Here is a 72,089-nt window from a genome sequence, read left to right as displayed (position 1 = left end):
TGTAATTTCTAGCGAAGATTGTAGAATTATTTCAGAAGTGGGATATAAATCTTTGAGGGCAGCTAACTATAAAAGAATGTCTTTCGCTCCAGGTGGATGGCTTATTACACCCAGGAGATGATACATAAAATGTTTCCATCAATTTCTGATTAATGTTTTTGCTGCCATCAGGAGGGACCAGGGATTTGGCTACATATTTTTTAAACTGTCCCAAGTTAACTATTTTTGGTTGCAGATAAACAAGGTCATAAACTACAGCTCTAACTTAAGATAGAGCCAAGCTTAGTTCTGTTTGGAGTATCTCAGAGGACACGTCAGCCAGCTAAATTTCAACAATACTTCATTATGATTGTTTTTGCAGTAGCTAGATCATTGCTATTGCAGTTATGGTGGACCCAAAATATTCCTACACTCCAGAACTGGTGGGATAAGATGGTAAGAATTAAGAAATATGAGGAAGCCTATCTCAAAATGTGTCTGGACTAAAAAGGTTTATAGCTATATGGCAGTATTTAGTGGAATAAAAAGCCAAGTAAGGCTATGTAACCAGTAGGAATATTGGGAGTCAAAGTAAAACCGGTTTGTTAATATTATGTTAACTTTACACAAAATTATTGCAATTAGGATGTGTCTATATATCACAAACTGATCAAAGGGTTGTTCTGAGTGTTTTGTGGATTCTAAATTCAAAGGAAACATAGCAAACATTTCCTATAAATACAACTGATCAACCAATATGAAGGGATTAGAGGAGGATATTGTGAAGTAACCAGCTGAAGAAAATGACTTGCTATTGCTGAATGCTACTTATGTATAGTTTCTATTTTATGTTTTGTGATATTTGTACCTGAAATGAAAAAAAATAACAAATAAATAAATAATTAATATCACCTTCAAATTTAGTTATTTCCAATAGACCATCGCTTTCAGGTTACATCAACATCAAAGAGGGTACATGTGGCCCCAAAAAAGATGACAAGGGTAGCAGAAGTACAAAGGTCAGAAAACATAGCTCTCATGAAATCATTCCTTAACATACCCATCCAGGCTCCACGTTGGTAAGTCCTGTGACCCGTTATGTCCAGAACTTTTCACCAAAGACCCCATGGAGAGCTATAAGTACCTTCTGCAGCTAAATGTTTCAGTCCTACCCATTGCCCTCAGATAAGCGACACAGAAAGACAACAACAGTGTGTGGTAAATAACTGCTTCTTTAACATTGAGGAAAGAACAAAGTATATCTTTATTGGAGCACTCACAATGACCGTCCGCTGGTAACGACCATCTAATCTCTTGACTGTTTGCTAGAAGGAATGTTAGCTCTGCAATCATTCTAGTAAAGATTGCAGCTATAATAAGACACTATTACACAACTCTTTTTTTAAAGTAATAAAAGTAAAATGAGCAATCAACAAATTAAACATCCGAATTATAACAATTTGAATCAAAACATTTCAATTCTAGTCTAAAACTAAAACTTAAATATAAAACAATGTACATAAATGTAATCCCTTTATACTTTATTTCTTAACACACAGAAAGACGAGAGGAGTGAAAAACAAATAGAACCGAATATATATATATTTTTTTTTAAGTACAATATGAAATCATTGTATTTCTTTGGTAATTTTCTATGCCTGATGACTCCTTGCCCAGCTCATCCAAATGATCAGGTGACAAATTGTTCTCTTCACTATGACTCAATAAAGTATTACTATTAACACACCCCCCTCATCTGCATGAGCCATCTGAGGGGTCTGTGGCTTGTCTGAACCCGAAAGCGAGTCCCAAACAGGTATGGTCTTAGCTTCTTCAGTACCAAGGCCACAGCAAACGCTTCTCTTTCAATAGCACTCCACCTCTGTTCCCGTGGTAATAGTCTTTTGCTAATAAAGACTACCGGTTGGCCTAGGCCCTCCTCATTCAGATGTTGTAGGACTGCTCCAATGCCATGTTCTGAAGCATCTGTCTGCATGATGAATTCTCTGGAGTAGTCAGGGGCCTAGAGCATGGGGGCCATGCACATGGCTTCCTTCAGGGAGGCAAAGGCTTTCTGACATCCCTCTGTCCAATTCACCAACCTAGGTTGCTTCTTGGATGAGAGTTCTGTTAAGGAGGCCACTATGGAGCCATAACCCTTAACAAATCTTCTGTAGTATCTGGTGAGACCTAAGAAGGCTCTCACCTCTGTCTGGGTTCTAGGTGGTTGCCAGGGCTTGATTGTTTCAATCTTGGCCTGGAGGAGCTGCACATTGCCACCTCCTACTAGGTGTCCCGAGTGCACCACGAAACCCTGCCCAATCTGGCACTTACTGGCCTTGATGGTCAGGCCTGCCCGTTGCAGGACCTGAAGAACCTCCTTGAGGTGGAGCAGGTGTTCCTCCCAGCTGGAACTGTAGATGATGATGTCATCTGGATAGACTGCACAGTTAACCAATCGCTGGAAGATAGCGGGCATTTTTCAGTCCAAAGGGCATGACCCGGAACTGGTAATGACCCTCAGGCATAGAAAAAGCTGATCTCTCTTTTGCCCCTTCATTCAAGGTGATCTGTCAGTACCCTGATGTGAGGTCAAAGGTACTAAGAAACTGGGCAGCACATAGTCTGTCTATGAGCTCATCAGATCGGGGGATGGGATGGGCATCTGTCTTTGTGACAGAGTTGAGACTCCGGTAGTCCACACAGAACCTAAGCTCTGGCTTGGCACCAGGAGCAGCAGCCTTGGGAGCCAACACCACTGGGCTGTACCAGGGACTGCCGGACTTCTCTGTCACCCCAAAAGCCAGCATCTTGGTAACTTCCTCCTTGATGCGGGACCTCATCTTATCTGACACTCTGTAAATTGTGTTCTTTACAGGAGGACTGTCTCCTGTGTCAATGTCATGGACACACAAGTGTGTGAGTCCAGGGGTGAGGGGAAACAGGGAAGAGAACTGCTCCAATAACTCATAGCAGTCTTCTCACTGAATCAGGTCAGGGAGTCAGAGAGATTGACACCCTCCACTGACCCATCACCTTCCTTGGCAGAGAGGAGGTCAGGGAGAGGCTCACTCACCTCTTCCATGCCCTCATCTGTCACCAGAAGCATGCTGACTGCAGACCTATCAAAATGAGGCTTCAGTCTGTTTTGATGGAGCACCTTTAGGGGGTTCCTAGGGGACTTCAGGTCCACTAAGTAAGTGGTGTCCCCCTTCTGCTCCTTGATTTTGAATGGGCCAGTCAGTCCAGTGGTCCTGGAGAGCTCTAGGCTCTACTGGCTTCATTACTTATACTTTGTCTCCATGTTGGAATTGTACCAGTGTGGTCTTCTGGTCATACCATTGCTTCATCACCTCTTGACTGGCCTCAGGTTGTCCTTGGCCTGTTTACAGAATTGTTGCATCTGGTTGCGGAGGACCAGCATGCAACTGACCACATCCTGTGGGGGTGTTATCTGGGAGCTTTCTCCCACCCCTCTTTTACTATGCTTAGGGGTCGTCTAGACCCCACCCCTTTCTCTCTATAAGCAAAGAAAAGGCATGGCAAGAGGACGTCCCACATATCCCTTATGGCCTCAGGAAGGCCTGTGATCATGCCTTTTAGGGTCTTGTTGAACCTTTCCACAAGCCTATTGGATTGAGGATGGTAAGGGGTGGTAAACTGGTAGGTCACCCACACGCAGCCCACATGGACTTCATGTACGAACATGAAGTTTATGCCTCTGTCAGACACAACCTCCTTTGGGAATCCCACATGGTAAATAATCCGATCAGAGCTCTGGTCACCACCAGTGCAGTCACTGTCCTTAGAGGGATCGCCTCTGAATGGCAGGTGGCATGGTCCACCAAAACCAGAATAAACCTGCTGTGTAGGGCAGTTTTGGAATACAAGGGACCAATAACGTCGATGCCTACCTTTTCAAGGGGGTGCCACTGATGTGGAGTGGGATCAGGGGGGCTTTCAGCCTTTTTCCTGTCTTACCACTAGCTTGGCAGGTTGGGCAGGACCTACAGAAAGCATCTGAGGCCACCCGCATTCTGGGCCAATAAAAGTGGGTGAAAAGCCTGGTGAAGGTCTTGTCTTGCCCCAAATGTCCTGCCAGGGGGATGTCATGAGCCAACCCCAGTAGAAAGGCCCGTTAGCACTGGGGGACCACCAGCACACGTGCTCCCCCAACTTCTGGTACCTTGGCTTCAATGTAAAGGAGATCATTCTCCCAATATATATGGTGATCACCAGAGGCTTCACCTGCTGCCTAGGCTGTGGCTGGTCACCTCAAACATTCAAGAGTGGGCCACTCTTTCCGCGCTGTGCAGAACTCCTTCCTAGTTGGCCTGCCCTCAACTTGCCAGCCAGCAAGCTCAGGCAGGTTATCCAGGGCGGCGATGTCCTCCCCAGTTGGCTCAGGGGCCTTATCCTCTGGGACCCCGTCAACCACCGCAGGAACTACTGGGACCGGTTTCCCGCACCCCTTGCCCTTCCTCTTTACAGCTGTCTCGGCCATTGTTCCAGGCTCCAGATGCCCTTGCCTCCCTTCCCGGGCAGCCAGGGACCATGTGGTCATGCAGACCCATTCAGGCAAACCTAACATCTCCAGGTGAGACCTGAGCTCCATCTCCTTCCAGGTAGTCTGCTCAAGGTCGTTGCCTAACAGACAATCTACAGGCATGGCAGGGCTCACAGCTTCTTTTAGAGTACCAGAGACCCCTCCTACTCAAAGGGAAGGAGAGCCGCCGGTAGGTGACTCTCACAATTGTCAGTGACCACGACCTTGTGGAATGTATTGGGGATGACCTGCTCTGCTGACACCAGCTGACCTCTGACAGTGGTCATGCTGGCTCCTGGGTCATACAGAGCCTCCACCCTTTGCCCATTAATGGTGACACACTGCCTATTCTTGGAAACATTGGCAGGCATGTGGGCTTTGGCATCATTTCCTCATCTCCCAGGGACACTAAGGTTACCTCTATCGGTTCCCCAAAATTATCTGTGACTACCTCCTCCCCGAGTGCTACACTAGCCTACCAACATGTCTGCCATCCAGTGGGGGGCTGTGCCTGCATTGGACACTGGGAATTACCCTTGTAGTGACCAAACTTGGTGCAATCTAAACATTTGGGTACAAACTTTCCTTTCTTGTTATCAAAGAACCCTGGCCTCTTTTCAGAATCAGGTGTGAACTGGTTACCACAACCCCCCTGGGAATTGTTTTGTGGGCCTTTTGAGAACTCCTTATTTTTAAGTTTTCCTCCCCCCTCTTTCTGTTGGGGTTGACCACCCTATGGCTGTCAGTGTAACAGGTATCTAAAACATGTGTAATGCTTTTTTCTAGCCACACAAACTGCCACTGGCTCAAGTGCCATAGCAAGAGCAGAAGGAAAATGCTGAGAAGCAGCAGCAGGTACAGGTGGTGGTAAGTCACATTGCTTGCTTATTGACAACTACTATCATACTCAATAGCTACAAGGGCCTTGCCGTGACTCATGATCGTGAACCCCCCACTTTACCAGCCACAGCAGTGGTTAAGTTATGGCCTCTTCTATCTGCAACTCAGCAAAAGCTCACATAATGTTTGCTAAAAATGGCAGGTTGGGCAGGACCTACAGAAACCATCTGAAAGCATCGTAGGCCACCCTCATTCGGGGCATTTGTGAGTGTTGGGGAAATAGATGGATGGGTGAAAGAAGGATGATTGAAAAAAGGGTGGATACTGAATGGATGGATAATGGCTTGGAAATATTGGTAGAAGACTGGATGAGAGAAAGTAAAGCTTAAATAATGGTGACTATGGGTGAATATACTTAGAATGAATGAAAGGATGATTGAATAATTGCTTGGATGAATAAACAAGGGAGCTATTCTAGAGAGAGACATGTTCCTCGCCTACTTCACTTACTTTGTTTTATGGTTATCAAAGCTATAGTTCAAAGTGAGGCATATTTAATTGTTTGGGTCTTATCCCATGACTCACTGTATTTGTTAAGTGAGGTGATGTACCCCACCCATCATTATTCATCACCCCCCTCCCTGCCCATGGCATTGCACCACTCATGACCAAAATACAATATGGTGACTGCAGTGTTGGCTGTGCAATGTGTGTCTGCTTCAGTTAATTTACAAAGTTGTCAATGCTTTGCAAACCAAACATACAAGGTGTGTTTCCCTTTGCCTACTCAATCACCTCTTGGTTTTTCACTCCTTTATTCTTTCCTAAGTTGTTCCTTCCCAGCCTACCAGATAATTGAAAAATCCATTCTTGGCACGTGCCACATTTTATGACCATGTGAAGTGATTCCAAAATATATTTCAGGATTTCCCATTACAGATTTATTTTACTTCTGTTCAGATTTTTCCCTTTAGACTTTTGTGTATTACAGTGACTGAATAAGTCACAACTTAGGCATATGACACATCGATGATCAGTGACACAATGTATTCTATACCTACCCACCTTACCCTGTAGTAGAGTAAGTCAAGTTTCCTTTCCTTACTGCCCAGCGAATACATTTGTTGGAAATAATTTGTGGTGGTTTGTGAGGCCAGTGAATAAAGAGGTATTAAGTGCCTGATGTGATTTCAAATTTGGCGTAAGGGATACTCTGTAATGAATGTGCCAAATACAATCTATATAGACCATTCCGTTCCCTGTAGTGCAGTGCATTGTTTTTCCCACTGTCTACTTACGGCAGACAGGATAATAATATCCACAATTTATATGTGACATGTGTGACATAGTATCTTATTTATTATTCATCTACCTTTTTGGAGTCAAGGTAGAAAGTGAAAGGTATTTGGAGAAGAGCAGGGCCATTGGAATTAAAGACAGATAATTGTCTACTACAGTTGCCCCAGCAGCACACAGTAGCAAAATACCTAACGCAATGGCTAGCATGCCTCCATTCATTTAGCACCAAAACTAGTTCTCCATAGTGCATATTGCTTTACTCATAAATGAGAGGTACTTTATTTTTATTTTTCCATTCAAAGTGTAGTTACTAGAAAAGCATTTAAAAGAAAATAAATCAAATCACAGGCTTTTTTTTAATTTGGTGTTATTCTGCTTTTTTTTTTGCCAGACAGTTAGGGGCATATTTATACTCTGTTTGCGCCGGATTTGCGTCGTTTTTTTTACGCAAATCCGACGCAAAGCTAACTCCATATTTATACTTTGGCGTTAGACCCGTCTAGCGCCAAAGATCTTGGAGTTTGCGTCATTTTTTAGCGTGGACACCTACCTTGCGTTAATGATATGCAAGGTAGGCGTTCCCTTCTAAAAAATTACTCTAAGGCATATGCGCCTTATTTAAACTCCCGTGCAAAAATGACGCACGGGAGTGGGCGGGCCTTAAAAAATGACATCCAGCCGCTTTTGCGTCATTTTTTTACGCCTGGTCAGGGCAGGTGTTAAGGGACCTGTGGGCTCAGAAGGAGCCCAGAGGTGCCCTCCCATGCCCCCAGGGACACCCCCTGCCACCCTTGCCCACCCCAGGAGGACGCCCAAGGATGGAGGGACCCATCCCAGGGAACTTAAGGTAAGTTCAGGTAAGTATTTTTTTCGTTATTTTTTTGTGGCATAGGGGGGCCTGATTTGTGCCCCCCTACATGCCACTATGCCCAATGACCATGCCCAGGGGACATAAGTCCCCTGGGCATGGCCATTGGGCAGGGGGGCATGACTCCTGTCTGTGCTAAGACAGGAGTAATTTCAATGGGGGTTGGGCGTAAAAAAAAATGGCACAAATCGGGTTGAGGCCAAAATTTTGCCTCAGACCTGACTTGCCCCATTTTTTGACGCCCAAGCTCCATTTTCCCCTACGCCGGCGCTGCCTGGTGTGAGTCATTTTTTTTGACGCACACCAGTCCGCAGCGCCGGCTAACGTCATTCAATAAATAAGGCACCCGCATGGCACTTTGGAATGGCGTTAGCCGGCGTTAAAATTTTTGACGCACAACTGCGTTGGCGCAGTTGTGCGTCAAAAAGTATAAATATGGCCCTAAGTGCTTATGAGGCATGTGTGGGTAAATAAATACAATTTGACATGTAACTCTCCTAATAATTATCACATCAAAGTCCAATCTTTCTAGGGGGCAGCAATGTACTGCTATTGTGCCACACATTACCTAATTTTAAACAAGTGTTTGCACAGTGCATTGTTTACAATCTGTCCTTTTTTCTTTTTACTTTTCTTGATGTAGCTACTCCTGCTGGCCCACCAGCATCACCCACCAAGCAGGAAATAGCAGCCTGTCTGTGGCAGCAGAAGCTGAAAACCATCCAGGCACAATACAGGTGGCTGTTGGTGGAGGATGAAAAGGTGGAAATCGCAGCCTTTGACCCGGGCGCCAGTTCAGCATGCTAGCCCCAGACTCCAGCTTCCCTGGCCATTGAGTCACTGACAACCCCTCACACTCTGACAGGGCATTGCTCAAACACATCTTGCAACGGATAGACAGAATGGAGAGCTGGCTTGGCAGGTTAGAACAGAGCCTGGACCACCTCTAGACCCAAATGGAGAATGCCCTCTTCTGAGCCCTTTTTTATTTTTTTCATTATGGTGGGAGGGACTTGCTGTGGGTGGAGAGGGTGGGGAGGGAGTTGGAACCAGGTTTTTCATTTTGAAATTTTGTTGGACTTTTGGAGACTGGGCAATTTGTTTGGAGAGAGGGGTGGGCTTGTGAGCGGAAAGGGTGGGTTTTCTCCTTTGTAAATAATAAAAAGGGCTAACTTTTTTTAACTTCATTTATGCCCCAAATTAAAATGTTGATGCTTTAGTTTGAACTGCTGTCTTTTAGTGTAGCCTGTTTTTTTTTTAAATCTGCTAAAAAAGTGTATGTCATTTACTTATACCCTTGCTCTACTGCCCTATGTAGCTATATAGACCACTAGAGATGATAGCATTGCCTATTTTGCCTACAAAAATGTTGTTTGTGTGAAACTAATTTCCTAGTTTCACACAAACAACATTTTCTTCAGTAGATGTTAATTACTAACCAAACAAGTTCACTTCGATCCATAGTTCTTCCTTCACCTGAATAGATGAAGTCAGGGCTAATACCCCATTCTTCATACTGCAGGGTTTTCCCAAGGTACCACCTTACATTAACTTAAGAGAGTGGTACTAGTAATAGCAGGCTAGCGTGCTAACAGGGAAGACAAAGAGAGTCGTAGTAGTAATAGCAGGCTAGCGCGCTAACTGGGAAGACACAAGGTGCCACTCCCACCTATGCGACCTCTAGCTGCAGGATTAATCAAAGGGTTATCTGTTATTGTCAACTAGATTTGAAGACAACACGTATCCTAATGAGACTACTGGATTTGGGTGGCAGAATCACTTGCACTATGGGAGGCTGAGTCTAAACCCACCACAGGGGACACCCGTTGGCCTAATCCAGGCTTTGTTCTGGCTAACTAGCAGTGCCTCATCTCCATCCAAGAGTAGGGATGATTGGGCAACCCAGCGCATGACACAATTGACTCCTCAGGGTATTCATTGTCACTCAGATATCATCCGTTTCTCTCAGTTATATTAGTCTCACATATACAAGGACATTTAGAGGCAGAATAGAGTTCAATAAGGTTTTATTGAAATAACTGCATCTTAGATAATAAGGCATGTAACACAATAACTAGGACGGTGAACCATGACAGAGTTTAAATTATGGCAAGGAGAGTAAAGCATAAAAATAATGCTACCATATTGTCACTAGAGTCATTAAAAATAGTTCCTACCTAGTCTATGTTAGAGCACAGAATGTTAAGCTCTAATTGGTTCCCTGGGAAGACATCAGCCCTCATACCTGAGCAAGAGGCATGTAGTCTATATAAGCAGCTGCAGCCAAGCACTCAGCAATCAGCATACAGTCGTGGTCATCTGGCTGGAATCTCCCTCTAACGTACATGGGTCAAAGTTATGTTTTTATAATAAAACAGCTGATGTTCCAAGAAAGGATCCCCATGTAAGAGTGTGTATGTTTCTAAGAACACTAGAGACAAAGCGTTACCACGTTTGCCGGCAACCTATCTTACTGTAGCCTTGAGAAAAGCACAGAGTGAAAGAAATATCTTGTTTAAGAACACAGTGCTGGCCTAGGTAGAGACAAAAAAAAACAAGACTGCAAATGTAGCTATTGTTAAAATAATTAAACAAAGCTGAATAAAATATGTCTAGGTTTAAGTGCACAGCGGCAGGCCTACTTTGCTAAAATAACATGTATGAAGCTATAACTAAAATGGCTACACAATAATATCATAACTTTAGGAAGACTGAAACCAGACTATCACAGTGAGATGATGTCCCTTTTACCACACCCACCTCAGCAAGTGTGTGATCCATTTATGGTGTGAAATTAAGTCACATCTCAATAAATCACACATCCCTGGGGAAGAGGGTTAGGGGCTCGATGAATTGATGGGAAAAGGAGTTTGAGGAAGGTGTGACATAGACAAACACTACACAAAAGAAGCCACACCATTATTCATTGGGGCACTGAGCAGCACACCATCATCAATCTGTTGTGGAAGGGAACAATAAATGGATAAGTATTACACAATTCAATTAAATGCATTGCAAACAGTTCTTCAACCTCAGAGAGACCCAAGATAGTATGGGCCAGATGTATGAAGGTTTGCATTTGTTAATACCAAATCTCGATTTTTACCAAATTGCTAACTGGGATTCGCAAAATGTGATGTAACAACACCATCTCAGAATGATTAGCGATTTCTTAAAATCCACAATCGCAAATAGGGAGTACCAAATAGCGATATGGTAAAATAGTGAATCGGTTTTTGGAAATTGCGAATTGCAATTTTAGTATTCTGGAGCAGCTTGATGACATCACGAAGAGGAAGTGAGTCAGTGCATGCTGTTTCCAGAAGCCTCAGCCACAGGAGCAGGTAGAGAGACCCAGCACAGCACCTGGAAGGCACTCGCAAGAGTCAGCCAGGACCAGGAGAACACAATGGCCACTGATGGAATTGGCAAGGACACAGGAGGGAGAAAAAGAAAACTTAAATTCAGTGAGCAGGAATTGGAGTTGCTCACAGAAGAGATGGTCAAGAACCATGACCAATTATTTGGCAAACACTCACTACAGGTCCCAGAAAGTGAGAAGAGGAAAATGCGGACTGACATCCAGACCAAAATTTGCACGGTGGGTGTTGCGCAGAATTCAATTGAGGAGATACTCAAGCACTGGTATGACTTGCGATCACATGCCAAAGAGAGGGTAACAAGCCTACTGAAGGAGGCAAGGAGCACTGGCAGAGGACCACCCACCCAGACACCGTCCACCCCCTTGGAAGACATGGTGGAGGCAGCACTGCTGCCTGAAGCAGTAGGTGGTGTCACTGACATTGACACCTCAGGTACACCCGGCACCAGCAAAGGTAAGGGCAGTAATCATTTGAATCACCACATGTGCATGTACAAATATCCCTTAGAAAATTGCAATGGCACTATGCACTGGGATAAATAGTCCATGCCACATATTCCATTCAACACAACAATGCCTTATGGGAATGGTAGTCCATACCACACAAGTGCATCTACTAAATAAATAGCAGTATAGTATAAAACCAAACAGAGAAACAACACAACAGACAATTTGAGACACTAGGCCAGGGGAAATGTTTATCATTAAAGTAACTGTAAGATTACAAATGCAAGGTGAACATCATGAATGACATGCTGTGCATTGTTGTTGCAGATGTTCCGTACCCTGATGAAGCAGAAAGTGGAAAAGGGGGGAATGACGAAAGTCAGCCACAGTCAGATTCAAACACCAGTGAGTCCATCATATCAACACCAACCAGACGAAGGGCAAGAGTGGAACCCTTTTCTGAGTTTACTCTGGACTCCGATGAATTGCAGAAAGATGTACCCACACCACCTTTAGAGGGTAGAAGAACCCACAGAGAGCAGTCCTTGTTTCAGAGTCAGTCTACTTCCCTCAGGAGGTGTTGTGAAGAAGGCAGACAGAGCACAGAGGGAGGTGAGGGCCCATCACTGTTCGGTGGTCTTGGGGCATCCAAGTTGAAAGTACAGCTCCTACAATGTAAACACATAAGATCAATGCAAAGACAGTTAGTGTCTCTCAATCACAACACGTGTAAGTTGCATGAGGGACAGAAAGCTACAGCAGAACACGTAAGGGCGATGACAAATGCCATTAAGGAACTCTGCACTGTGATGCAGCAGGAGAATGTCAACCACCGTAGGCACCATCACCAACTGATGGGTAGGTTTGATGAGTTCAGCAGATCTGTCAATCGGCTCACTAACACAACTGCTCTGCTGTCACGACTTGCTGTGGTCATGGAAATGGCACATTGCAGTCAGGAAGTTGTATGAGGATTGGTGCAAGTCACCAATATATTGGAGACAATGCAGACAGCCGGGAGTGCTGCAAACATCGATATAGGTGGTGGGGATAGTGAGGAGCTCTCTAGCCTCAGCAGTGTCACATCCCCTGTGATGGATCCTAGGCATCACAGTTCCACACACAGTTCTGTCTCTGAACGCACAACAAGAGGTGCCACTAAGCCTACTGAGCGTTCAGGTGAAGTGCGTGAACATAAAAAGTAATGTTTAGAAGTTCAGGGTATTGCATATTATGTAGCAATGCATTGATACTATGATGTCAATAGTATCACACTATAATTGGGACCTGATTGTGTATTTTGAATACCTATGTCTTATTCACACATATGTCCTGAATTCAAGGCAATAAACGTGATACCTACAGCAAAATATTTTAGTAGACGTGGTGTTGTCATTAGTTACATCAGAAAAGTTGTGCGTAATCTGGGCACGTCTTTGCCTGCCCTCAGCTGCTCTGGTTCTGTCTGCAGGGTGAAGGGGTGGCAAGGGGTCATCATCCTCATGGGAGTCCATCTCTGTGTGTTCGACTGGTATACCACTTGTTGTTGCGATGACATGCAACTTTGCACATGTACCCACGATCTTGCAGGTGGTTTCCAGACTGTATTGCAGTGCGCCCCCACTCTTATGCTAGCTTCAGAAATGACTCTTCAGCAGGCCGAAGGTCCTCTCAATCATGCTACGTGTCCTCCTGTGTGCCGCATTGTATCTCCATTCACTTGACATGGCAGAATTGAGGTACGGTGTCAAGATGAATGACCGCACTGCATATGCACTGTCTCCTAGAATGACAGGAGTGTAAAATGAGTTTTTGTTATCTGTGACATCACATATACGTTATGCAGCATTGTTCACTGTTAAATTATCAAGTAGGTACCCTTCGCCAAACTCCCCAGCAAGACGTCTTGTGTGTATTCCACTGTGCCTGAAGATGTATGAATCATGTGTGCTATCTGGCCACAAGATTAGTTATTAGGTTTGAGGCATTGCATTTGACCTGGATGTTCATAGAATATGTACTTTTCCTATTCCTATATACATACTCTGTTGCAGATGGTGGACAGATTCTGCATGTGTCCCATCAATGCAGCCAATGACATGTGGAAATTGGGCTTTCTGGTAGAAATCAAATTTAGTTTTTTGCAACTCTGTGGGGTGTTGGGGAATTTTATGTGCAGAAGAAGTTTTATTAACATAGCATTTAGGAATGCATTAAAGAAGCGTGAAAGTGCACTTTGAGATACACCTCCATCTGCTGCTATGACCCCTTGGTAGCTTCCTGAGGCTAAGAGCTGCAGGGAGCATAATACCAACACATGAGTGGGTATAGCATTGGTTCTGTGTGTGTATCGCTGCAGTAGGGGTTATAAATCAGCTATTAAGTCAAGTATAATGGCAGAGTTCAAGCTGTACTTGTCATAAATCTCCTCCTCTGTCTGATCAAATAGGGTAATGCGCACCCTGAAAATGCGCTCCTGTCTCCTCCTCCCTCTCCTCAAACCTGCCAGGATCCTCACCCTCCTCGCTATGACGTAGAGTGCAGCCATTGTTGAAAATGGCTGATGCATTCTGGGCCTCTTTATATAGATTTCAGCTGTTTACCACCTGATTTCAATTTGTGGTAAATTGCACATGCAGAAACCCATTTTGTGACTAATCACAATTTACAAATGCTTGATACAGTGAATTGCAATTCGTTATTTGCGACTCACAGTCTGCGAATCACAAAATCTAGTTGCAATTTGAAGGAATCGCTATTTTAGTGATTCCTTAAAAATTGCACTGTGAATGCCTTTCATACATTGTGAAAGGCGATTTTGCATTCGCAAACGGAGGAATTGACCAATTCTCACTGTTTGCAAAAGCAAAATCCTTTGATACATCTGGCCCTATATATCTGAATGCTATGTCTTCTAGGTTTGAAAATATACATTATGGAGGATTGATGTTAACCCACTCAGTTCCATAAATTATGCTTATTAAACGGAAAATTATATTGTATTGCCAAATTGGGTGGTGCTTCTCCATTCTTCTTGGAATGTCCATCACTCTTGGGTGCCTGACAAAACCCATAAGCTTCATGAGGAGTCAGGAGTGTACCAAGAGATTTCAGAGGCAGAGCAAGAACATAAAGAAGAGTTTCCTGTTTGAGCCAGCAATGCAGCAAACAAACACTCAGCAGAGTTTCCCAAATCAATGCACCTGTCTCCAGTACACAGACCTGAGTGTGCATTAGGCCTCAGAGTCTTCACCATCATCATGCTTTCTCTATGAAGTCAATAACTTTCTCCTTCTAGCTGTTGAGGTACTCCCATCCTGAGTCCTTCTATCCTCCTCCTCCTGATTCTGAGTACTTCCGTCCCAATCGTAAACTGAGCAAGGTAGACCTGTGTTGTGCACTGCTGTTGAGTAGCAAATAGAGAAATAAAATTGGAGCATTTTGTATAGATTTGTGTTTGGTAACTAAAGTGATCAGTCCCCAAACATTGCAAATCATCAAAATCAACTTTACAAGTTTGTTGCACTTCCTCCATAAATGTCAGCCACCACATACATCATCAATCATTACTCATAGTCACTCAATATATCACCACTCATTGGTGCAATAGTCAGTAGTTACCTCTTCCAATCGAAGCACAGTAGTTGATATAAAAAATATATCCTCTTTGAGAGTAGCAACACATTGGAATTTTACATTGACACTGGCACTCTTTCAATGAATCATCTTCTGGGGCAGCCATGCTATATGATGTAAATAGAAGGATAGGCAATGGCATGTGAGGGAGGCAGGCCTTGTCTTCAATGTCCTAAAGGGAATGTGAGGGCTTCTTCATCGCACACGGGTCCAACTCCAATCCGGCCACACGTGACTAAAAATGTTGGGTCAGCATAAAACTGTTGCAAACAATGTTCCACTAGCTCTTTTTTGCAAAGAAAGAAAGAAGTTCAATAAGAAATAATTAAAAGGGTCTATGGTGGCACTCACATACTCAGTCCGGAAAGTAGAGTTTGTCCTCAAACTCAGGTGGTTCACCTAGAAGTTGACCAATTATCCTCTTCCTCCTCCTGAAGTGTTTTGGAAATAGTGTAATCAGGTTGTATAAAATGCTGGTTCATTTTGATCATGATTAATCTCCTCATGTGTTGAGGAGGGAGACTGGTTCTTCTCACTGTAACAATTGCACCAGTTGCACTGAACACTCGTTCAGCAGACTCACTGGCTACAGGACAAGCCAGATACTTTATTGCCAGCCTGTTGAGCTCTGGCCATCGGAACATCTTCCCATACCAATACACCAGTGGGTGTTGATACACATATACCTCTTTTGAATCATAAAGATATTCCTGGAACATCCTCTGAAGTGTCATTAATGCTGCTACTTGCCCGACCTCTTTTGCCTTTGACTTTGCACTGGACTTAAAACCTGCTACTTGAAACCAAGCCAATGCAGAGGTTGGGTTTAATTCTTCTTATGCTTTTGTTGCCAGTGTTCTTGTTGCTGATGCTGGCTGATGTAAGACAAGACTGCCCTCTCTGAAAGTTGAAGGTACACCCCAGAACTGAGGAGTGATACTATAAGTTCCAGCCATTTTTCGTTGAGTTATTTGGCTTTCTCAACAATCCATCTCTTGTATTTTAAAACAGTCCCTTCAGAAAAAGTAATGAAAGTGAGAAGAATTGTTTTGTAGTGTGGATTAAGTAGGTTGGCTTAGATGTACTCTTTAGATGAGATAATGTTGTTTTGCGGCCTTGCATTACAAGTCATGCAATAGCTTAGGCTCTCAACCAAGGCATGTGCTTCTGTGTTTTTGTGCACAGCTCCAAGTATGAAACTTTCAGAAACCTTCTTTAGCTGCTCCTGATGCAGCAACAGGATAGCTTGACCCACTGTTCTGTCGTCCTTGCTAACTTCCTGCGTGAAAACCTCAAAAGAGAGCATTATCTGTGTGAGGCATTTGACTAGGTCCCAATTGTCCACATCCATGGTCATAACTTTCCCAAATGCATCCGAACCTCTTAGAACGACATAGTCATTGCTCTGTCTGTACTGCTCAAACAGACATTGTAACACACAATCGATTGAGTTCCATTGGGTTGACACCTCCTGTATCAGGATTTTTACTGGTGTTTGTCCACAACTGCTTCCGGGATTTAAAAGAATGGCTGAAATGAGTGCTGATTGTCTATAGTTGGTTAGTTTGTTGATGACATTGGGGGTTATTGTGACCCCTGCGGGTGGTGGAAATGTGGCGGTAGTACAGCCAACAGGCTGGCGGTACATACTGCCACAATATGACATTGGTGGGTTGGTACCACACCGACCGCCATGTAGGTAGCAGCCACCGGGCTAGAGATAACAATTTCCAACCCAGTGGCTGCTACTGTCCCACCGGCGGCATTATGACCCTGCCTATTGCCACGGTTTTTGTGGCATGGCGTTATGAATTCCTTCCCTGTCACTTGTAGGAGGCCCACCCCCCAACACTTCCCATGCAACCCCCACCCCCAACACTCCCCATATAACCCTCTACCCCCTCCATCACGCTCCCCTCTGCCAATCTACCCCCATACACGCATACACACAAGCACACACCACCCATTCACACACTCACTCACACAGGCATACACATATTCATACATCCATACATCCATTTTTTCACGCACACATCCGTACACACATCCAAACTTACACGCAGACACGCATTAATTTTTCCATTCATTCACACATTCTCACACATGTACACGCACGTAACACTACACACTCATGCGCATGCACGCACATACTCACACAGTCATGCACACCCCCCCCACACACACACAGCTTCCCCCCACCCCCCTCCCCTGTCGGAAATCTGACTTACCTGAATCCAGGGGGTCTTTCTGCAGAGGAAGGGACGGGGCACTGCTACTGCCAGCAGCGCCCACCAGCAGAACACCGCCAGGATGTATTAGTTTTCATAATATGGCTGACGGTGGTCTACAGGCATGGCACTGCTGGTGGTAGCAGCGCTACCTTAACACCGTCCGCCGGAATGGCCACAGGCAGATTTCCGCCCTTCTTGTGGCGGACATCCGGCTGTGGTCATATTATGGCGGACGGATGTTAGCAGCCACAACGGTCTTTTTGCGGCAATAGCTGTGGTGGTGGGCGGCACTTACCATCAATGTTTTAATTAGGGCCATTGTCTTCTTTTGATGATATGGACATGGAGTGGATCATGGCAGAGTTTGGGAGACACCAGGAGAGGCAAGGGAAAAGAAAAGTTCCAGAAACTCATCACCAGTTGTGATGATTGAAGAAAATGGTGGAATAGTACCATTCCTATTTCTTGCTGGATATCTGTATCTGGGAGCCATTGATTCTAAAAGAGGAGGTTCTTGCTCAGCAGGAAGCATGACTTTCCGTTCTGTTCCAACTTCGGGAAGATATACTATTACTGGCTGGGGCTGCTTCAGACTTTGCTCTGCTTCCTGACATGATTGGGTACAACTTATAGAAAGGGACAAATCCAATTCAACATCACTGCTCGTCGGCATCACCATGATTGCAGTGGCTGCCTCACTGACAGACATGGTCTTGGACTTAGGATGGTGTGGTGCTGTTTATGCAGGAATGGTGCTCCCAGATTCCTCCCCGGATACTGGTGTGGCTGGAACACATCTCCCAAAAAACGTTGCAGTTGACACACCACTGGTGGAAAGCTGCTTCTTCTCACTGACCACTTTCTTGGGAGGCAGCTTTCTTTGGGGTCATCCTAAAGATCTCAGCTGGCAGTGACACTAAGCTGCACAAGCAGAAGAGATTGGAGGACTAAAAAAACTGTACAGGCCTTCTTCTCTTTGACAGTACTGAGAGTGATGTCTCTTCTCATGTGCACCTAGAAGCAACCAAGCAAGAAAAGCATGTAGTTAGTGAAATGTGGCATTTGTGCAGGTTGAAATAGTACAAACAAATGCAATAATGGTGTTGTTGGTTACATATGTAATAAATACCAATTTAATGAAACATTGTAAAGTCAAACGACCACACTATGAAATTTAATTTCAAATCAGGCAGCACAACATGCAGAAATAGCTTTTTGCTTTATCTTCATGTGTTTTAAAGGAGACACCTGTAGTAGTCAGAGAGAGGTGCATAGGTGAATGGAATAATCCTTAAAAAACCTATGGTCACAAGGTGGTCCAGTGTAAATGTAACAGACATTTAAAGATTCCAGGAGGAAATGGAATTATTATACACCTAAAGAAACTGAATGCTTTAGGGCAGCTATGAGCCTTTGGTGGATAGATGGGTGGATGGATCAAGGCAAAATGCAAAATTAAAGGGAAAAAATTAAAATGTTTATAATTAAAATGTATATTTTTTTAAACTAAACTAAAAATTAAAATAACAAGAAATTAGAAAAAAATGCATGCACAAAATGGTTTCCAGATACATAGTCAAAAATACAACAAGGAGCAAGGAGACATGGCAGACAAAAAACACAAGCATGCCTATTGCAAAAAATGACTGCCAGCCACATGGTCAAACAACCACAACAACAGCAACAAGCAGGGAGGCGTGGGGGGGAAAAACACATGCAAGCCTATGGCAAAAGCACACTGGCTGGATGCACAAAATGGCTGGCAGCCACATGGTCCTACAACAACAACAAGGAGCAAGGCGAACAAAGAACACATGCAAGTCTATGGCAAAGACACACTGGGTTGATGCACAAAATGGCCACAAGCAAAGTGGTCAAACAACAACTGCGAACAAGGAGGCATGGAGAAAAAGAGCACATGCAAGTCATGGACATAGACTACACAAAATGGCCCCTGGGCACACGGCATGGAGAACAAAGTCAAATGGTGAATGATGACAAACACACACACACACACACAGGCCATAAGGAGGCATGGTGGTAACATTGAAGAAAACACTAGCAACAACTCAGAAATGCAAAACACATACATTTACTGAGTTATAACCATTTCACAACACACACATCCTCCTGTGCCATTAAATATTACCCCACAGCATAGATACTTTTTGCAAAAAAAAGAAACTATGTGGAAATAACTAACATTTTTTATTTAATCTAGTGCCATCTCTGCCCTAAATACATTTTTTAAAACATATACACTGAAACATTTATTTCATGCACTGATGACTACCGGCACAGGCCTACTGCCTAAATGACCCTTTGGAAATTGAGGTCACATAGGAAAATAATTTTGCAAATGTTACAAATATAAAGAAAAGGTACTGAGTTGTACAACAATTTTACTTTACAAAAGATGAAAAATCAATGAAATGCAAAATAAATAATAACTAGGCCCATACGTAAACTCTAGGTCACCCACCACTATAACATTTAAAAATCAAATGAAAGTACAAAAAAATATGGGTGCATGCCCAAGTAAACAAACAACACCCTTATACGATAATTTTTTAACTTACTTATATTATTACACAAAAACAAAGTCCTTAAATCCAAAGGTATATTCAGGAGACAAAGAGAGTGATTCTTCCACCTCGAAATCCAAGTGAAATGTGACCAGGAGATGGAAAAGCACTGGGAGGAGCCTGCTGGACAGGAACAGGAAGTTGGAGTCTCTGGGGTACTTCTTTCCTTTTAAAAAAAGAAAAGACTTCTCACAATAAAAACAACTTGAAGGGTCCACGGGAGAAGAAAATCCACACAAAAATCTCTCTTTGACTAGATTTAGATGCATCTCGAGTAGAAATTCTACACTAGGTGCGTTGGCGCAGTATGAGGAAATGCAAAGTCTCATGCCCACACGTCTGGATACAGCACAAGTGAGCGCAGTATTGTGGCACTCCCAAGCGAGCTCCAAAACCAAATCTTGTGCCCCCGAAAGAACTCCCCTTTGTGCCAGATTACGGAATGTGCAAACTCTGTGCTACTCCACATAGTGCAAAGTGCCTGAATTCTGCAAACTTTGTTGGTGGAGTAGTGTTCTACACCTGGGCCTATTTTAAGGCACAAATGTGTATAAGTACTGGACCTCTGACACCATCAACTCGGACACTTCTGGACCTGTGGATACTCTGCCAGGAAAAAGGACTGCTGTGCTGCTACAAGGACTGCCACTCTGCTGAGCTGCTACTTTGCTAGCTCCTACTGCTTTGCTGAGCTGAGCTGGTGCCTGCTGCCCTTTTACCTGGGAGTGAGAATGACTAGGCTTACATCTCTTCATCCTAGAACCAAAGGGACTCTAAAGGCTTGCTTGCTTGCCTTCTCTTCTGAAGTGTCAGGGACATCAAAGAAGGCTTCTCTTCCATCTACAAACAGCACCTGGACTTTTCTTGTGAGTCTTGCTCTTCCAAGTGGTACCACACTAGTCCAGGGCCTTTGGAAGTGAGTGTAAAGTGCAGCATCTGCCAGACATGCCCATTGCCGTCATTGCACTGATCTGAACGACACATCGACTGCTGCAAGATCGGGATTGATGCATCACTGCTGCTGCAGGGACCGGACCAGCGCATTTCACTTGCCCTGGAGCCACCGCTTCAGAGCTGGCACATCACTGCCACTGTGTTGAGAAGATTTACACATCGCCCCTCCAGGGTAGACTGAATCGCTTTTTGGAACCACCACTCCTAAAATAGGCACATTACATTCTGACCTGATTCATTGCTACTGTTGCTTGGAGAAATCGGGCAGAACAAGAGTTAAGGCACTGGTCTGTGCTCCATTGCAGGCAGGCTGAACTCCTGACTTTGTTTCAGTCCAGTTTGACCAGATATCCCATTTATGCACTTGTTGTTTCTAAGCACTATGTCACATTTATTTATTTTTAATTCATATCTCCACTTTTATTTATTGGATTGTTGTTGGTTTCATCTGGTTTTGTTCATTTTTCTGTGGTGTTGTTATTGTTTTACAGTTTGAAGTGTTGGAGAAATACTTCACAAATTACCTCTTAAGTTAAGGATGACTTCTCTGTTCCAAGCTATTAGAGGGTGAGCACAGGTTAAATATTTGTGTGCATCTGATATACCCTGACTAGGAGTGTGGTTCCTTCTTGGACAGGGTGCATACCTCTGCCAACCAAAAGGCCAGATTCTAACAGAATCTTTTCTGAAAGTCAGGATCCATTCAGTGGAGCAAACCAGCAAGTTGGGTCTCACCGGCAGTTCAACAGTGGGGCTGTGGCTCCGCCGTAGTCCAGTCATAGCCTCTGGTTGTTTTGCAAAAAATTCAGGAACATTTTTAAGTGTTCAGTCATGTAATTTTGTAGGGTGAAAAGGTACAATCTGACACCAGCCAAGGGTCCAGGACCTTTTGGGCACCAATCGGGGGTTAGTACTTAATCATCGAGAGGCCACCAGCAAGGTCCAGCGCAAATCCAGGGCGAACTTATTAGCTGGGCTCAGCAGAGATTTGAGCTTTTTGCAGCTTTTCTGCTCCTGGTACTGAACAGGAAACTAGTCAACTAGCCATTCAAGCCCACTCTTCTGTCCTGCATACATGTAGGAAGCTCCACAGGTTCAACCGAAGGTGTAGCCCTTCTTCTGTCTTCCACTGATCCAGACATCTTCTGTAGAGGGTAAAGAGGATGTTGTCACTTTTATGCCCAGTGGCAGCCTGTGGATATGACAAACTCTTGGCCACTTCATAACCAATGGGGTAAATGGCCCCAGGGTGGCCGTTCTCACTTAATGTATGGTGTATCTTAAACTAGCCTACTGTGCCATGCATCACCTAAAACCAACATGGCAGAACCTTTATTTGCTTGTGCAGTGCTCTCTGGGCCCACTCAGAAGTATGGGTAGGACAATGGCTACCTGTCGTACCTGTAGTCTCACTAAACCTGGAGGCAGCCCCTCTCCAACTTGCCTATCAGGACAATGAAGGAATAAGCCTACGTGTGAGTTATATCTGTGAGAGGGTAGGCTCATTTTGATATTTAAAACGTTCTTGCGCAAAGCCCAGATGATCATCCTGTCAGAGGGAAAATGTCTCCTCACACTGACGCCTTTTCTCCACTATCTGGGAGCAATACACATCTGATCACAGGGGAGCCATTAACAGTGAGAGGACAGAGATCACTGGCAGGAAGAGTAATTTGACTTAGGCAGGGGAATGTGAACTCTCTAAAAGTGGTATTTCCATAATAGCAATTTAAAAACCTGAATTGACTATTAGGTTGGATTTTAAACTATTACAGTTCTTGAATCATGGTTGTTGCTATTTCTCAACTGAGGTCTGAGGTACTGGGTTTTTCAGAACCGGTACTGATCCGGTAACCCAGTGGTGCCAGGGTACACCCAAAGACCTCGGGTACTTTCCTGATTCAGACCACAGAAACTCAGAGTCTTCTAGGTGAAGGCAAAGATCGAATTTATTGGCTGCAACCAAGTAACAAGCGTCCTAGAAGTACAACAGCACGGTTTGTATGTTCTCAGGAGACTGTGTTTCAATGCAAAGTCAGGTTTCCTTATATACAGTTTTTTAAGCTTCAGGCAAACATTCTTGACATTTTGGTTGGTCATTCACATGTTTTCACTACAAAGGAAAAAACCGTGTCATGATGAAACCTCATATTTCATGTCATCCAACCCATAATAAATTACCTGGCAAGGCCTAGTATTTTACATCAGATAAGTGTGGACCCCCAATAAAAACGGGCACCTCCCCCTCGTAAAGTAAGAAGAAGAAAAGAGCAGGTGCAGGTGTGAGCAATATTAGGCAGGGTGTGTGAGCGATAATAAGGGTTTTATGGCATGGTGTGCCTTGATGCTATCTGATTCGGCCACTGGGAGAGGGACTGACCAAGCAGGTTTGGCCTGAGGCAATGGTTCCAGCTTGCCCAGGTCAGAGAAAAGTCAATCAAGGTGTACGTGTCCTTGGAATCAAATCTGACTGTATTATAAGCCTATGTGAGGGCAACTTTAAAAAAATGGCTGCCGTGTATAAAATGGGAGCCACGAGTGCAGGACGAAAATGGCGATTTCGAGGTGAAAACGCTGCTGGAATTGAGCGAAAATGCTCATGCTTAGTGTACTAGTCATTATCGGTCTTTTGATACTAAAATCGTACTGCTGTGGCAAAGTAAATTACATGGGTCCAGAATTTTTAGAACCACAGGTCATGCAATATAAAGTCTTTTAATGTAACCCGGTGCTTTTCTGTTTTAGAGCTAGCCTTTCCACAATGAAAACTGGCTTTGGATGGTTTTTATTTCTTTTTTTTTACAGCCAGAACAGGTGAAACTTAAATATGCATGTACTATGAACGAAGACCTACCTTAGGGGTGACTTATAAGTATTGAAAAGGAAGGCCGGGCCTGGCAAAAGGTTAAGTTTGCCAGGTTAAATTTGCAGTTTTAAAAATGGAAAAGATACTCTTCCAAATGTAATCCATAAATAATTCATGATTTTGATTGGATGAAAGCATAGTTTACATTTGTTAGAAATGGGGTCTCTAGTTGGTACTGAGGTTTCACCCTGTCCAAGTATGGACCCTCACTCTAATCAGGGTAAGGGAAGAACACACCTAAGATAACCTCTGCTCACCCCCTTGATAGCTTGGCACAAGCAGCTAGGCTTATCTCAGAGGCAATGTGTAAAGTATTTGCACAAACACATCCAGTACCACAGTGAAAACACCACAAAAAGACTCCACATCAGTTTAGAAAAATAGCCAATATTGGAAAATATGGGACATATTAGTGGGGATTTTGCTCAGGACTGCACAGCAAGTCACCTTTCTGCACTACCCTGTGTCAAATTGTTGCCTAGAATGAATGGTCTATAAAAAATATAAATTACATAAACTTTAGTTTTTAAAAAGATGCAAACCGTGACACAAAATGTTTTAATTGACCTTTTAGTCCAATAGATGGCACTATGATCTTAGTTTGGATCTAAAATGTTTCCGAATGCGAAATACTAGGGGAAATGCTTTTATTACGATGTTTATTCCACCATCATTCACACAGTGTATTATTACCTGAAAAAGTTAATCATCTCAGAACCTTTTGTTAATTGAAAAGGTGCATTTTGTTGTTTAAATGTATTTTTGGCATTAGTTTACAATTGTTGATAACGATTTGAAATCAATATTCCGACAACGAGCTTAAAACGAACTGCCGCATGAGCAGCGTGCATGCACCATAACAGTGGTCGCTCGAGCTGTGCGATGTTAAGAGAAAGAAGTTATGTGCCATGGTAGACTAAAGTACAAGACAAAGGAAAGACATGTTATGGCAATAATGGCAGATTATTGGACATAATCTGTGACATTAATACATATTTTTACACATATTGAGGAACAAATGCTTTAAAATCTGCGGACAAGAGTGAAAGCTGTGCATATAGAGCACATACTATTACAAATGTTCTACGTAAATATGTTATGATTTTGGCTTGAATGGAAGCACAATAGTTACACATCCCACCCCAAATACCCGTTGTTGTGTAAAACATATAAGTGGTTTACTCTGTGCATTCCAGTAGGTTTTTAAATCTTCACTTCAGATTTAGGTCTACATTATACGCACATTATAAAGCGTCCTATATCACAGTTTTCCATTAAGGAACACCGAGTTGAACAATATTGTACATCACATTTTGAATAATTACCGTTCTCGCTTTAAGACTCAAAACATCATATGGAGTGCTGTAGCCGGTGTGTCTTGGACCCTAGTGGAAGGACGGAAATGCCCACCTATGTATTTAAATGAATTATGAAACACTGCAATAATCAGGCTTCAGTAGGCTACTACACATGCTTCACCAGTGAAAGCTACGGCCCTTGTAAGATCATAAAATATATCTAATACATCTCAAATAGTTCTATATTCTAAGTGAAATCTTCAAATAAATGTTTAATAGAGAACAGTGTATGTCACATAATTTCGGTTTTCAAAACAGTGTCTGTGAAGAAATGATGAATTTAAATGCACAGAGAAAGAAGCCACTTTTACGACATCCAGCAGATACTCTTCCAAATGTTAACCATAAATAATTAATGATGTTGATTGGATGAAAGCATAGTTTACATTTGTTAGAAATGGGGTCTCTAGTTGGTACTGAGGTTTCACCCTGTCCAAGTATGGACCCTCACTCTAATCAGGGTAAGGGAAGAACACACCTAAGATAACCCCTGCTCACCCCCTTGATAGCTTGGCACAAGCAGCTAGGCTTATCTCAGAGGCAATGTGTAAAGTATTTGCACAAACACATCCAGTACCACAGTGAAAACACCACAAAAAGACTCCACATCAGTTTAGAAAAATAGCCAATATTGGAAAATATGGGACATATTAGTGGGGATTTTGCTCAGGACTGCACAGCAAGTCACCTTTCTGCACTACCCTGTGTCAAAGTGAAAGGGCAGGAATGCATATGGTGCATTCTTGTCCTCTCCCTCTGTGCTGGCACCCGTCTGCCTAGCACCAATGCAGGCACCCTTGTGCCATATCGCAATGGTGCCTGCGTTGCATACAGATGGTTTCTGTGCAGGAAGTGTCACCTTCCTTCACAAACCAGAGAAGTTGTTTCCTCCTTCTATGTGTGCTGCATAATGCAGCACACATAGAAAGAGGAAAAAAAGGAGAAATAAAGACATTGCTCCTTGTTGCGCCTCTTCTAGGGAAGCATAAGGTTTTCACACATCCCAGGTTTACATGCCCTGTACATCTGGGAATAAGTACTGCTTGGCAACACACACCACAACACCTATGGAATGGCTACCCAAAGCAGAGCAAGGAAATGCAGCGATTTGTGCTGCCTTGTCTTACTCCATATCTATGAGACCATTCAAAGCCACGCAAAGTGGCTTTGTGTGGCCTCATAGATATGGCTGCAAAGAATGAGTCACTGATGCATGACAAAAGTTTCTAATTGGCGGCTCAAGGGGGTCATAAATATGTCCCTCAGGCTGCAGGGGGAGGCCAGAAAACATGGTTTGCACTTTCATTTTAATGGTCGCAAAATAGGTGCTACAGTCCACTAGTAACATTCAACTTACATGCTCTGGGAAGACTGAGTGCCATATACTAGGTAAATGTACCAATTAGTATTTTTAACCAATTCAACAAGTTTTTAGGGGTTAGAGCACATGCACTGTGGTCTGGTTATGTGGTCCAAAGTGTCCAAAAATCAACAGCATATGTTAAAAACATGGGGATGAACATGCAAAAAGAGGAGTTTTTTTACAGATGCAGATGCTAGAAAGTTGTGGTCATCCTTACAATGCTGGCTGCTTATTAGGCAGTAGAAGGAAAGACAGAGAGAGAAAATGACCAGGGGGATAGGTTCCTTCTGATATGATGATTGTTCTGGTGTAGGTTAACAGGTAATTTACGACTTCAGTAATTATTGACTGTGATTTTTTATCCCTTAGGGTCTCATTTACAAGGCCCTAACACCACAGGAGCGTCACTTTTAGTGATGCTCGGGTGGGGCTGTGCCAGTTGCCTTGCAAAGTGAATTAACGCCGCCTTGTAAATATGGGCCCCGATGCAGTTTTCTGTGGCAGAGGGGCGTGCAATGGGTGTTGCTGTGGGCATGCCACTGCAACACCCATTGCATTTTGACGCTGCCACAGATTTACGAGGATTTGTAAACCTGAGGCAGTGCCAAAAACTAATGCCACCCCAGGGCTGGTGTTAGCATGGTGCTATGAGGATAAATACCTTTATTTCTCATCGTTTTTGATTTGCTTTTTCTATGTGTGCTGCATTCTGCAGCATACATAGGAAGAGCAAAATGGAATTATTGGTCATTTATGTGCAGGAAAGTGCCCCTTCCTGCACATAAACAATCATTAAATAATGACAATTTGCTACTCCAATGTGTACTGCATTGTGCAGCACACATAGGACTAGTAAATTGCCATTATCAATTGTTTATGTGCAGGAAGGGACACTTTCCTGCACATAAACAACCAGGGGCATATTTATGAGGCCCCTAGCTCCACCTTGTGCCTCATTTGTGTAATTGTTTTGACACAAATATGGCATTAAGGTGGTACTTCTCAAGCGTCATATTTACAAAATAGCGCAATGCAAGCATTGTGCCACTTTGTAAATCCTTGCGCCACATGAAGACTGTGCCAGATATAATGTATGCAAGGGGGGCATTCCCATATAGGGAAGCCCAGAAAAATGAGGAGGTGAAATTTACTAGATTTCACTGTGCCATTTTTACCTCATTATTAATGCCTGCGTAAGACAGGCATTAAGATTACTCTCCCTTTGTAAACTATGGCCCTTCCTGTGCTTTGCTGCATTAGCGCCGTAATTTATGAGGGAATGCCATGGGGCACTAGAAAAGAGGCACGTCATGAATGATGCGCCACTTTTCCATCAATATGTCCCTCAATCCCTGCAACACAGGCTCTCTTGCACTATGGTGCAAGAGTGCCTGTGTTGGAGCTAGGCAGCTAATTCTAGCGCTCCTCTTCATCACTTTAAAGTAAATGAGGCCCCTAGTTCGTTGGAACACTTTTACCGGGCTTTTTTGTCTTTAACTGCCAAATACGGTGCTGTTCAGATATATAATAATACCAGTCTGGGGAATGGTCACTCACTCTGCAAAAACAAGAGTTCAAAAAAATTCAAATTGTTGCCTAGAATGAATGGTCTATAAGAAATATAAATTACATAAACTTTAGTTTTTAAAAAGATGCAAACCGTGACACAAAATTTTTTAATTGACCTTTTAGTCCAATAGATGGCACTATGATCTTAGTTTGGATCTAAAATGTTTCCGAATGCGAAATACTAGGGGAAATGCTTTTATTACGATGTTTATTCCACCATCATTCACACAGTGTATTATTACCTGAAAAAGTTAATCATCTCAGAACCTTTTGTTAATTGAAAAGGTGCATTTTGTTGTTTAAATGTATTTTTGGCATTAGTTTACAATTGTTGATAACGATTTGAAATCAATATTCCGACAACGAGCTTAAAACGAACTGCCGCATGAGCAGCGTGCATGCACCATAACAGTGGTCGCTCGAGCTATGCGATGTTAAGAGAAAGAAGTTATGTGCCATGGTGGACTAAAGTACAAGACAAAGGAAAGACATGTTATGGCAATAATGGCAGATTATTGGACATAATCTGTGACATTAATACATATTTTTACACATATTGAGGAACAAATGCTTTAAAATCTGCGGACAAGAGTGAAAGCTGTGCATATAGAGCACATACTATTACAAATGTTCTACGTAAATATGTTATGATTTTGGCTTGAATGGAAGCACAATAGTTACACATCCCACCCCAAATACCCGTTGTTGTGTAAAACATATAAGTGGTTTACTCTGTGCATTCCAGTAGGTTTTTAAATCTTCACTTCAGATTTAGGTTTACATTATACGCACATTATAAAGCGTCCTATATCACAGTTTTCCATTAAGGAACACCGAGTTGAACAATATTGTACATCACATTTTGAATAATTACCGTTCTCGCTTTAAGACTCAAAACATCATATGGAGTGCTGTAGCCAGTGTGTCTTGGACCCTAGTGGAAGGACGGAAATGCCCACCTATGTATTTAAATGAATTATGAAACACTGCAATAATCAGGCTTCAGTAGGCTACTACACATGCTTCACCAGTGAAAGCTACGGCCCTTGTAAGATCATAAAATATATCTAATACATCTCAAATAGTTCTATATTCTAAGTGAAATCTTCAAATAAATGTTTAATAGAGAACAGTGTATGTCACATAATTTCGGTTTTCAAAACAGTGTCTGTGAAGAAATGATGAATTTAAATGCACAGAGAAAGAAGCCACTTTTACGACATCCAGCAGATACTCTTCCAAATGTAATCCATAAATAATTCATGATTTTGATTGGATGAAAGCATAGTTTACATGTGTAAGAAATGGGGTCTCTAGTTGGTACTGAGGTTTCACCCTGTCCAAGTATGGACCCTCACTCTAATCAAGGTAAGGGAAGAACACACCTAAGATAACCCCTGCTCACCCCCTTGATAGCTTGGCACAAGCAGCTAGGCTTATCTCAGAGGCAATGTGTAAAGTATTTGCAAAAACACATCCAGTACCACAGTGAAAACACCACAAAAAGACTCCACATCAGTTTAGAAAAATAGCCAATATTTTTCTAAATCAAACAAGACCAAAACAACAAAAATCAAGCATACACAAGAAAAGATATTACTTTTTAAAGTTAAAGAAGAGTCTAAATCCATAAGCTTCCATGGATACATTGTTTTAGCAGAAAGTACCTTGTATGCATCAAAAATAAAGTCGCAGGGGCAAGGGTGCGTCAGAAAAGCAAGTGATGCGTCAATTCCTTACTCACAAGTGAGGCCGTACGTCAAACCTTTCCCCACCAGGCAAACACTGCGTCAATTCTTTTCTCGCAGGGATGCGATGTGTCGATTACCGGGCAGGCAACCTCCGCTCCATGTGGTGATGTTGAAGTTTTGCGACCCAGGGATGATGCGTGGAAAATCCAGACGCACAGTAATGCCACGCGAGCTGGTGATGAGTTGATTTCTGTAGCCGTGAGGTAGGTGCTGTGTCAATTTTACAGTTGTGAAGCGGGTAATGCTTCGATTTTACAGATGAGGATGCTGCAAGGGTGCATCGTTTTTTCTGAATCTGGGCTCCAGTGCGTGGATTTTCACTCAGGGTTTATCAGTTTCTCTTTCCAGGGGCCAAGGGACTGGATGTGACACCACTTGGCAAGTCAGGGGTATCAGCAAGAGAGTCCAGGTGCTGGCAAGTAAAGTCTTTGATGTCCCTAAGACTTCTTAACAGGAAGTAAGCTCAGCCAAAGCCCTCAGAGAAACTTTACAAGCAGGATACACAGCAAAGTCGAGTCTTTATCCTCTTTAAGACAGAAGCAGCAACTATAGGCAAACCCAGCAAAGCACACACAGCAAAGGGGCAGTACACCTCCTCGCAGCTCTTCAGCTCTTCTCCTTGGCAGAGGTTTCTCTTGATTCAGAAGTGTTCTAAAAGTGTGGGGTTTTGGGTCCACCTATATTAATTTCTGCCTTTGAAGTAGGCAAACTTCAAAGAAAAGTCTTTGTAGTGCACAAGACCCTGCCTCTTACTTGGCCTTCCCCAGCCACACTCTAGGAAGTCGAAGACAGTATTGTGAGGGGCCTGGCACAGCCCTTTCAAGTGCAGGTGTCAGCTCCTTCCTCCTGCTCCAGCCCAGGAGAACTTATTAGGAAATGCTGGACACAGCTCAGCTCCCTTTGTTTTACTGTGTAGAGTGAATTCACAAACAGCCCAGCTGTCAGTCTGACCTACATGTGGATTCAGCCGCCAAGCAGAAGCAGATAAGGTTTAAGCAAGAAAATGTCCACTTTCTAAAAGTGGCGTTTTCAAACTTACAATCTAAAAACCATCTTTACCCAAAGATGTATTTTTAAATTGTGAGTTCAGAGACCCCAAACTCATTATCTAAATCTGCTCCTCATGGGAAATTACACTTAAAAGGTATTTAAAGGCAATGTTCATGTTACCCTATTGGGGAGATAGGCCTTGTAATAATGAAAGTCAGATTTGGCAGTATTTCACTACCAAGACATGTAAAACACACCAGTACATGTCCTGCCTTGGGCCTACGTTAGGGTGACATATGTAGTAAAAGGGAAGGTCTAGGCCTGGCAAGTGGGTGCCCTTGCCAGTTCAAAGCTGCCCACACAGACACTGCAGTGGCAGATCTGAGACATGTTTACAGGGCTACTCATGTGGGTGGCACAATCAGTGCTGCGGTCCCACTAGTAGCATTTGATTTACAGGCGCTGGGCACAAATGGTGCACTATAATAGGGACTTACTAGGACATCAAATATGCCAATCATGGATAACCAATCATAATCACAATTTACACAGAGAGCACTTGTCAGTAGTGGTAAAGTGTCCAGAGTACCAAAGACCAGCAAAAACGAAATCCAGCACACAGTCAAAAATACAGGAAGCAGAGGCAAAAAGACAGGGGAAACCATGGCAAGGATGCCAGGTCTAACAACACTATTTTATTAACGCTACTGTATCTACCACCCAGAAAAACATTTCTTGTGTAAAACATACAAGTGGTTAAGTATAGGCATCCATGTGTTGTTTGAAATACTCACTTCGGTTTTAAGTTTACACTATCCTCACTCTATTGGTGTTCTGGAATGAATCACAGTTTTCCATTAAGTAACACCTCGTAAAAAGAACATTGCACAATATATATATATATATATATATATATATATATATATATATATATATATATATATATATTTATTTTTTTCCGTTCACGTCTGTTCCAACTTCCAGCATCAGATTAACAGAACCGCGGACACTGTAACACCTTCGGATTCGTTTGGCTGCCATGCCTGTCACCTCGTCTCACTCTCTGGGTACCTGTGATGTGACCTGTCACACACAGTCTTCGTTCACATCAGTCCCACCTCCAGGTTCAGATTTACAGCAACGGGGACACCATCTTCAGTTTACCAGTATAATTTGTTTATTGCTATATTTCATTACTGTGCTTTCATCAAATATAAACAGTGCAAAAGGAAAGGGGAATTGAGGTTGACGCTTATCGGTGTTATGCCTTCGAATAGACCAAAGAGTCCTACATTACTAATAGTCTCATTTTAAAGGTGTATACACAGTGCAGTCCCTCCACCATGTCCATTTAAAAACTACAGCGTATATTTTGTTTTCCACTTCGTCATGATACCAGCGCCATGTTTGTTGTAGTTTCTGTAAAATACAATGGAAGCAAATACACTCCCTTTGAACATGTCTTTTTATATTTTTACAACATTTTATACTTGATTTCAGTTTCAAGCATCTTCTGACGAATATTACATCATAGAAAATGGACATCCAACATTAATCATATTACTTTCTTCTTGGAATATCTTTTTCTGATCAGACTCATGACAAACAGGGATCACGTCTATTTTCAATATTCTTTTAAGATGCAAGAAAGTGCATAGTGCATTCTACAAAATCATAATTAAGAAATGGGATAAGTAATCAGCATTCGTTCATATATGTATGCAAAAAGTGCAAATGTGTTCATTTCTTTAAAAAAATGTTTTAGGTGCAAATATTCTCCTATTTAAGGAAATCATAATTCCCGGAATATCTCCATGCAAAAAAGTGCATGGTGCGTTCTACAAAGTCATGATTAAGAAATCATATAATTAATCAGAAATGATCTACATATGTATGCATAAAGTGCAAATATTTTCGTTTCTTAAAAAAGTTTTTTTTGAAAATGCAAATGCTTAAAGTGCAAATATTCTCCTATTTAAGGAAATCATAACTCCCGGAATATCTCCATGATTAAGTATATAAATACACCATACAGTCCAAAACGTTATTTAAGAATTAAAAAATTCAGAAGTTCAATATGTGCAAAGCCCACAAATGCAGTTTAAAGATTCTTAAAGATTTTTAAATGCAACTAATTCAATACAATCATTTATCATTTCTATTGGTAAATTCCTAATAATTTTTTAATAATTTTTTCAAAAGTTATTCCAAAAAAGCACAATTGCTCTTGTTCTAAAGTAGAAATTCACGTTCTTAATGTGTATTCATAATTCAATACATAATTTATTATTTTTCCAGAGAATTCAATATGGGTAAAATTCATCGGGTAAAGTGCAAAATCAGTAACCTCTACCATAAATTATATTGCTGTATATCTAGAGCATGAAAAAAGGGGATTTTTTTCCCTTCCAAATCTTTTACTATTACGATACCTGTTTACATATTGTTGGAAAATGGGTTATTGGTAAGAGCAGGTAGGTACCTACACCTAGCAACAAGCCACTAACCTCCACTTAGGTCCAGTTAGGTCTCAGTAAATTAACCCCAGCTCAACCCTTGGTAGCTTGGCAACGAGCGTCAAGGCTTAACTTAGGAGACAGTGTGTAAAGCATTCAAATATCACAAAACAGTAATTAAATAAAACACAGGAAACAGTTTAAAAATCCAAAACCAATTTATAACAATAGTTTATATTTTTATCTTTAAAATGACACAAAAACGAATAAAATCAGATAAAGGGAACCGGAGATATGAATTATTATTTTTCTAGCGCTTAGAAACCAAAAGCGCCAATCGGGTCATCTGGTTGCACCTCGACCGGGGCAAAGTCAAAGTTTCAGGCCAACCGCGATGGAGCCCTGCTCGGCTACAGGTCGCGGGAGGCCTCGGCTAAAAAGTTACCTTCTGACTTAGTCTTTATTTTGAAGATTTTCTTCACCGGGATGAACCTGCCAGTCCAATCCGACCTCCTGGAGCCCTTCTCCGGATACGCAATGCTGGATTCCTCGGTGGAGATTTTTTCCTTCGGACTTAGTCATTTTTTCGAGGTGAAAATCCTTCGACCGGGGTAAACCTGGATCTTGATCCGACGTCCATGGAGCCCTTCTCGGATACGATGGCTGGAAGGTCCCGGTCAACTTTTTACCTTCGGACTTAGGTGGTCATTCTGACCCTGGCGGTCTTTGACCGCCAGGGCGGAGGACCGCGGGAGCACCGCCGACAGGCCGGCGGTGCTCCAATGGGGATTCCGACCGCGGCGGTAAAGCCGCGGTCGGACCGGCACCACTGGCGGGGTCCCGCCAGTGTACCGCGGCCCCATTGAATCCTCCGCGGCGGCGCAGCTTGCTGCACCGCCGCGGGGATTCCGACCCCCCCTACCGCCATCCAGATCCCGGCGGTCGGACCGCCGAGATCCGGATGGCGGTAGGGGGGGTCGCGGGGCCCCTGGGGGCCCCTGCAGTGCCCATGCCACTGGCATGGGCATTGCAGGGGCCCCCGTAAGAGGGCCCCTACATGTATTTCACTGTCTGCTGCGCAGACAGTGAAATACGCGACGGGTGCAACTGCACCCGTCGCACAGCTTCCACTCCGCCGGCTCGATTCCGAGCCGGCTTCCTCGTGGAAGCCTCTTTCCCGCTGGGCTGGCTGGCGGTCTGAAGGCGACCGCCCGCCAGCCCAGCGGGAAAGTCAGAATTACCGCCGCGGTCTTTCGACCGCGGAACGGTAACCTGACGGCGGGACTTTGGCGGGCGGCCTCCGCCGCCCGCCAAGGTCAGAATGAGGGCCTTAGTCTCTTTTTCTGAGATTTTTCTTTACCGGGACGAACCACCAAATCAGGCCGGGTCGCGGTTGAGGCAAGCCGGCTAGAATTGCCGCGGCGGGTCGGTCCCTCTATGGAGCTTTTTTACAAAAATTCTCAAATCTTCTCCAAACTTCATGGGCTTCACCCAGATGTCCTTTTAAGGTTTTTTTGGTGTCCACAGCTCACCCCAAGGGTCCAGAAGTTCTGTGATAGTCCTTGGGGGTGCGGACTACAACTCCCAGAATGCTCCTGGCGCAAACTCCTTTTTGGCCACTGGGCAGTGGTCAGCTGGTCACTTTCTTCAGGAGTTGGTGCAGGGGACTCTGGATAGCAATTTTTCACCTGTAGCAAACAGGGAGTCCCTCCTTGAACCAGTTGAAGCCAGGCAAAGTCCTTCTTGTGGTGAAGCCCAAGTGTGCAGCTGGTGCAGTCCTTCTGAGTGCAGGTTCCAGGTGCAGGCCAGGGGTCCAGCAGGGCAGTCTTTCTTCTCCTTTAGTTCTTTCTTGTTGAAATCTTGTGGGGATCTGAGGTGTGGGTGCAGGTCTGCCAGTTTTATCCTTGCTCCTGGGTGAAAAGCAGGGGGGTCCTGGTTCTCCAATCAGGTACAGGGTCGTCCCCTTGTGATGACCACTTCCTGGGAAGTGTGGCAAAAATCCATCCCAGAAGGCAACATTCTCTAAAAATCCATCATGGCTGAATCTGATTTTTGGAGGTTACATCTGGCTGAGCCCACCCACTGGTGTGGCTAAAAATCATAAACACACCCCTCTCCTGCCCTCTCCTAATCTAATCAAGGGGGCACCTAGTTGTCTGGGGTTGCAGGATGTGGGGGTGTTGCTGGGTGCTCCAAATGTCCTTCTCTGCCTTTGAAGACCAGTTTGGCAGCCCTCCCCCTTCCTGCCTCACCATCTGCTGAGGGGAGATTCTCTCCCACAGGCACATTCCTTTGTGTGAAGCCAGGCCACTTCACACCTCATCAAGGCAGCTTGGCTAAGCTGCTACAGGCTGGCCAATCAGAGCACAGCAGCAAAAACAATGCAGGGCTGAAATTGGCAACTTTTTAGGTAAAGTCTAAAACTCTTTACCTGAACAAGTTATATTAAATCCAACAACTGGAAGTTGTGGGGTTTATTACAACAATTGATTTGATACCAAATTCTTGGTATGCATCTTTTAAGGAGACTTTAAAATTTAAAACAAACTCTCCCCATTCTAGCCTATGAAGGCCATTTACTTCTATGAGGGAAAAACGAATTTGGCTCTTTTTACCTCACCAGGGCTTATAAATCTATTTTTAGAAAGTCCCTGCTTAGAGTTACATGGCACCCAGCCCTAGGGGCACATAGGGCACACCTTAGGGGTGACTTATATGTAAAAATAAGGTAGTTTAAGACTTTGGAACTACTTTTAATTCCAAAGTCGAATTTGCATATAACTTTAATTTAAAAGCAGCCAGCAAGGCAGGCCTGCCTTTAAAATGACACTGGGCACCTCAGCAGTGCACCTATGGGTGCACCACCTATGCTGTGGTCCCTAAACCTACATGCCCTACCATATACTAGGGACTTATAGGTAGGTTAACTTAGCCAATTATAATTAGCCTAATTTGCATATCCATTTTACACAGAGGACAGGCCCTGGGACTGGTTAGCAGTACCCAGGGCACCATCAGAGTCAGGAAAACACCAGCAAAAAGTGGAAAATGGGGGCAAAAAGTTAGGGGGCCTCTGCAATCAGCCCTGTTTTCTCACACAAGCCCCCCCCAGCCCACACGCCCAGGAGACTCAGCCCAACCCTGGGAGAGTCTTCCTGGCTTGTTAGGCGAGGAAGACAGTGAAGAAAACTGGCTGTCCCTTTACAGGGCCTACTCTGCCTTACATCCTCCTGTCATGGTCACTCCCTCTGGGTAGTGAAGCCATCCCAACAGTGAAAGGACCCATCTCAAACTGAAACTTGCCTCTAGGGGGGTCTTCCTCCTCTCTCTCTGCCAACTTGGGTAGTGAGGTGCCCACCTCCCCTTCTCCTAACTTTGCTAGGGCAACACCTAGCTTACCCAAAGAGGTCACCCAACACTTGAGCAACCCCACCATGACCAACAGGGTCAGGGGGCCTACTTTGCTATTGGCCCTGGGGTCTGCCTCCCAGGCCAGGTACAGTGCTGCCAGGAAGGCTAGCACCCAGCAGAGGCTACTGACAGCTGTCAGTACCCAGAACCACACCCTAAGCTCTCCACTGACAGGTGGCCGAGCTGCTTTAAGGGCAATTGTGGGGTCCTGGCACCTCCCTTGCTGTCTAGAGTGGGGGGCTACCACCTCATGTGGCAGACACCCTCCTTCCACTCTGCCTTCTGTCCGTGCAGGGGCAACACCCTGCATCTGGACAGCTGCCTGACTACTCAGGACCTCCTTGGGGTCAGGTGAGGCCTCACCAGTGCCAATTCTGGGCTCCCCCCCTACTGGGGCAGAAGGCCTTTGGCTCCCTGGAACTCTCTTTAAGAGTGGCCTACCCTTCCTTTTTTTCTTTCCTTTTCTTGGGGACCCCTGTCTCCTAACTGTAGGGACTGACTCCCCAGGACTTTGGTTTGGGGGGGCGGCCTGGGCGACCGCCGCATCTGGGACCAGACCCACCTCTGGGAGGTCATTGCCCAGGATACAATCTAGGGGGAGGTCAGCACTGACTACCACCCTAAACCAGTCAAGGATACCCTCCCTCTCTAGGGGCACTATGGCTACAGGTTTGGAGGTGACCTCCCCTGTGGCTATCCTGACTTTCCTTGTCTCTCCTGGGACATACATGTCTGGGGTCACTAACCTGTCACTCACTATAGTGTGACTGGCACAGGTGTCTCTCAGGCCAGTGATAGGGATCCCATTCACCTGAATGGGGTGGAAGTGCCTACTTCCACCCTCAGGGATCACCAGCTTACCATCTGGTCCTGTCTCCCAGCTCAATGCTAGGAGGACGTCATCATCTGAGGAGTCCTCCTCCACGGCTACACTGGACAGCCCAGTGCTAACCACCTTCTTTGGACAGGCTGCATCTCCCCTGAAGTGACCTGTCTGCTGACAGTCAAAGCAAGCCCTACTGTCCAAGAGCTTTTTTAACCCTGGGTCTCCCTGTCTCTGCTTGTCAGAGTGGGAGTGGGATTTACTCTCCTCCTTCTTAGGGTTCTGGGGTACAGAGGGAGTCTCTGTGGTGGGCTTACCACCTCCCTCCTTAGGTTTTTGGGGACCTGCCCCCCCTTCTTGGAGTCTCCCCCCTGGGACTTGACAGCCACCCTGGTTCTCAACCACTCATCAGCTGCCTCCCCTAGCTCTCTAGGGTTGGTCTGCTTAGAGTCCACTAGATGCTGGCGTAACCTTTCTTGGGTACAAATGGTCAAGATGTGCTCTCTCATGATCAGATTGTATAACCCCTCATAAGTATTTACTTTGTTACCAATAATCCAGCCCTCTAGTGCCTTAAGTGAGGTGTCTACAAAGTCAACCCAAGACTGGGTACTGACCTTCTGGTGTCCCTGAACTTCATTCTATACTGCTCTGGGGTCAGACCAAACTTCTTGGTTAAGCACCTCTTCATACTAGGGTATGAATCTGCCTCCTCCCCCCTTAAGGTCAGAAGCCTATCCCTCCCTGAGTTGGGGACCAACTCCCACAAAAGGGAACCCCAGTATTGAGGCCTAACCCTTCTCATTTGGAGTGCCCTCTCAAAGGCCTCCAACCACTTGTCTATATCATCCCCCTCTACATAAGCAGGAACCACCCCCTTGGGTAATCTGGGGCAAACTCCCCCACCCATGGACACCTCAACTTCTCTGTCGCTGCCACCATCTCTTTTCTCTTTCTTTGCCCACTTTTTCTTTTCTAGGGCCAGCTTGTCTGCTTCCAAAGCTATGTATGCTAGCTGGACCTCCAGCTCTCTTTCCCTGATGGATGGGTTCTCTCCTCCTGAAGGGACCCCCTTCCCACCACTAGCTTCGATCTGCCCCTAGTGACTGTATGTACTGAGGACCGGTCTTCCTCATCCTCACTTAGGCTCAGATGCCCTCCCTCCCCTGAGTGGTTAGAACTAGCATCCTCCCCTCCTTCTTCCTCCTCTGGAGCTTCCTCTGGGCCTGGCCTACCTCTTGGGCCTCAGCCCATGCTGTCAGGGATTTGATCAGGACTTGCTTCCTGAGGTCAGTGGTTGCAGGCAACCCTCTTTCAGTACACAACCCCCTAAGCTGGACTACTGTCAGTGTGGTTAGGCTAGCCAGATCAAGCTCCATGGTTCCCTAGTTTTGTGTCAACAAAAACTTTTTGCAAAAATTGGAAACAAGAATTTAGAAAAATTACAAAAATTCAATAATGGAAATTAATCCAAATTAATTAAAAAAAATATATATATATATATTTTTTTTTTGCACTAAGACAATTTAAAGGATTTTTAATTTGTTTTACTTAAAACTGTAACGTGATACTGAACACAAGTACAGGATCCCACCGCTGCCACCAAAAATGTTGGAAAATGGGCTATTGGTAAGGGCAGGTAGGTACCTACACCTAGCAGCAAGCCACTAACCTCCACTTTGGTCCAGTTAGGTCTCAGTAAATTAACCCCAGCTCAACCCTTGGTAGCTTGGCAACGAGCGTCAAGGCTTAACTTAGGAAACAGTGTGTAAAGCATTCAAATATCACAAAACAGTAATTAAATAAAACACAGGAAACAGTTTAAAAATCCAAAACCAATTTATAACAATAGTTTATATTTTTATCTTTAAAATGACACAAAAACGTATAAAATCGGATAAAGGGAACCGGAGATATGAATTTTTAAAGAATTATTATTTTTCTAGCGCTTAGAAACAAAAAGCGCCAATCGGGTCATCTGGTTGCACCTCGACCGGGGCAAAGTAAAAGTTTCAGGCCGACCGCGATGGAGCCCTGCTCGGCTACAGGTTGCGGGAGGCCTCGGTTAAAAAGTTACCTTCTGACTTAGTCTTTATTTTGAAGATTTTCTTCTCCGGGACGAACCTGCCAGTCCAATCCGACCTCCTGGAGTCCTTCTCCGGATACGCGATGCTGGATTCCTCGGTGGAGATTTTTACCTTCGGACTTAGTCGTTTTTTCGAGGTGAAAATCCTTCGACCGGGGTAAACCTGGATCTTGATCCGACGTCCATGGAGCCCTTCTCGGATACGATGGCTGGAAGGTCCCGGTCAACTTTTTACCTTCGGACTTAGTCTCTTTTTCAGAGATTTTTCTTTACCGGGAGGAACCACCAAATCAGGCCGGGTCGCGGTTGAGGCAAGCCGGCTAGAATTGCCGCGGCGGGTCGGTCCCTCTATGGAGCTTTTTTACAAAAATTCTCAAATCTTCTCCAAACTTCTGGGGCTTCACCCAGATGTCCTTTTAAGTTTTTTTTGGGGTCCACAGCTCACCCCAAGGGTCCAGAAGTTCTGTGATGGTCCTTGGGGGGTGCGGACTAAAACTCCCAGAATGCTCCTGGCGCAAACTCCTTTTTGGCCACTGGACAGTGGTCAGCTGGTCACTTTCTTCAGGAGTTGGTGCAGGGGACTCTGGATAGCAATTTTTCACCTATAGCAAACAGGGAGTCCCTCCTTGAACCAGTTGAAGCCAGGCAAAGTCCTTCTTGTGGTGAAGCCCAAGTGTGAAGCTGGTGCAGTCCTTCTGAGTGCAGGTTCCAGGTGCAGGCCAGGGGTCCAGCAGGGCAGTCCTTCTTCTCCTTTAGTTCTTTCTTGTTGAAATCTTGTGGGGATCTGAGGTGTGGGTGCAGGTCTGCCAGTTTTATCCTTGCTCCTGGGTGAAAAGCAGGGGGGTCCTGGTTCTCCAATCAGGTACAGGGTCGTCCCCCTGTGATGACCACTTCCTGGGAAGTGTGGCAAAAAGTCATCAAAGAAGGCAACATTCTCTAAAAATCCATCATGGCTGAATCTGATTTTTGGAGGTTACATCTGGCTGAGCCCTCCCACTGGTGTGGCTAAAAATCATAAACACACCCCTCTCCTGCCCCCTCCTAATCTAATCAAGGGGGCACCTAGTTGTCTGGGGTTGCAGGATGTGGGGGTGTTGCTGGGTGCTCCAAATGTCCTTCTCTGCCTTTGAAGACCAGTTTGGCAGCCCTCCCCCTTCCTGCCTCACCATCTGCTGAGGGGAGATTCTCTCCCACAGGCACATTCCTTTGTGTGAAGCCAGGCCACTTCACACCTCATCAAGGCAGCTTGGCTAAGCTGCTACAGGCTGGCCAATCAGAGCACAGCAGCAAAAACAATGCAGGGCTGATATTGGCAACTTTTTAGGTAAAGTCTAAAACTCTTTACCTGAACAAGTTATATTAAATCCAACAACTGGAAGTTGTGGGATTTATTACAACAATTAATTTGATACCAAATTCTTGGTATGCATCTTTTAAGGAGACTTTAAAATTTAAAACAAAGTCTCCCCATTCTAGCCTATGAAGGCCATTTACTTCTATGAGGGAAAAACGAATTTGGCTGTTTTTACCTCACCAGGTCTTATAAATCTATTTTTATAAAGTCCCTGCTTAGAGGTACATGGCACCCAGCCCTAGGGGCACATAGGGCACACCTTAGGGGTGACTTATATGTAAAAATAAGGTAGTTTAAGACTTTGGAACTACTTTTAATTCCAAAGTCGAATTTGCATATAACTTTAATTTAAAAGCAGCCAGCAAGGCAGGCCTGCCTTTAAAATGACACTGGGTACCTCAGCAGTGCACCTATGGGTGCACCACCTATGCTGTGGTCCCTAAACCTACATGCCCTACCATATACTAGGGACTTATAGGTAGGTTAACTTAGCCAATTATAATTAGCCTAATTTGCATATCCATTTTACACAGAGCACAGGCCCTGGGACTGGTTAGCAGTACCCAGGGCACCATCAGAGTCAGGAAAACACCAGCAAAAAGTGGAAAATGGGGGCAAAAAGTTAGGGGGCCTCTGCAATCAGCCCTGTTTTCTCACACATATGAATACTGCACCCACTTACATAAGTTATATGCTATCAGCACCTTATACCCCAAAGTTCTCATTCTAAGTCTTTTGTATGTGTCTCAAAAATGCACATGCAATTCTGCATCTAAATTGTGTCCATGTGGAATATCTGTTCCTAACAGTATTAGTAAGTGTGATTCCAGTGTTCTTAAGGTCAATTGTCTATCTCCCCCACGTTCCTCAGCTTTAATGTATTTTATTATAAAATATTTGTATCCTCTGACATCACCACAATGTTTTTTTTGGGAAATACTTGGCAAGTGGGTATGAAAAGTCTTTATTCTTTATAGCACGTAAGTGTTGTAAAATTCTCAATTTTAATTTGTTTTTTTGTGCTTCCCACATATTGTTTTTTGCAAGGGCATTCCAAGGCATAGATCACAAATTTGGATTCACACGTAATATGTTCCAGAATCTTTTCATTTCTTCCATCATATAGTTTATAAGTAGACATATTGACCCCATACTCACACACTTTACATTTCTTGCATCACCAAATCCAGGAGTGTTTAGCCAACTTATGGATGCCACTTTTTTAGTTGAAAAATGGCTGTGAGTATGACGGTTCCCTAAGATGCCATTTTTCTATTAGTAATGCTAGGTAGTTCTGTTAGTGCATTTCTTAAAGTCTCATATTGCTAGAGTGCCCTCCAGTTCAAATTCAAGATCTTCTTGAGTTGCTTATGTTGATTATTGTAATCCGTAATCATACAGATTTTTTCATTCTTCTCTTTTGTTGTCCCACGTATCACTAGGAGTTTCTCCCTTGGTTTATTTTTTACTCATCGCATAGTACCCTTTAATACTTCAGTTGGATAGTCTTTCGCATGGAATCGTGTTTTCATATCTTGTAATAGTTCTTCTATATCATCCATTTCAGAGCAATTTCTTTTAACCCCCTAACATTTCTCCATACGGGATGCTCCACTTGAGTTTTTTTGGGTGACCACTGTTCGCATGGAGTAAATTATTACAAAAGGTTATTTTCTGATGAATCTTGGTACAGAGCTTCTTCTCCTTTACAAAAACATCTACATCCAAGAATGTTATCTGTACTGCATTTATACATGAGGTTAAGTTTAAATTAAGGTTATTACAGTTGAGAGATGAGATAAACTTTTCCAATATCCCCATTTCTCCCTCCCATATCAAAAAAATATCATCGATAAACCTCATCCAAAAATGCACGTAAAATGAGGGTAATGCAGTAACATAACTCATTAAAAACATGCCAATAAATCTATAAGTGTTTTCAAGCAGGGATCCAATAGAACTCACAATAGGTCTGCCTGGTGGCTCTTGTAAGCTTGTATGTACCTTAGGGAGAAAATGAATGGTTGGGGTGATTGGATGTTCATTCCTGAGGTAGCTGTATTCTTCCTCATTGAGGAAACCTGCATTATACCATTCTTGTAGTTTTGGTGATATTTATCATTTTGGTTGGATCTGTTCTCAGTTTTTCATAATTCTGTATTTTATTCACTTGCCTCATTGCTTCTTTCATATCTGCAGAGATATCTTGGACCAGGCTATTCCCACCTTTGTTAGAGGTTTTAATTATGATTGTTGTGTTTTCTTTCAATTCTTTTAAAGCCTTCCATTCCCCTTGGGTTAAATTACTCCTTTTTTAGTTTCATTTCTTTTTTTGTGTTACATTATTCACATCCTCTATCACTAGTACTTGGAACAGATCAATTTTGTTTCCCTGTGGCAATTGTGGACAAAAGGTTGATGGAGGTTTTAGTCCACTTTCTCCTTCTTTCCATGTTATTAAGTCCAATTCTCTACATAGTTGATCATCTGATACCTATGATGTATTCATATCCTTCAAAGCCTCCTCAGATTCCCTTTTTAATTTTATGAGTGTTCTTAAAGTTGTTAAATCCTTCACAGCAATATTAGAGTTTCTCGGTTGATTCACTTTATCACTTCTGACCCCGAATGGGTGAGATTCAAAATAGTTCCTGAGTTTTAGTTTTTGACAAAATGTATACAAATCCATTTGGAGATTCGCCAGATATAATTCTGCAGTTGGACAAAATGATAATCCTTTCTTAGGATGTTACTTTGATCCATGCTTAATATCTTAGAGGAAAGGTTAATAAATATGTTTTCTCCTTTTGATTCATTCACACATTTCACTTTCTTTTTTTCTCTTCCTCATCCTCGTCTTCCTGATCCATTGCCCTATCCTTGCCACTCTGTTTCTCAGCATGTCATATTTTCTGGCAAATGTATAAATGCAACCAGATGTATAATCTATTCTGTCTTGATCACATTGTTGGACCTTTTTCCTTTCTACTTCTGATTAATGTTTGTTAATTTTCTTTTCCATTTTTTCTGATGCCTCCTTGGCTTCTTCAGCTACATTCAGTTTTTCTAATTCTTGTTCTAATTCTTTGATTTTCATCATAAAGTTTTCTAATTTTCTTTCTGTATGTATAATGAAAGTTCTCATCAATTTAAAGGAACATTCATTTGTATTATTTTGCCAACTTTTAATCAGATCGTCATCTAAGTCATTCAGAGTCGGCATGATTAGGATTCTCAAACTCCGTGGAATTCTTTTCCATTCAATATATTTTTGCAATGTAGTTTTCTCCCACCATTTATTGACTTCCATTATCCGAGCATGTACTAAATCTTTAATTATGGCATTGAATGTTCTTTTCTTCTCTCCTCCCTGCATTTGCTCTCTATTTGTCATGGAAGCACCAGTTTGTTCATCATCCAATAATTAATTTGCTTTTTGAGCTCGAGAACATCTCTTATCAGACATGTTCAAGGTTGAGACTCCGATTTAAAATATCCCCTTTTACAGTATGCACTGATATTCATTTGCTGTACATACACCAATTATTCTTATATTGGGTTGATACAGAGTATTACATTTGTTGTCCCCAAAAAACATGAACAATTTCAATTTATGGTATTTCTTTGTTAGGTCAGCTTCCCACATCCTGCTTATTATTCCTCAACAAGGATTGTGCACCCCAGATATGCCCAAAATATGATTTCATCCAGTCTACCCACAATTCTTGAGTAGGTGTAAGCTGTGACAGCCGCTGGTGTTCTGTTACTCAGTCCGGGTTCAGTGCAGCCACCCTCCTGTACTACCTCCACAGCATTGGGTCACGAAGCTGTTTTCCACCTCCCCCAAGCCAGTACAGAACCTCCTGCTGCCACCTCCACTCACCTGAAACCGATACATAGCTTTTTAATTGTTCCATGATCGGACAGAGACATCGGCGGAACAATCTAACTCCTTCCGATCCGTTTGGCTGCCATGCCTGCCGTCTCGTCTCACTCTCTGGGTGCATGTGATGTGTGACGTGACCTGTCACATACGATCTTCGTTCACATCAGTCCCACCTCCAGGGTCAGATTCACAGCAACGCAGACACCGTCTTCAGTTTACCAATTTAATTTGTTTATTTTTATATTTCATCACTGTGGTTTCATAAAGTGCAAATAGTGCAAAAGGAAAGGGGAATTGGGGTTTACGCGTTTCGGCGTTATGCCTTCAACTGGACCATAGAGTCCTAGATTGCTGATGGTCTCATTTTAAATGTGTACACACAGTGCAGTCCCTCTGTTAAAAAAGTAGAGCGTATATTTTGTTTTCCACTTCATCATGATACCAGCGCCATGTTTGTTGTAGTATATATATATATATATATACACTTAAAAACCAAAGGTTACAGGGATGTTATAGTTAGGCTCCCATTTTCAATGTACAAAACCATAGAAATTCATCTGTTATAGTTATAGTTATCTAAATTAGCTGTAACCAGTGCCCTAATGTAACTATAACTTGTGCCCCCGCCATGCACAGTTTTTTCGTAAACAGTTTTATTGCAAATATTACATTGATATTATTATTGAGGTTATCATTGATGTCATGAGTGCTGTAATTTGTGGGATAATTAGCAGTCAAGGCGAGGGAGTGAGTAATAGTTACCTCAGGGCACAAGTTATAGTTACTTTCGATAAACTCTAAAGTTGTGATTTTGCGGTAAAAACATTTTTTTTTTAAATGCTTTTTTGCTCTGGCGCTGTCTCTCCGGGACCCTTGCACCTGAGCTAATGGGTCAGGGTGACTCTACCGTGGCCCCTTGTCTTTTTGTCCCACTTTGTTTTTCGAAAGTGAAATGAGCAAACAGGAGGAATGGGAGTGGGGAGAACATTATATCTGCTGAGTCATATTGCTGAGTCAAATAGACAAATGTCCTAATATTGATCGAAGTGACAAGTACTCACTCCATTGATATGCTGTGAGCCACCAACATTTTCAGCGCTAACCCCGTACAATCACTGCCATACATGGTACAAACAAAAATATGCATGCATGAGTTCTGACATCACAATGATTAATTTCACAATTCACCAAAGTCAGGCAAAAAAGAGAGCCTCTTCCTGCTCGTAGTTGGTATCGCCCACGAACCTGAGAATATGGTAGTGAGCATGCAAGCTTTTTCCATGATCCTGTATTCCAGCAGTCATGATATGGAGAGGAAATGGGCAAAGGCATCTACCAACATCAGCACTGCATAAAGTCAGGGACTATCATGTCTGTATCCTGAGAGAACATAAATGCATTTTCTATCACAGGGCACATATTGGATTGGAAATAATAGGAATAATGGCACACATGTGCAGAGAGTCCTGGAAAAGTGCAACAGGTAAACTGCAGACATAACCTATGTGTGCATTACATACTACTTAAGCAGCTCAGATACCTGAATTCCCTAGCTACTGGTTCTATTTAGCAAATACACTTTATAAGCGCATGAGGAAATGGCTTGTGTCAAATCAGCAATAGGGCCTCATTTAGAGTTTGGTGGACGGATTGGTGGTTAATGTGACGGATATCCTGTACGCCTTCTTACAAGTGTCGTAGAATATCATGCACTTGTTGATGCATATTGATGACATTTGTGATAGAGTAATCTACAGTGTTGTACTGGACTTTGAGCCAGACCGACAGCCAAATGGACCAGGGGACTGTATGTGGGCCACTTTTTTTTGGTTCGGTGTACCCTGATGGTACCAAAAAGCCAGCCCAAACACTATTCCTTTCAAATTGGCCTACCTGGTAGTTCCAGATTTTCCTAAAGGCCAGTGGAACACTAGTAAGCTGTCCACCAAACTCTAAATCAGGCCTATACTTAAGGTGTTTTGCAGATAACACAGAACGTAGTGATATTAATCACCATACAGACCGTTCAGCACCACCAACAGACACATCTATTCACTGTGATACTTAAGGCATCAGCAGCATACCTGAAGTCTGAGCATATATGCGCAAGACTAGTGATGAAAACTATTGGGTAAGGGTGTGGCCCATTTAAAAATGTTCATGCAAAATCATTGAGAGTAGGGACAAATGTAAATGTATAGCGCAAATAACCGTTATGGCTATGACACGTTTGCTTCCTTGTTATCATGCTGTCATGTTACTGATAAGGTACAGAGTGATGCTCGTAGAATGCATCTACACAATCATGTTGGATAAATGTTGCCACTGTGACTGTGTACGCTTTTTTGTCTTCACCCTCACTGACAGCTATGGTACAAGAATTGTATTTAGTCATCCGAAAATATAAGCTACCACATATTTAAACAAAAACCTTGGAATAAAATTATGGGGAAATAAATCAGTTGTTGTGGGCAGGAAACCAAAGCGAATGACACTAAATCAAACAACAGTTCAAGATCATAAAAGTATCCAACGCAAACCTGAGCAAACCTGAAATACAGACATTAAAACCTCTTACACATAGACGTACCCACAACCAGATGTCACTGTGCTACACAAAAATGCCTAACTAACAACAATGCTTAACAATAAGCCTAATCTAGAAATTCGGCCTTTCATACACACTCATGCAGTACAACATTTCATTGAACACCTCACATGCAAAAAAAAACATTAACTAGATGACCCAAAGACACCAAAACTTCACAACCTACAACTCGAGCCCTAAGGTAACTATAATTCGTGCCCTCGCCTTCCACAGTATTTTCTTCAATAATTTGACTGCTAATGTTTCATTTATATTTTTAATAACATTATAGAATTTTGTCATGAGTGCTGTAATATCTGGGGTAATTAGCAGTGCATGGCAAGGGTGCGAGTTATAGTTGCTTGAAACACCTATAACTATAACTCCTGAGTTTCTATGGTTTTGTACAGAGGAAATTCAGCACTAACTATTACTCCCCTGTAACCTTTGACTCTATGTTTTTTTTTAATTCTATTTCCTAACTGTTATGTCACTGTAACCTTTGTTTTGTTCAGTGAATTTCTATGTTTTGTTTTAACGTAAAGTCATTTCTAATAGCCTTGCATAGCGGTGGTTGAATTAACATATAGTAATTGTAAAGTAATTTCAATTACTATTCTTTAATTCAACCACTACAATGCACGGCCATCAGCCGTGCATGGTGGGAGTTGGCCGTCGGCCAAGTCCCTATAATCACCCAACCCCATGTAGTGTATGTGTGAGACACTGCACGAGTCTCTGAGTGTGTTTATGAGTGAAAGCATTTGTGTCTGAAAGAGTCTTTTATTTTTTCAATGATTTTCGCGAATCCGTTGCAACATTACATGGAACGGCTATGCTGATGGTTGCGGCTAATACGCGACTATCAAATGTGGGAAAAAAACTGGTTTTGACATAATATACACAACAGGAGTCCCTCAAAGACCCCTATATTTCACCCATGGGGTCAGGGTACCACTTCCCTGAACCCTTAAACCACTTTTCATTTGAATTTTCAGCCCTGGGACCGTAGCCTCTCAACTAAAATGGTGGCTGGGTCTTTTTGCTCAGGTTGTGGCCAGCCAATCACGGCATTTGTATTGGCGTGCATATTTGCAAATTTGCTGTGATAATTGTAAAATCGTCGTGAAGGATCAGCAACCCAAGATACACACATTTCTTTTCCTTTAATACCTCGAAAACTACTGAATTAATTTGCACCAAATAACAAAAGACACAATCTGTAGAACGAAATCTAGCTTCCTGCCAAATTTGGTGTAATTCTGTCTAGCAGTTTGGGCTTAAGCTGTGCTCAAAACTCGCCAAAATCACAAATCACCCCAAATCTTTCTATGCGCAACAAGAATCACTGGCACACTTTTGTTTGGAAAGTTTCATGAAGATTCGTCAAATGATGCCAAATATATAGGTAAGTCAAAATACGCTTTTCCTATGGAAACATTGTCCTAACTATAACTACTGGTGACCGCCATTAGGTAATATACCATTTAAATAAAAACTAGTTCTGGAATAAATTCCATCACAAATGCTTGTTCCAATCTAAACCAGGCCCTGTGTCTCGAAACTTGTGTTGGCTGTTTCTGGTGTTTCCAAGTCACTACAGATATTGAAGAATTAAAAAAAAAGTTTGGGACAAGCATTTGCGATGGAATTTATTCTCAGACTAATTTTTATTTAAATGTTAAATTGTTTACCAGTGTTCTGAGAATCAGAGCCGGCCAGTTGCCTGATACCCTATTATTTATTTATTTATTTATATATATATATATATAAACATATATATATATGTATGCGTGTGTATACATATATATATATATATATATATATATATATATATATATATATATTGACACATTTCTCCCACACTTGTGAAGAAAGACAGCACTCCAAGAGCACAGCAAGTTAATTATTTTAATCGCCTACATGGACGCGTTTCGGCGTTACCGCCTTCTTCAACCTGTCGATCGCCATATTGGCTCAGTTTAAATACTCCCATAGTAATGTTTCCAACCAACCAACATGCACTTTGAAAGAACCGCGTTTGTTGCCATTGTAAAATGTATACCCCATATAATCAAGAAACACTTAATTGATTACCAGATCTTATCGTAAAAAAATGCATTAAATTTGTGATTTCAATTTTTTGAACATTATTAACTATTGACATCTTATACCCAGCGACACAAATGGGTTATCTGATACTTGTCCTTTGTTCAATACACATTATTTTAGTCCAACGTGTGTGACACACAATTCAAAATTCATCTTCGATTTTTTATATCTTCAATTTTTAAATATTATTAAATTAATTTGTTATTAAGTTGTTATTAAGTTGTGCATTTTTACATTTTTACATTTTTTACCAAACCTTCTTGTCTCAAACTTTACAATTAATTGACAATTATGTTGCCACAACACCTAAGCATGATAATCATGCTATCAATAAAGTACCCTAATAAATCAATATAAATGAATATACATCTACTCACTAATATTTAACCCCTTTGGTTCCAATTTTCTCAACTTCTTTTCTCTGTCTCCTCCTCAAATGTCTTTCCTGATTCCATCTATAACACTGTATGTAATATCCTCTATTTTGCCTCCATGTACTTCATGTATGTGTCTGGCTACTGGGTACGAATCATATTTATTCAGAATTGCCCTCAAATGCTGCAAAATTCTCCTGTGTACTTGCAATCTCGTACTGCCCACATATATTTTAGGACAACTGCACTTTAAGATATAGACTACAAAATCACTTTTACAATTGTATTTACCTTTGATACGATGAACAATTTTCCCATCTGTTTCAACAAATTTTATATTTTCTCCATTCCTGCAAGCTTTACATTTAAAACATCTGTAAAAGCCATCTTGTGTTTGAATCCAATTGTTATTGGACACTTCCTGTCTTACGTCACTCTTAACCAGGATATCCTTCATAGAGGTTCCTTTCCTGTATGTGATTAAAGGTTTGGTAGATATTTGCTCTCCTATCACTGGGTCGCTTCTCAGCAGGTGCCAGTGGTTTTTTAAACAATTTTCTCACCTCAAAATGAGCAGTATTGTAAGTTGTTATAAACCTCGCTGCACCTGGAACTCTACTTGATTTTAACCTACTCCTATTATCATCTCTTCCTTGTTTAGAAAATAGAAGTGTATCTCTAGTACGTGATTCTACCTTTCTAATAGCTCTGTTTAATGTGGCTTGGGAATATCCTCTGATATGCAGTCTATCTATCATTTCTTCCTGGACCTTCTTAAAACTTTTTTCCGTGCTACAGATTCTTTTAGCCCTTAGTAACTCCCCAAACAGAATATTACTAATCAATGTTTGGGGATGATAGCTCGTGGCATGCAGGATACTATTGCCTGCCGTTGGTTTTCTGAATACAGTTGTCTCTATTTTATTGTTAATAATCATTACTCTCACGTCTAAAAATTCAGTATCTTGGTGATCAATTTTCCCTGTGAATCTTAGATTACAATCATTCACATTGATCTCTTCGATGAACTTTGAAGCAGTATCTGAGTCTCCCTTCCAAATTATAAAAATATCGTCTATGTACCTTATCCACATGGTTATGTTGTCATTCCATTTGTCCAGTGGGGGACTATTTAATACTAGTTATTCCCACTGTCCCATGTACAAGTTAGCATAACTGGGTGCGAAGCAGGTTCCCATTGCGGTACCCCGTTGCTTCTCAAAAATCTCCTGATTGATAAAAAACGTATTATGCTCTAGGCACCATTCTATCAATTCAATTAACATTCTACTGTGTTGGTAAAACTCGATTGGTCTGGCACGTAAAAAATGCTCTACAGCCTTTACCCCCTAACTTGTGTGGTATACCCGTATACAAAGAAGGAACATCCAATGATATCAACAAAAATTGACTTTCCCATGTGACATCAAAAATCCTTCTTAAAAATGAATAGTTTAGCTTGTGTGAGGGATTGTATGCTCTATCAGATTGTGGATTTGATGTGGTGTTAGCCTGTGACTAATATATACCACTGCATTAATACAATTATTTTTGGAGATATTTTAGAGTCACTGCTTGTTGACTTCGTGAGGAGCCTTGGTAAGATGAACGGAGTGTTACCTGGCATAACGTTTTGGTCGGCTTGTTTCAAGAATAACCATCAGAACTGACTTATGCACACAGGTTAGCAGTTATAATATGTTTGCTGTCTGGAGTGATTTTGAACTTGATATGTTACAAGTTGAAGTCTTATTATGTCATATATATTTTTATGCAGTTAGCAGCAATCTTTGGAGAAACTTTACGTACTAGAGGTACGCTTCACTCACTTACCATTCTGAATTGTGTAACACTTGGACAAGTATGATTCTGCATGGAATTACACCAAGACTAATTTCGGGTATCAATTGGTTTTCACTTTCCTTATTAACTGGGTACACTTACCTAGCACTTTATGTGTCTGATTCTGTCTGTTTGTTTGGCTTCATCTATGATCGGGTGTATATTGGAATACAGCTTATTTGATGTTCTTTTTAGATTATCTTGACGGCAATTAATGTAACACCTTTATTACAATAGTAGTCACTAATGGAATGGGATGACTCAATTTCTGTCACACATGACGTTTTGGAGTTTTGCTGCATTGTAATTACATCTGTTTTTTGTATTATTTGTATCAGCCTTGAGAAAGTCTGCATCAGGACGAAACATGTGTCAGCTGGGCTGAATGTTTTAATTAAGTTGTACTCCAGAATTTGAAATAATATTTTCCTTGGGTGGACTTTACCAGGATTTACAGATTTCAAAACTGGCTGAACTTTGCAATTAAAAGCAGAACCTCCCTTTAAATGAAGTACACTAATAATTCAAAATCTCTCAGCAAAGAGAAAAATCACACCATGGATGGACTTATCATGGACTGTGTACATTATTCTTCCTTGGTTTGATGATTAGTATTTTTGAGATTTATTACTAAATACTAAATGTTTTTGTTGTATGTATGGTTACTATAACATGTAATTTTATTATTTTCTGTTTGGATTGTCAGTCTTCAATTTTTTAGTGTGGCTACATCTTTAGCTTTGCATATGACATACATGCATTTATGTATATATTCATAAAATTTCAGATGTATATATTTGCCTTTCATGTGTCAGTTCACCCACCATATTTTGGAGTTGGGACATTTGGATTTAACTATGGAATACATAAGAATCCATTGCTGTTGATAGATTATTAGCTTTATATTTTGAGTGCTCCACAGATTGTTTTTTATATGATTGTATTCACTGGTCTAAAGTTTCCTTTTTCCAGTTCACATATTAGGCAACACATGTGTTTTCTGTGTTAGGAGCACCGTTCATGACATTTGTTACTCTGTATAGAAGTGTGCAGCCCTTCTCCTGTTTTTTTGTTGCCATTCCTATGCTTTATAGACTTGAATGTATGTGTTTGTTTGGAATGGTTGTAATCCTGAGCTGGACACTGTGTACAACAAACATATTCCTGCTTGCACAAGTACCTCGGGTCATCATCGTATGGTTCACATGGTTTTAAATAGCTATCTGGTTAAATTTGAAATTTAAGATGGCAGACAGAAAATTTGTGATGGGTGAATTTAATGCAGTGCTACTATATACAAAACTATTTGTGACAGAAATAAATAAATATGTAAAGTGAAGAGGTCAGTCATGATGAATGAAATTATTGGAGTAGATTCCACACCATTGGAAATCCAAAGTCCAGAGTATTCCTCCCATTGGAAATAGATTGTGGTTCAGGATCAGTCCACAGAGTATATGTGACAAACGAAGGAGGACATTAAGGAAGAGGTTTATTGTTGGCAGTGGTCATTTCTTGTCATCAGCATCTTCTGGATTCTTGCATGGATGTCCTTGCTTGCCTGGGGGGCGGGGTTGTCTACAGTGGCAGGGTTGTCTGTGGGTGGTTGTGCCTCTGGCAGGGTCTCACTTCCTGTGGCTGGTGCTGATGTACATGGGCTCAATGTTGTTGACTCAAAGGAAGGGAAAGATTGTGTTGAAAAGCCCAGCTTGGGTTGTATGAATGCCCCTCAGCACCCCTGTTAAGGAGGCCATGTTTGAATTGTGGGCCTCTATTTGTTCACAATGTCCCTCTGAAGCTGCTTCATTTCCTGGAGTTCAGTCAAAACCTGGCCCATCATACCTTGGGACTTCTGATAGACCCCTCAAGACTTGGCTGATGGTATCCTGGTCATTAGTGGCGACAGTGGCCTCACTATGTTGGCCCACAGCATTCCTCCCACAGACGATACTCCCACAAGCCTGTGCATCCTACAAACTTGTGTCAGGATTGTGTTGGACCTCAGGATCTATGACTGGGGAGCGCAAGATGGTGGAAACTGTGCTAGGTACACAGATGGAAGGGTGCATTGTTGCCTGTGATGCCGATGAAACAGGCATGGGAAGTGTAGTTCTGGCCACAGTGAGACTCACTGTTGCTGTCTCACCAGGATGCCCAGATGTGCTTGGACTGTCCTCCATTTCCACAAGATCAGGAATGTTGTCATCACTGAGGGCTTCATCCGGGGGTGAAGTAGTAGTCTGGTCTGTGAAAGAGGTCTGCCCAGGGGCTGTGCCAGTTGACCTGTTGAGTAAGAGTACATTGTTATTGGTTGAAGTGTGCCATCTACCTCCAAAGGTTTTGTGTCACAGCAAGTGTAGACATTGGGCATTCTTAAGTTGTGGGGTAGCCCATTGTGCCATGTTACCATGGTATTGGAGTACCTGACATGAGGTGTGAAACTTGCCCGGACTATTGGACTGAAGCAGCTCAGTAGAGCAGTGTGGATGATGGAAGGAGAATGATGTCTTACCACGAGTGAAGCCAACACAGTGTAATGGAAACATGTGCATTTGACCATATGGAAGCCTAGTTGAGTGCAATAAAGGCAAACACACAATTCTGTTGTTTCTATATCTGCAGTCACCACGTGTGTAGTGGTGCGTCAATGTGTTTGTTGCTGCTACCATTCAGGTGATGCAGCTTAAGGCCTTATGAATATTTAGAGCCCAATTTAAGAAGCCTTAGTGCCACCTTAGCGCTGCCATAGAATCATTTTTGATGCTAAGGCAGCGCTAAAGTGGCTTTTTACATGTGCCATATTTACAAAGTAGCGCAATGCATGCATTGTGCTACTTTGTAAACCCTTGGCACACACTATACCTGCAACAGGCATGATGTAGGCAAGGGAGGTGTTCCCCTGTTAGGGAAGCAGAAAAAATGTTGCAGGGAAATCTAAGAGATTTCCTTGCGCCATTTTTTTCTGACATTTAATGCCTGGTCAGAGCAAGCGTTAAAAGAGGCATGCCATTGAATACAATGAGCCCCTATGTACATTTTGGTGCTACTTCTGCAGAGTGCATCAATAGCATCAGGAATTCTGACACTATTGCCCCCTACCCTATGCCATGGTGAGCCGTACACACATGGTGGTGGTAGGGAATAGCTAAGGGGCGCAAGGAAAGTGGCACTGCTTGGATGCCTGGGTGCAGCACCACTTATCTTAAATCTTCCCCTTGGTGTACTAACTTGGTAAGATGTCATTCCTATCCTCACTGGTTTCATTTTGGGATGCCAGGTCAAGATGGAGCTAGTTAGACACACACGTCTCTGAGTTGAGTATGACCTGTATATTGCTCACTCTCAGGTGAGTAAACTCCATTTGGAAGTTCACTAACAAATGTATTTGGGCAAGTGAACACTGAGCTGGTGGTTGGAGTTTGGGCAAAAACAACAAGTGATGGACGGAATGCTGAACATTGTCAAACACTCACCCCCAGTCACAGATCTGGGTTTAATCCATCGTTCTTTTGCTCACCATGCCACCCCAGTTTGGACTCAGCCATATGCAAATCAGTCTTGACCCTATTCCTCATGGGAACAGTCCAGCCCGAACTGCCAAGCCAGGTCCTCACTGGACCGGAAACAAGCATCCTAGGACCGGTTTCGGGGTTTCACCCCTCATCAGCCAGGCTAGCTTGAATCCAGTGGCATGGGAAGCACGGGACCCACGTCTGGGCATACCCTTCCCACTTAGGGCGACAAAGCAAACACAACAAGTGATGGACGGAATGCTGAACATTGTCAAACACTCACCCCCAGTCACAGATCTGGGTTTAATCCATCGTTCTTTTGCTCACCATGCCACCCCAGTTTGGACCCAGCCATATGCAAATCAGTCTTGACCCTGTTCCTCATGGGAACAGTCCAGCCCGAACTGCCAAGCCAGGTCCTCACTGGACCGGAAACAAGCATCCTGGGACCGGTTTCGGGGTTTCACCCCTCATCAGCCAGGCTAGCTTGAATACAGTGGCATGGGAAGCACGGGACCCACGTCTGGGCATACCCTTCCCACTTAGGGCGACAAAGCAAAAACAACAAGTGATGGACGGAATGCTGAACATTGTCAAACACTCACCCCCAGTCAACAGAATAGGAGTTTGAGCAACAGTGCTGACTAGGCTTTACAGTCTGGTCAATCCCCCTACTTCCCAACATTAGACTAATGGCATATTACCAGGTCAGTACACTTCCTTTGAGGGTACACACACACACATGCCTTTGGGCAAGTGAACACTGGGCCAGTGTTTGAATTACAGTAACAGGCCTCCTGGGAGTTGTAGTTAGGTAAATCTCCCTCTACTTCCCAGCACTTAACAAGTGGTATACTTCCAGATGAGAAAATGTCATTTGAGAGTTCATTAACAGATGTTATTGAGCAATTAAACACTGGGCTGGTGGTTAGAGGTAGAGAAACAGGGCCTATTCGTCTTTGTAGTTAGGTCAAACCCTCTACTTCCCAACACTTGACAAATTGCATATTACCAGGAGAGTAAACTTAATTTAAGGTCACACACACACACGTGTCTTTGGGCAAGAACACACTGGGTTGGTGTTTGGAATTAGAGAAACTGGGCCTCCTGGTAGTTGTGATCAGGTCATTCCCTCTACTTTCCACCACTTCACAAATGTTGGATATTACAGATAGGTTGCCAGACAGCATTTACGCACCATTCCAGCTTATGGCATGTGATGTGCCTTGGTAGCTGTGATGTTAGGTACAACAAACACTGACAGTCTTACTTTTCAGATACTCTGGGTACTGAATGTTGTTAGAGTCAATGAAAAACACAGTGGCAAAGGCCAAGACGGGGTCGCTCCCCTTGAGTGACATTGGCGCAAAAAAAAAGATCCCCGGTGCCTAGTGGTTTATTGACCTAAAATCAGCCGATCTGCCCCCAAAGGGGGCAGAAATGGCCTAAATACAATTTGCCCCTCCAAGGGAGCGACCCTTGCCTAAGGGGTCGCTCCCCATCTGTAAAACAACAACAAAAATTCCCGGTGCCTAGTGGTTTCTGCCCCCCTTGGGGGCAGATCGGCCTAATTAAAATAGGCTGATCTGCCCCCCAGGGGGGCAGAAATGGGTTAAAATAAATTTGCCCCCCAGGGGAACGACCCTTCCGTGAAATTCACGGAAAAAAACAACTCCCTGGTGTCTAGTGGTTTCTGTCCCCCTTGATGGCAGACTGGCCTCATAAAAATAGGCCTATCTGCCCCCACGGGGGCAGAAATGGCCTAAATATAACTTGCCTCCTAGGGGACCGACCCTTGCCTAAGGGGTTGCTCCCCACCTCAAAAAAACTAAACAAAACAAGAACAAACAAAATTTTTTTTATCCCTGGTGCCTAGAGGTTTCTGCCCCCCCGGCGGCAGACCGGCCTGATTATAGGCCGATCTGCCCCCAGGGGGGGGGCAGAAAAGGCCTTTAAAAAAAATGCTCCCCCGGGAGCAACCCTTGCCCAAGGGGTCGCTCGCTCCCCTTGCGTGAAATTCGTGGGAAAAAAAAACTCCCTGGTGTCTAGTGATTTCTGTCCCCTCATAACAATAGGCCAATCTGCCCCCAAGGGGGGCAGAAATGGCCTAAATATAATTTGCCCCCTAGGGGAGCGACCCTTGCCGAAGGGCTTGCTCCCCACCTCAAAAATATAAATAAAAAAAAAATGGTCCCCGGTGCCTAGAGGTTTCTTCCCCCCCGGGGGCAGAAAAGGCCTTTAAAAAAAATGCCCCCCCCCCCGGGAGCGACCCTTGCCTAAGGGGTCGCTCCCTCATGCCAATTACATTAAAAAAAAAATCCCTGGTGTCTAGTGGGCGTTTTAGCAGCCATATTGCTTGCAATCCGGCTGCTAAAATGCTGAGAGAGACTTCAAAGCGGAGGAAATAACTTTCCTTCCCTTTGAAGTCTCTCGGCCTCCTCCACGTGATCGGAAGAGAAATGCTTTTGCATTTCTCTTCCGATTGCGCTGGAAGCTAGCGATGGGAGGAGGCCTCTGTGACAATCAGCGCGCAATCGTGCGCTGATGTCACAGAGGGGGTGGGAGGGTCGGGGTGGAAGGGGAAGGGCTTCCCCTTCCATCCCTGCCTTGAGGGGGTGGGGGGGAACCCCACAGAGGGAGCGCTAGCGCTCCCTCTGGGCTCTGTGCCCAGGACGTAATAGTTACATCCTGGGCACACGAGCACTGTGCCTCAGGACATAACCATTACGTCCTGGGCACAGAAGGGGTTAATGGGATAGTGAAAAAAGGGGTGCCTAATCACTCTGAACAAAATCAAATGTGGTCTCTTGGTTGCAGTGAAGATGCAAAGGTTAATTGTCTGTGAAGGGGTGTGTTTTATAGTGTGATTTGCAGGTGTGACCACTGGGCCCATAATTGTCAGCTGTGTTGTTTTTTAATTCATCGAGTGTGCACTTGTCTGTTACTTTGCTGAACACGGACCATGGTGGTAGACTGCCATTGGCTAACCGCTGCTAGGAGACCACACACGACTGTGTGTTTATAATAGGCTCAGTGGTTGGCTGCTGTACTGATGGCGCTGGAGGTCGGACTGCTTAGATAGCAGACCACCACACAACTGGCTGCCTGCCTTTTCGCTTGGTGGGCAGTGGTGGGCAGTGGTTCTGCCTGTTTACATTGTAATACGTCTTTGTGGATCAAGAACTAGCTTTCTGCCAAATTTGGTGTAATTCCATTTACTGGTTTCAGCTGTTGTGATGTCTAAAGTCCCTAAGGGAAATTGCATGGGGAAACCTGTTTTGGGCCCGGACCCTTTTTCTCAGTCCCGCTTGAAGAATCACCCCAAAACTTCAAAGACAGCAGCTGAAGTGAGTGGCAAATTAGTGTTGAAATTATCATGAAAATATATCAAATGGTGCCCAAGTTATTAGCAAAACAAAAAATACTTTGTCTATGGAATCTAGGTCCTAACTATAACTACATACTGGTGATCCACCTCAGCTTTTTCCTGGAAATATTTTGGGTGATCAGTCAAGTGGGGGGTGAGAAAAAGGGGGGTCCCAAAAAATCAAACTTCCACTGCATTTTCCATTATCTTCTTCAGGCAAGGCTACAGCAACAACTGCTGAAAATGAATTACACCAAATTCATCAGGAAGCTAGATCTTTTTCCACAAATTGTGATTTCTGTGATTTGGTATATATTTTTTCAGTAGTTTAAAAAAAAAATAAGGTTGAAAAATAATTGTGTATCTGGAGACCCTTACAGGAGTGGCAGTTTAAAAGTAGAGGATTCAGATTGGCCCAGAGAACTTTATTTCCCATGAGCCACCTCACTCCCGCAGGAGTCAGACTCCTGCGAGCACTCTGATTGGTTGCCAGCAACATGAGAAAAAGTATTGCTGGCAGCCATTACAGACCTCTGGGACTTACTCCCATGTCCTGAATTTAGAAACAAAAAAAATAGAAGGATGCAGGGTAGGGATACCCTGACTTCCAAGGCCCCCATAGAGGGTACTCAGAGGGATTCCCTCTGGGGCCAAAAAGAAAAAAAAAGGCAAAAAAACAATGTTGCAATACAAACAAAATGGAAGCCGGGCCACATTTATTTAGCATATGCCCACCCCATGATGCTGTATTCATAAAGGGGAGAAGGGTCAGCGTGCCCTTCCCCCCAAGCCTCCAGAGGCACCAGACAGTCAAGTGGGAGCAAACACCAAGTCCACTCCCGGGGGGTGGGAGCTTTGAAAATGCTCCCATTGAAAGTCAACTTTTGATCTGTTTCTCCACCCGCACTGAAGTGGTCAGGAAAACAGATCAAAATATTGCTCCCACCCTAGAGAGCAGCATTAGGAGCTGCTCCCTTCGGGCTAGGAGCAATGCCAGCCTTGTGCATTCTGCATCAATACAGAAGGCAAACTGGTCAAATTCTGCTCCCAGCTGGTGGCAGCATTTTGAAGGCATCCACCTACTTTGAGGCAGACTTTATGTCTGCTCCCACATGGTGGGAATTTCACAAATGATCCTGCCAGGTGGGAGCAAATACAGGTTTCTGTGCCCATGCTGGTGTGGGCATTGGAATCACTGTGTCCTGGGATTGTGCTCCCCGGGACGCAACATGTGAGCTGGACCCAGGGATGGGCTATCCGGGGCCATAGAGGCCCCACCCATAAGGCTCCTTGAGGCCTACAATGGCTCAGGCAGCGTGGCCGCATAGCCTCCTCCTCCTATGAAATGGTTCTCTGGGGGTAGGCTCACTGGGGCCTGTGACCGAACAATGAAGACCTGGCAGACATTTTGTTTTTATTATTTTTGCTGCATTCTGCGTGAGTCCCTCTATGGTAAAAGTATTGGTAGAAAAATGTGTTTTGCCCCACCCCTTATTCTTTGCACTCCCTTGACTAATCATCACCAATGTAGAAAAAGCAATGTCTGAAAAGCTTTCTGAAGATTCGTCAAACGGTGGCAATGTTATTAGCAAGCAATACAATAGTCACACATTTGTTATAATACACTAAATACATATAATAACAATACCTTAAAGGTAAAAAATAACTGTCATATACATTACCAAACTATGGGGGGTCATTATGACCCTGGCGGAAGGCGGAGAAGCAGCGGTAAGATCGCCAACAGGCTGGCGGTCTTTCCTCTGTGTATTATGACCATGGGGGTTACCGCCATGGTCATCCGCCGGTTCTCCGCCGGTTCTCCGTTCCGCCTGCCAGGGCGGAGAAGACCGCCGGGTTAGAGACCAGGGTCTCCAGCCCGGCGGCCGTCACTATACAGCCGGCAGTATTTGACCCGGCTGACCGCCATGGATTTCCTGTGGTTTGAAACCGCCATGAAATCCATGGCGGTAAGCACTATCAGTGCCAGGGAATTCCTTCCCTGGCACTGATAGGGGTCTCTCCCACCCCGATACCCCCACCCCGACTCCCTCCCCCCCCCACCCCCCTCGCCACCCCCCAAAGGTGGCAGGACCCCCCTCCCCTCCCCGACCCCCAACATAACATCACTCATACACACACGACACGCACGCAGGCACCACCAACACACATACACGCACACACACCGACATACATGCCAACATCCACACACACAGTCAGACACGCACATCCACATTCAAACATACACGCACACATCCATACAGACATACCTACAGACATACACGCACTCATTCCCATACACACAACACACCTGCAAGCATACACACACTCACACACCCCCTCTACATACACACACACACACACCCCCATGCATGCACACAACGCACAACACCCCCCACCCCCCTCCCCTCACGGACCATCGACTTACCTGGTCCAACGATCCTCCGGGAGGGGACGGGAGCCATGGGGGCTGCTCCGCCGACACCACACCGCCAACAGAACATCGCCATGCCGAATCACAGGACGTGATTCGCTGGGCGGTGTTCTGTTGGCGTGGCGGTGTAGGTGGAGCAACCTCCACTTCCCCGCCGCCCGCCAGTATGGCTGTTGGCGGCTCTCCGTCCATAAAAGGACGGAGAACTGCCAACGGTCAAAATAGGCCGAGCGGCAAACCGCCACTACTGGCGGTCTTCCGCACGGCGGTCTTGAAAAAAGACTGCTGAGGTCAAAATGACCCCCTATATCTGTAATCTAATTTAAATATTAAAATTAATGTAAAATATTTTAATTAATATTATAAAGCAAATAAATATACATGCCTATATACATTCATACATAGATAAGTATATATACAAAATAAAATATGTAAACAATTCAAAATTAAACATTAACTTCTTCCCTGCCGAGGATGGAACAGTTACATCCTTGGCTACGGCGATGAGGTGCTAAGGATGTGACCATTAAGCTCTGGTAAAGGCCTTCGGGGGAAGCACTAGTGCTCCCCAGAGGGCCTCCTCCCCCACCCCCCAGGGCAGGGCTGGAAGGGGAATCGCTTCCCCTTCCACCACCCCCACCTTCACCCCCAGAGATATATGATAAGGTCAGCATGCAATTACTCGCTGACCTTGTCAGAGGCCGTCCCACTGAACTGGAAGCTCAGCTTCCAGCGTGGATCAAAAGAGAAAAGCAAAAGCATTTCTCTTCCGATCATGTGCTGTGGGCGGGAGAGGCATCAAAGAAAAGGAAAGGCCTTTCCTTTGATGTCCCTCTGAGCATTTCTGCAGCCAGATCATGAAGCGACACCAAGGAATTTGTGTTTTTGGTGAAATTGGCATGAGGGGAGCGGCCCCTTGAGCAAGGGTCACTCCCCGGGGGGACGGACATTATTTTAAGGCCATTACTGCCCCCCTGAGGACAGATTGGCCTATTGTAATTAGGCAGATCTGCCCCCGGGGGCAGAAATCTATAAACACCAGGCATCATTTATTTTGATTGTGTTTTGTTTTCTTTTTTACACGTGGGGGAGCAACCCTTAGGCAAGGATTGCTCCCCTGGGGGCAAATTATTTTTAGGGCATTTCTACCCCCTTGGGGGCAGATTGGCCTATTTTTATTAGGCCAATCTGCCCCCAAGGGGGGCAGAAACCACTAGACACCAGGCATTTGATTTTTTAGGTCAATTTCACGCAAGGGGAGCAACCCCTTAGGCAAGAGCCGCTTCCCTGGGGGGGGGGGAATTTATTTTAGGCCATTTCTGCCCCACTGGGTGAAGATTGGCCCATTTTAGTTAGGCAGATCTGCCCCCAAAGGGGGCAGAAACCAATAGTAGGCCTATCTTCCCACAAATGGGACAGAAACCACTTGGCACCAGGGATTTTTTTTGTGCCAATTTCACCAAGGGGAGCGACCTCTTAGGCAAGGGTCGCTCCACTGGAGGGCAAATTTATTTTAGAACTATTTTTATTAGGCCGATCTGCCCCCTGGGGGGGCAGACACCACTTAGGCTCCAGGGATTGGTGTGCGTGTATGTGTTTTGTTTGGGGGCCAGCACCTTGGACAAGGATCACTACCCATGGGGACACATTACTGTTGCCCATTTCTGCCCCACTTGGGGGCAGGTCGGCCTATTTTTGTAAGGCCCATCTGCCCCCAGGGGGGCAGGAAGCCCACCAGAGACCAGGGAAGATTTTTTATTTTTTTTAAAGATGGTGAGGGTATGGCCATACCCTACCCCAAATAAATGGGGATAAAGTTGTACTGCCCACCGGAGGGCAATTACCCCGATCCACTCCAGGGGGGGCAGAAAGCCTACTAGACGTAAGGGAATTAAAAAAAAATTGTGGAGTGGTGGCTATCAACCAGTATGGGCATGGTCATGCCCCCACCCCAACTGAAGGTGGTAACAGTCTTTCAGCTCTCCCTCCGCTCACTAAAATATCTTATCCTACGGCAAGCAAGAGGACATTTAATTATTTTGGGTTTTGGTTTTACATTTGGGTCATGAAAGCTTGTCTAACTCTCAAAATCGTCCCATTTCGAATGGTGATGGCTGTACTTTTTGGACTTTGGGACGCTGACATGTAGAAAAATCTATGAGACCTACACAAATCTGCAAATTAAAGATCTAGGTGAATCCAGGGTGGTGTGCTCCACATGCACCCTGCACCCTGCACCATTTTCTTACCCACAATGCCCTGCAAACCACCAACTTTGCTTGAAATCACACGTGTTGCCCACATTTTTGTGATGGAACCTTCCGGAATCTGCAGGAATCCACAAAATTCCTACCACCCAACATTGTCACATCCGTACCGATTCAAATTCTGCCCCACTTGTCAGCCTAAAATTTTTTTTTTTCAAACTGCCCTTTTGGATCTGCTTTGGTTCCCCCTCAATTTCGACATGTTTTGGCTATTCCAGGAACTTGGCCCACCTACACAAGTGATGTATCATTTTTACTGGAGACTGAGGAGAACGTTGGGTGGTAGGAAATATGTGCCGGTGTGGTGATCCCACACAGAAATGTGGGAAATGTTTTATTTTTTAGTTAAATTTGAGGTGTGCTGAGGATTCTGGGTAAGAAAACACTGGGGGATCCACACAAGTCACAACTGCCTGGACTCCATTGGGTGTCTAGTTTTCAGAAATGTTTGGGTTTGGTAGGTTTCCCTATATGGCTTCTGAGCCCAGGAACAAAAATGCAGGTGCCCCCCCTTGAAAAAGCAGGTAGTTTTGTATTTGATAATTTTGATGTGTCCACATAGTAGTTTGGGGCACTTCCTTTCGCGGGTACTAGGCCTACCCACACAAGTGAGGAACCATTTTTTATGGGGAGGCTTGGGGGAATGCTCAGTGGAAGGAAATTTGTGGCTCCCCTCAGACTCCAGAACTTGCTATCACCAAAATGTGAGGAAAAAGTGTTTTTTTTGCCAAATTTTGAAGTTTGCAAAGGATTCTGTGTAACAGACCCTGGTGAGAGCCCAACACGTGACTCCATCCTAGATGTCTAGTTTTCAAAAATGCACATGTTTTGTAGGTTTCCCTTGGTGCCGGCTGAGGTAGAGGCCAAAATCCACAGCTAGGCACTTTCCAGGTCAGATTTCAATGTAAAAATGTGATGTGTCCATGTTGTGTTTTCTGTCGATGGCATTAGGCCTACCCACGCAAGTGAGGCACCATTTTATCAGGAGATTTGGGGAACACAGAATAGCAGAACAAGTGTTATTGCCCCTTGTCTTTCTCTGAATTTTTCCTTCTACATGTAAGAGAGTGTGTGAAAAAGACATCTATTTGAGAAATGCCCTGTAATTCACATGCTAGTATGGGCACCCCAAAATTCAAAGATGTGCAAATAACCACTGCTTCTCAACACTTTATCCTGTGCCCATTTCGGAAATACAAAGGTTTCCTTGATACCTATTTTTCACTCTTTATATTTCACCAAATTAATTGCTGTATACCTGGTATACAATGAAAACCCATTGCAAGGTGCAACTCATTTATTGGCTCTGGGTACCTAGGGTTCTTGATGAACCTACAAGCCCTATATATCCCCGCAACCAGAAGAGTCCAGCAGATGTATCAGTGTATTACTTTTGAAAATCTGACATCGAAGAAAAAAGAGTAAAATGTGGAGAAAAATTGCTTTTTCTCAAGTCAATTTCAATATATTTTTATTTCAGCTGTTATTTTCTGGAGGAAAACCTTGTAGGATCTACACAAATTATCCTTTGCTGAATTCAGAATTTTGTCTACTTCTCAGAAATGTTTAGCGTTCTAGGATCTAGCATTGGTTTTACACCCATTTCTGTCACTAACTGGAAGGAGGCTGAAAGCACAAAAAATTGTAAAAATGGGGTATGTCCAATAAAATGCCAAAATTGTGTTGAAAAGTCTGCCTGTTCCTGAAAGATGGGAAGATGGTGATTTTAACACCACAAACCATTTCTTGATGCCATTTTCAGTGAAAAATCACAGGCCTTTTTCTGCAGCCCTTTTTTCCATTTTAAAATTTTCACTGTATTTTGGCTAATTTCTTGGTCTCATCCAGGGGAACCAACAAATTCTGGATACCTCTAGAATCCCTAGGATTTTGGAAAAAAAGAATGCAAATTTGGCGGGGGTAGCTTATGTGGACAAAAAGTTATGAGGGCCCAAGCGCGATCTTCCCCAAATAGCCAAAAAAAAGGCCTGGCATCTGAGAGGGAAAAGTCCTGGCAGCGAAGGGGGTTAATATCAACAATAGCTTAAGAATTAAAATTAACAAATATAAATAAATCTTTATCAGCAATTAATTACCAAATAAAATGATTAAAACACTTTAAAAAAAACATTTTTACAAGAATTACAAACATTTAAGAAAACTACAATCTATTAAAAAAAAACAATATTTAAAAATAAAAAAACAGCTAAATAGCTGAACCTCAGGGGTCAACTTAACTATTTCTATTCCAATGGAAGCAACAGTAGAGAAAGTGTTGCCATTTGGATGATTTAAGATTTACTATTCCCACTTGAATCTAAACAGCAGTGGGGAAGTGGTGGATTTTGAGGGGTTAGATTTACAATTTTTCCACCCACTTAAGCAAAATCAGGGCCTGTATTGTACAGTGGAGGGGGGTAGATTTACTATTTTCATGTCAATCTAAGCAACTGCTAGGAATTTGTTTGAATGTGGAGGGCTTACATCTACCACTTCAACTGCACTTTAAGCAACTGTAGGGAAAGTGTTGGACTTTCAAGGTGTTACATTTACTCTTCCCGTTCCAAAATAAATGCAAACATGGAAGGTGTTGAACTTAGGAAAGGTTATATATGCACCATTCCAAATCCTAATCATTTGGAAACAAAAATGTAAATACCTAATAACATAAAATTAGTAAAACTTTCATAATAAAAAATATAGGGGGTCATTACAACATTGGCGGTAAAAGCCGTTTACCGCCGTGCAGAAAACCGCCAATACACCGCTGCGGCTGCGGAAAACCGCCACATCTATTATGACCAAAATCTCGGAATCCGCCGAAATTCAGACACCCACACAACTCCACCACACCAAAGGTCAGTGATAAACTGACGAAAACAAAACCTCCACGGTCACGCCAACAGAAACACGCCCATGCTATCACGACCCACGAATCCACGCAGCTGTCTTTCAACCGCGGTATTCCATTGGTGGTACACACCGCTGCGCTCAAAATACACACACATCTCCAAAACACCGCCACATTGGACAATTCCAAATACACACACCTGATACACATACAAACACCACTCCCACACACCCAACACAATAGAAAACACACACACACATCACCCACAAACCCCTACGACCAAAAATTTAGATAAAGGCCAGAGAGAGAGCACTGCATAGACAACCCCACCACACAGAGGCACACAACACCATCACCCACACAACATCCAAGCACAAAACACCACACACCACTACACATCACCACAGTCATCACTACATATACCAACCCACACATCACCTACACCACCCCATGGCACGGCAAAGACACCCCAGGTTCTCCGAGGAGGAGCTCAGGGTCATGGTGGAGGAAATCATACGGGTAGAGCCACAGCTATTTGGCTCACAGGTGCAGCACACCTCCATAGCTAGGAAGATGGAACTATGGTGAAGAATAGTCGACAGGGTCAACGCAGTGGGACAGCACCCAAGAAAGCGGGACGACATCAGGAAGAAGTGGAACGACCTAAGGGGGAAGGTGCGTTCCGTGATATCCAGGCACAACATCGCGGTACAGCGGACTGGCGGCGGACCCCCACCTCCTCCCCCACAGCTAACAACATGGGAGGAGCAGGTCTTGACCATTATGCATCCTGAGGGCCTCGGAGGAGTCGGTGGAGGAATGGACACCGGTAAGTCAAATCTTAACTATTACATCCCCCACCTTACCTGCATGCTATCACACCCCCCCACCCTAACCCCCTCCCCCATCACTCCAACTCCTAACTAATGTACTAATAACACAAACCACACATCCCAACACCAAGCCCTGCATGACACAACAAAGCATGGTCACCCTTCACTAAAGCATGCCCACAGCACATACCCATAACACCCCCCCAACCATCATCACACAAGCCCCCACACTGGAATGCTAGCACTGGGGTACACGCTCACCCACCCACTGCACACCATGACACACACAGATGCAACAATCATGCTTTTATACCTCTGCAGGACCCCTACCCAACGTCACCAGACAGTAGGGTCCAGACATCTCTACCCCACCCACAGAAGAGGCCCACAGTGATGACAGCAGCTCTGTCCAACTGGATCCAGATGACCAGCCCGGACCATCGTGGGCCTCGGGACAGTCGGTTCCCCTCGCACAGGCACAGCCCAACACTGACCTTCCACCCTCTGGAAACACCAGCACAGGACCCACTCAGCAAGCCCATACGTCCGTCCCCAGGACACGCCAATCAGCTGTGTTCACCACTACAGGGAACCCAGGATAAACCACCACTCCAACAACAACAGGGACCTGGGGGCAGTGGTAGTGGGCACACGGTCCAGGGGACGGAGACCCAGGAACACAGGGGAACTGGGAGGGCTGCTGTGCGACAGGGGTCGGACAGGCCAAGGGAACCCACTCTCCACGAGGCCCTCTCCTCCATCATGGGAGCATACCACCACTCCCAGGAGACGATGGCGACGGTCCTGGCCAAGTTTCAGGAGACCCAGCGCATGCCGGAGGAACAGTATTTGGGCTTCAGGGAGGAACTCAGAACCATCAGCTCCACCCTGGGGACCATCGTAGGGGTGCTGAAGGACATACAGAACACCATGAGGGACACCGTGGCACTCCAAGGGGCCCCTGACACTACCACGGACGAAGAACTGCCCACCACCTCCGCCGGCGCTAGTGGACAGGATGCCCCGCCACAGGACCACCACACCAGCACCCCACCCCCTGCAGACGGAGAACCACCCCACAAGCGGTCCCTGAGAACCAGGAACAGGACAGAGCACGATGGCAAGACCCTGCCAAGAAATGAAACCACCCTGATTGTCATCCCACTGTCCCACTTTGTAACCCTGTCCATATTGGAACTGCCCCAGCTCCACTTCCTATGCCTATATGGGCAGTGCACCTGTGAGACTAATAGAGTGGACTCTGCCATGGACATTCCTCCACCATCCCCCCTCACCATTTTACCACCACCTCCAATAATTAGCCCTTCAATAAACACCCTTGAAGCACAAAACAATCTGGAGTCAGTCTGTGATTTTGAAAATGTGTATTAGCAATGACAGTGACAAAAAGCGTTTTCAAATGTAATGTCGACATACCTATGTCACACATCACAAGTCCATGAAGGATGCAAGCAGATGACACACGTTGGTAACCACACCTGTGAAACCGTAATGGATATGTACTACTCAGTTACCAAATACTGCTTGAAACAGACAGACAGGATAAAGGTAGAAGTGTGAAAGTATTTGTAGTAGGCAGGAATGTGTTCTCACCTGTGTGTCACTGGAAATATTGCTGGATGACTGAGTCCCTGTTGTCAATGTCTTCTTCCTCTGCTTCCTCCTCATCACTGTCCACAGGCTCCACAGCTGCCACAACACCGTCATCTGGACCATCCTCCTGCAGAAAAGGCACCTGGCGTCACAAAGCCAGATCGTGAAGCATACAGCAGGTGCTGATGATCTGTCACACCTTCCTTGGTGAGTAGAATAGGGAACCACCTGTCATATGGAAGCACCTGAACCTGGCCTTCAGGAGGCCGAAGGTGCATTCGATCACCCTCCTAGTCCGCCCATGGGCCTCATTGTAGCGTTCCTCTGCCCTGGTCCTGGGATTCCTCACTGGGGTCAGTAGCCATGACAGGTTGGGGTAACCAGAGTCCCCTAATAGCCACACCCGGTGCCTCTGGAGTTGACCCATCACATAAGGGATGCTGCTATTCCGCAGGATGTAGGCGTCATGCACAGAGCCAGGGAACATAGCATTTACCTGGGAGATGTACTGGTCTGCCAAACATACCATCTGTACATTCATGGAATGATAACTCTTCTGGTTTTTGTACACCTGTTTTCTCCTGCAGGGGGGACCAAAGCCACATGGGTCCCATCAATGGCACCTATGATGCTGGGGATATGTCCAAGGGCATAGAAGTCACCTTTAACAGTAGGCAAATCCTCCACCTGAGGGAAAACTATGTAACTCCTCATGTGTTTCAGCAGGGCAGACAACACTCTGGACAACACGTTGGAAAACATAGGCTGGGACATCCCTGATGCCATGGCCACTGTTGTTTGAAACGACCCACTTGCAAGGAAATGGAGCACTGACAGCACCTGCACTTGAGGGGGGATTCCTGTGGGATGGCGGATTGCTGACATCAGGTCAGGCTCCAACTGGGTACACAGTTCCTGGATTGTGGTGATGATTAAATGTCACTCCTCCATTGTCAACAGGTCCACCAGCGGTCGGTACACCGGAGGATTCCGCCATCTCCTCACATGTCCCAGCGGACGGTGCCTAGGAAGGACAACAGCGACCACAGAGTCAAGCTACTCAGAGGTAAGTACCCAAAGTCCACACAGAACACGAAACATAATCCAAAAAGTTGTCTGTAAGTGTGTTGAGTCCAGGCCTAGGTATGTGAGACGCAGTTGAAAATGAAGCCATGTGAGCCCCTGAAATGGCGGCTGCCTGACCTGTAAACTGGGACAATGGGATGTGAGGTAACCGCGCTGGCGTTGTACACCGTCGCGGTAGGCGGTCGAAGACCGCGGCGCAATGCTGCATTGGTTAACATTGGACCCTATGGGTCCCAGGATCCAATGACGAAGTGCGCCGGCAGTGATGATACGCACCACCGCGGACGTTACCGCCACGGAGGTGACCGCCGTTTTCTATCTGTTCAATCACTCGATACCTGATCTTCGACAGGAGAGGACCTATACTGCAAGTGCTGCTCTGACCTCGGTCTGGAAGAGACAATGGTTCGTGTGTCTGGGGAAAGGGCCCCTGCCTTCACTGCACAGGAGTTGGAGAAGGTCATGGACAGGGTCCTCCCCCAGTACACGCTACTCTACGGTCCTCCAGACCAACAGGTGAGTACACAGAGAGCAAGTTGTATGGGCTATGCCTGGGTGGAGAGGAATGGTTGTAAGAAGGAAGGGGGCACAGTTCTGCGAGCATGAAGGACTGTGAATGCATGTGCCACATGGCAAGGGTAGGAATGTGGGCCACTCACTTCGACGGTGCAGCTGGTAATGACTTCTCTTCTCCCCCTGTACATGTCATGTAGGTCAGCGCCCACCAGTAGAAGGATATTTGGCGTGTCATCGCCAAGGACGTCCGGACCCTGGGGGTCCACCAGAGACGGAGCACCCACTGCCGTAAAAGATGGGAGGACATTCGCCGCTGGAGCAAGAAGAAGGCGGAGGCTCAGCTGGGGATGGCCTCCCAACGTGGGAGGGGTGCCCGTCGCACCATGACCCCCCTGATGTTCCGGATCCTGGCGGTGGCCTATCCTGAGTTGGATGGGCGCTTGAGGGCATCACAGCAGACACAAGGGGGTGAGTACAACATCAGTCTGCGGAATTTGCGCACAGTGAAGGTGTCTGGGTGGGGGAGGAGGGCTGTGGGTTCCCCTAGGCCAGGGCGAGTTCCGTAGGCTAGGCCCCTCCGTAATGCAGGCCATGTGGCACTCCATCCCACCTCTGTAGAGTGCCAAGTACAGGTATACATGCCCCTGTGTCATATATGTGTGCTGATGTCCACCATAGCCATGTAGGCCATATCCCAGGAACTGCATCAGCAGAGCCCAAGAGCGCGGCATAGTGCAGGGGGCTGCTGTGTCTGTATTGTCCGCCAACGGTAGCGGTAAGCCATGCACTCAACCTGTCTTTCTTCTGTCGTCCCCCCCCCCCCCCCTTTTTGTGCTCTCCCTGTTCTTTTGTGCATCAGCATCATCAGGCAGAGGTACAGTGGTACTGGAGCACGAGTGAGCTGCATCCCACATGGCCATGGAGGGCCTCACCACGGACTCTGAATGCACCAGTGGGACGGAGGGCGAGGGGAGCTTCACGGTGGTCACCGGATCAACAACCAGCGACACAGACTCGCCCTCCGATGGGAGCTCCCTTGTGGTGGTGGCAAAATGTGTGCCCCCCACTTCTATAGGTACAGCCGCCACCCCCCTACCAGCACCGCCCTCCCGGCAGCCCCTTAGCCTTCGCCCCGTGCCCGCTCACCCAGGAGGGTGGGCATCACCTTCACCCCAGGCACCTCAGCCACTGCCCCTGTCACCTCTGCTGCCCTCAGTGAGGAGGCCATTGACCTCCTCAGGTCACTCACTGTTGGGCAGTCTACCATTGTGAATGCCATCCAGGGTGTAGAAAGGGAGTTGCAACACACTAATTCATTCCTGGAGGGCATTCATTCTGGTCAGGCTGCCCATCATCGAACCCTGCAATCTCTGGCCTCAGCACTGATGGCAGCCATTGTCCCTGTCTCTAGCCTCCCCCCTCCAGCTTCCTCCACCCAGACCCAATCCCCTGTACCTCTGCCTATCCCAAGCACACCATCAGACCAGCCTGCACACACGTCAACACACAAGGGAAGCTCAGGCAAACATAGGCACCACACATCCCACAGGCACTCACACAAGCATCACCCACATACAGACACAGCAACATCCACTGCCTCCACTGTGTCCCCCTCCTCGTCATCTCCCTCCTCCCTCCCAGTGTCGTCTACACACTCACCTGCATGCACTACCACTACAGCCACTAGGACCCGCACCAGCACACCCACCACCACACCCCGCTCACCTGCACTCACCACCCCCACTACCATTTACACGTCCCCTGTGTCCTCTCCCAGTGTGTCTGTGACGCCCCCTCCCAAAGTACACAAATGCGGTCACACACACACCTAACATCTATCCACCTCACGACAGCCTTCAGAACATGCACCTGCACCCAAATCATCAAAAGTTATACCTCCTACAACCACCTCCTCTTCTTCGACTCCCAGGCCCCCTCCAGCTACCCGTCCCAGTGTTCGTTAGAAACTTTTCCTGAGCAACATTGACCTCTTTCCCACTACCCCCCCTCCAAT

The sequence above is a fragment of the Pleurodeles waltl genome, chromosome 1_2, assembly GCF_031143425.1.
Source record: "Pleurodeles waltl isolate 20211129_DDA chromosome 1_2, aPleWal1.hap1.20221129, whole genome shotgun sequence".
Taxonomy (NCBI): domain Eukaryota; kingdom Metazoa; phylum Chordata; class Amphibia; order Caudata; family Salamandridae; genus Pleurodeles; species Pleurodeles waltl.
Note: the sequence above shows the minus strand (reverse complement) of the source record.